Here is a 72,089-nt window from a genome sequence, read left to right as displayed (position 1 = left end):
ATTCATTTGTGATTTTAAAAACAAACCCAGATCCCTTTACCAAAGCGTGTACTGTGAACTCATATGTGTAATATCGAAGGTTATAATTCTACTTACCGAAAGCAAAAACGCACAAAATAGAAATACCAAAACTTATGCATCGAACAAATACACTCCTGCGGTTATCACCAGGATCTGAAAAAAGATGAAATTACAGTTTGTTAACAGTTTTTGACAGTTCAACTGTCAGATATATTGGAAGGAGAATACAAAGTCTTTATATATCTGTCTGACCATGATTAGAACATCTCCTAAATCTTACGAGCACCAGGATTCCAGTGCTCCCCAAATGACCACTTGAAATAATTCTAATATTTCAGCTACTCCGTTAAAAACAGCTTATTTCTGGGGGGCGGAGCCTAGCAGCTAACCTGAACGGTCGCATCGCATCTGAGCTCCCGAAAAACGGCCTAAATTAAACAAAAAACACGGCAAAATTTTACGAAAACCAACCCAGAGAGAGCCCCAACCATCCACATCAGGATGGGACGAAAAACGAAAAAGCAGAAAGCTGAAAAACCAAACCTTGGCATGAACATTGGAGACTTATGGCAGCAGGCACATGGAGCCTCACAAGCCAAGATGGCGTCTTACCCAGACGGCAGCTTCGACTTCTCGGACGACCACACCCTGGGGTCGGGAGACCTTCTCATGCTGGAACCTCAAAGACCTAAAGTGAACCCGGCACAACCCTCCACCCAAAAGGTCTCCGGTAACCAAGGCAGACATGCAAGAGCTGCTGTCGGGCCTCCGACGGGATATACATGCGGACGTGGCCACTCTCCGGGCCAACCTCCAAGGCCTGACAGGCCGTATGGGAGCTCTGGAAACGGACTCCCACAACAATAAACAGCAAATAACGTACTTTCAATCAGAGATACGGTCCCTACGGAAACACCATGCCGCCCTGGAAAGAAAAATCACATCCATGGAAGACGCTAGGCGGTCTAAGAATCTAAGGATAAGAGGCGTGGCGGAGACGGTGCCGGACGCGGAATTACTGCATTTTATGAGACGCCTTCTGGGCTCAATCATGCCCCTGAAACAGGCAAAACTGATGACAATGGAAAAACTGTTCAGAATACCTAAACCCATTAAAGCCCCAACCGAGGCTCCCAGGGACCTGATCGTAGGCTTTCAAACAAGTCAGGACAAAGCGGCGGTGCTGAATGCCTTTCGGGGACACTCAGCTTACACATTTGAAAACTCTTCCCTAACTTTCTTTGCGGCTCTATCTGGGGACACACTGAAATGGCGAAGAACCCTGCAGCCTCTCACAACGCTGCTCCGCTCACATACCATCACCTACCGGTGGAGGGCGGCCCAGACCCTGATGATCACCCACGGAGGGAACTCCTATCCGGTGCACAAGCTGGAAGAAGCGGTTGGGATCGTAGGAGACTTGGGTCTCCCTCCCGACTCCAAGGCCATACACCAGCCGTCCGCCACACCGCACAACTGGGACCCGGCAAACGTCACTGCCTTTGTACCCCAGAGGCCCCAAGAGACCACCTAAGCAGCGGGCACAACACTGAGAAGAGGCAATAGTCTCACCTTTCAAAGGACAGGTCGCTCTCCATTTGTCACCCAGGCGCGGCCGGGACAGTCAGTACACAGCCTAATGTTAACGGACCGATGTGTATTTAACGTTTAATGCTTTCGAAGGTTGTAGATATGCCTAACCACTACTGCCTCTATGGTTAGCTAGATGCCGTTACTACCTACTCTTCGTTCTCACTCCACTCTGCTCATTTTACCTTAATTTGACTAACCGTACTCTATCAATGTCGACCTTTAATGCTACAAAATATGCAGGATATACTAATTAACACGTGGCTAGAAAGACCTGATCACTAGCGCCCTAATTAAACCGCACGCACACCAGGTACCCCCACTGCCCACACACACTCATTAACCATGAGACTACGAACAGACTGCCATCCCAGGACGACTCCATATCTCCCTGTTGTACACACATGCACGCGACTACTTATCTTTAAATGCTCTTCTAACGCTTGCAATGACTCATACACTATCTAGCCAGCCAAAGACAAGGGTTTATGCACATGTTACTACTTCTCAAGCTAATCTCCTACTTATAAACCTAAAATGTATTAATATACCTATTGCCACAGTCTAAAGAATATAAAGATACCCTATAATGCCGTAAGTTAGCTACAGGACCACAAACTGTTATACTGTCCACTCTGTTTACGGTTCAGCCGATATTAAAATTAGTGCCACTACCCTACACACCTTGGCTAGGATATATCTAACAAACATGCATCTTACTTAATGTTTGGACAACACTTAATACGTAAATTGCCTGATAATCATTGAAAATAGACTCTCAACTGCTACATACTAGCAGCCTAGCTAGTCACACTACGGTACACAGTTAGGCGACGCATTTCTAGACTAAAAAGCATCGCTTAGCACTCTCTCTAAACACAAAAACTGTACCTGGTATTTAAACCACAAGTGTAATTTTTTTTTTCTGTTTATAGCTCTGTTTGCATAAACCGTTGTGGTATTGCAAGCCTGTATGATGTTTTATGCACAACCAAAATAAAGAATTTATAAAAAATAAAAAAAAAAACAGCTTAATTCTGAAAATGTGTTCTTGGCCTTTTAATTTTCATTGGCCTTCAGACATAGGAACAGAGGGAGGGGGGAGGGGGAATGGATTCTCTGTTGAATTTTTCATATAAATTTTGCCTGATCAAAAGCAAGGCTTTGGTGTTGTCTTCACTGCAAGATATTCCACTTGTAATGCATTCTACAGATACATCTACAAGTATTTAATCTCTTTATTTTTAATATACCTCTGGAGTTACCTGGATCCTTCCTTCATAAAACCATTTATATCCACTGGTAGGGATTGTTCCAGGAGACTTTAATTTTAGAACATTGAGTTGGCAAATAAAAGTTGCCAAAGTTATGCTTACTTTATGACCCTTATCCACATCTTGTACAATAGACCGTCTTTTGCCCCACTCCATCAACACATGTAATTTTTAACACCACAAGGAACTTTACTACTCTGTGTAGATTCTACATACATTAGCAGGGATTATATAAACAGGGATTATGAAAACATTACGTTGTGCTAAACCCTGTGAGTTTCTTATTTTGATACTGTGACGAAACCAATCTCGCCACATTATATTGGAGGAGCCTGGTTGCCTGCCTGCTGCCTTTGGACTATGGCCCTGGGAGATTGGGCCCTTTACAAACAGTATTCGGCCCTAACAGAGTGCATGTCACTCATTCTGGCCCTTTAAATACAGTGGGGTCCTTTGGTACTTGCCCTGTGTGAGCAGTGATACCCCCCAGATAGCTATGCCATGGAGCCTATTCATATAATGAAAGACTATGGGAAAGACTTTGGCTCCATGGCAATTAAACTGTATTTGTGTGGTCTGCGTGCCATTCACCTAATAATGTGCACGCAGACCTGAGCTATCTGGGGATATGTTAAATGTCTGTGTTTAATGTATAAAATGTGACTTTATGTATTTTAAAGAGTTTTATGTTGTTTTGCAACCATGTGGTTAATGGAGTCTGCCTCTATTCCTGGATAATTAGATTCCTTCTCCAATTATCTCCAGGGCAGAAGGGAGGAAGCCAGGATGCATTGTGGGGATGTTTTACTTTTACTGTTTGAGCCAGGGGGAATAAAAGATACTTTTACTAACTTTTGAACCCCTGGTCTGATTCATGCCATTTTTTAATATGTTGTTCCCCTGAATGGATTGATTGAGGATATGTATTTTTATGTGAATGTGATGTATGGTTTTAAAGTTATGAAAGTTGTGTAAAAGTATATTTTAAACTGTATGCATAATGGGATTACGTGTCACACTAAAGGGAGGGGATGTGTGGGAGGTAACATCTATGTTATTGGTTATTTTATGCCTCCCCCTGGGTGTGGCCTGTATGTGTACTCATGTAATAAAAACCAGGCTGGGTGCCCAGCACCTCAGACCACTGCTTGACCCTCAACACGGAGCCTTGTCTCGTTCTTGGGGGGATTCACTGTATGCTGTTGGAGATTGATTGCTAAGGAGTGTAAGCTGATGTCTGCTTTTCCTATTCATCTGCTAGCAGCTATTCGTGAGGTTCCAGCTGGAATGCTACCTTATTCATCTATATCCAGTTCGTGAGTTTTGGTGCTTTTACAGTAGCTGTGCCTTTTTGGGAAAAGGGGATTATCGCCTAAACGGATTTTTCCCCTTTTATGCTGAAACGGTCCGTAACAGATACATTGAATCATTACTATTTCACAACTGCCTACTTTATGTTTGTGCTTCAGTTAAGTATGAGAACATTATCTTCTAGATCATGGTGATCCATACATTAATTGGAAGGGATTATTCTGCCCAGATACATGAGTGAGCTCTAAAAAACTCCATGCTTTCATGCAATAAAACCTTTGTGCTTAACCTGCCACGTTAGTAGTAAATATTTAAAATATATACTTATACTAGTTTGTTGTTCTAGTGTGTATTTTTGCCAACAGACAGTGACATCCCTTTATAGTTTATTTTTGACAACCACGGGATGTTAAAGAAACTTTTATGAAAAGGGTCCTATGTCACCCTTTATAGCCCTCAGACAAGTTAGGGCATTGCTACAGATCAAACAGAAAGGTCTGGTGCTTACAGGTATCTCCTTGAACTGTAAATTAGGTCCTTAATTATAATTTGTATTGTGAATTGAAACTATATGCAGTGCAGATAATGCCAGATGCAAAATTGAAGAAAATGATTGTGGCAAACCTAGCCACTTCGGGACTATACTGTATAAAGGTTGTCCGTAGGCTGTATGGGGTACTGTGTATATTCTGTTGTGTATGTATTATATTATGGCCGTTCGCATGCTGGCAGCTCTAAGCTACCAGCATGCAAACACTTAGTTTGACGAACCGCGGCTATCCGGGCCGTTCGCCAAACTAATACGGGCTCCCCAGGTGGACCACACACTTAGAGTCGTGTGGCACTCTTTAACCGATTGCAACAATGTTGCAATCGGTAATTAAAGGCTCTCCTAGGTGGCCGTCGTTCGACTACCGACCATGTAGCTGTCGGCCATCTTGGATCCTTTGTCTCTGCAGCGGTGTTCGGTCGTCGAGAGCCTGGAACTGAAAACGGCTACTCGATGATCCGAACACTGCTGGACTTACAGAGCGTTCGGGAGTTCCGCTCTCATTACATTTTGTCCCCCATCGATGTTCGGTAGTTTCAAACCGAACTCGATGGTTAAATGTATTTTGTGCGGCGTTCGGTTAGTTTAGCTGGGATCTGAGCGGTATTCTCACTAAATGTGCCCGCAGACCCCAGCTATCTACCGAATGGTTGTTCGTATAAAAGTGAGGAATATTATGCGAAATATGGATTTTCATGTGAATTGTCAGTTTTGCTGCACGAGGGGATAATCCACTTAATCGTCCATTTTAGTGGGAGTATCCCTCTCGTGCAGCAATGCCTGTTGGGATAATTACACTGCCTGATGGGAGAAATCCCCTGTAACATCTGTACGGAAACCCCTTGCAAGGGGAACTGCATAAATATGGAAGTCTGTGAATAAAGCAAGTTGTTGACTCCCAGACTGTGTTTCGTCCGGTTATTGGGAGGATTGGGATATTGCCTTGCTGTTCTAGCGCTGACTGTGGATGTTCCTGTGATACCAGCGGAGATCGTGGATTATAATACTGCATTCCGTTACAATGATGATTTAAAAAAAAAAAAAAGGTGGAGTGGGGGACATAAGCTGAAAGCAGGTATCACTTGATGCAATAAAAAGGGAAAATATAGAAATAGGAGATAAATGTAGATGTAAAAAGAGCCTTATTTTTTTTCTATCAAACCACTTAAATGTATTTTGGTACTATTCAGGGAGACAGCTCACTTAATATAAAACAACCTTAGCTGTACCTGTCCTGCACACATCCACAGTCACACCTAATGACTCCACTAGGAAATTTGAATAGAACCATCAGTAAATGATGTCGTTGGCATCAGCTTTGACAGAGGTTTGTCTTATCTGATGACAGAATGTTACCAATGGGCCCAGAAGGTCACACATTAGTTTAGAGAAGGAGGTATATTTGTTCATGTGTTAAATAAACTTTTACTGATGTTCATATTAGTACATTATATAATGTATAAAGAGGCAACGTATAGTGTTGTGATGAGCATACAAATACCGGTATTTGGCAACCTGTAAGAAGAAAATGTGAAAATGGATCTGTTCAAAGACGCTTACAGACTAAAAACGTTTAATATTAACATTACCTTGTGTGAGGTCCATTGTGGGAGAGGAAGTGGTGTATTCTGTACCAGGGGTGGCTGTGGAAACATCATCTAAAATGAAACAAGAATTAACGTTAGTGGACAAGACTCAAAGGCACTTTTTCTTAATTAATAGAAGTATTTATAGCTCTATTTAGACTGTAGGGTATGACAAAACCAAAATAGGGCCTGGTTCCTCAAATGTTTCTACCAGTGAAGAAAGTTCAATTATCTCCCCTTTCCAGCACCAAACAACACAAGGGAGTGGGCTGTCTGTATTCTCTAAGAAAGCAATCACGGCTCCCCTTGCAATCATGCAAGGTAAGCCAATTTACAATGGGATTGTCCGATAGGACATCACATTCCAGCTCTGACTGAATACAGGCTCAAAGGAGAACAACGGAGTCTTGAAGCCACCAGAGTATGCAAAGACAGTCTGCTCCTCAGCTAAATGCCAGAGACAGGGCTGAAAACCATAAGATATCTTCTACTTAACTTCACCCTCAAATTAGAGAGAGGAGAACAAGAGTAAATAAAATGCGGGTTTCTGTTTTTTTTTTTTTTTATTGGATTTATTTTAATCAAAAGCTTTTGAATTAAAAAAAATATATATTTAAAGATAGCCTATTTAAAATGCATTCTAGTTCAAAAGAGATTATATATATATATATATATATATATATATATATATATATATATATCCCTCCATCTATAGACTTTAGAAAGTTATCTTGACACATACACGGTTGCAACGATTGCCGCACATGCGTGAGTTATAAGACTTGTAAGTTCTCAGCGCCACATCATTTCCGAGTGATAGCCGCGTAGAATCACTTCCGCCCATAAAAAAAAAAAAAGAAAAAAACCACATTGGACTATGACATGGGCATATGCAATGCATCACTTCCAGGTGACATGTGTTACTTATTACCACCTATAAACTGGGACCAACCTCTGTGATGTCATTTTCGGGCAACTGCCTGAAAAACTGAAGTAATTAAAGAAGCCAATGAATATCTTCTAGCAACACCTATCATTAATATATAATGACTTTATCTATATAAACAGACACTGTGCAAAGAATCTCCACACTTCTGATGAAACCCCAAGGTAAAACGCGTTCAGTCTGGTCTTATAGCCAATCTGGATTCTTTTAAAACTATTGTTGTGTTTAAATTTTTTTTATGCTGTAAATTATTTTAAAATGAATTAATGTTGAATTGTACAGGGGGGGGAGGGGGTTTACCACCAACACTCTAAGATTAAGCTGTAGTTGTTCTGCTGACATGAAAGTATGTTTATTAGTGTAAAGTAAACATGTGATGTAAAGGTAAATTTTATTGTGTTGTGTTTTAACCTAAGGTGGCAAAAAGCAGTAAAGGTTACCAAAAGATTCAATTGAAAATATGTTGTGGATATAAAATTATTCTAAAAATCTGTTCAAAATTTTGAATGCCATGTTATATGATCGAATAGTATTTGCTGAAAGTGCTTCTTGCGCTAGATGTCTCCAACGATTAATAATGCTATTTAATCCATAATTGGTGTTTTGTTTACCTTTTACTGGATATACAAATAGGCGTATTTTAAATCTCTTTTGACCACCAACATTAATAATGTAGGGACCAGCATCCTTAGATGTAACATTTGTCAAAATCAGAAATCCGTCCTTATAAACACATTTAAGGCAAGTCTTCGGAACTCCATTCATAAGCTCGAACACAGCATGGTTATTGTCATAAGTGATATGGAAAAGGTCATGCTCTTGGATAACATTGTTATATAATATGATATTAGTGCCTTCAGGTGCCAATATAGTTTTTTCAGTGGAGTATTCTGAAAAAAAAAAAAAAGTTAAAGCAGACCTGATTGATTTTTACACAATTTAGCCTTATGGATTTAGCCGTATGGGTGAGACATTGAGATTATAAAGTAAAGCACATTTTGTCAGTATATTTATACTGGCAGACATTTTGTGTTAAGACAGAAATGAAAAGTGTATACTATAAGTCACAAAATAGAGTCACTTCTGTTCTGATGGTAACAGAATGCGAAGAGACACATTTTTACACACACACACACACACTATCCACATAGTACTATTTATATATGATGAATATTCTATATTATTAACTTATAACTAACTATAATTATATTAATGGATATAATATCAATGAAGAAAATCTCATTTTTGACTAACGTTAGTAGAATATGTTTAATAGACATGTATAAATCGCATTACTAGGTGCTACACATAGTTTCACACAGGATTACCAATGACAGTTTACACTAAGTAAATAATTTAACGGAATCTTACAAAGTTTCATTGTATTAAAATGGTGAAACTAAGGCCAAGACATGTCAAAATGTAATAATTTAATGGCGAAAAAGCAGATGCCCTGTCTAGTAAAAATGAACCAAAAGTCTTTGAAGATTGACAGGTCTTTGACAAATAGGCAATCATAAAGATAACTAGGATGGCATCAAAAGCATTTTCAAACACAAAATTCAGTTAACCCATTATACAAAAAGGTAAATGGACCCCCTGACAAGAATTTTCTATGATGTAATAGCGCCATCTACTGACCAAAATCTAGATGATAGTCTGTAGGGAAGACACGCCCACCTTACTCTATTGGTCACTATCAACTAGTGACGTATAGAGAACTTCTCCTTTAAAAATTAAGGACAAAGGAGAGGAAGACACTCAGACACACTCACACTCAGAGGATGGACTCACACCTAACATCCAAGATCTGACATCTGGAGCCAAAGCTGCACATACCTAATTCTTTGTATCTTTTCCAACTAACACTTAACTTTGAAATTCTTTAAAATTTAGAACTCTGAAAATTTTTCTATTTCCTACAATTCCTCATCATACTTGCATTCCCAATTCCTGGGACATACCGTATATACTCGAGTATAAGCCGAGTTTTTCAGCACATTTTTTGTGCTGAAAAACCCCAACTCGGCTTATACTCGAGTCAGTGTCTGTATTATGGCAATTTGCATTGCCATAATACAGACAGGGGGCTGCAGAGCGTTTTCTTACCTCTGCTGCAGCTCCTGTCAGCTCCCTCCTCCTCCGTGCCGGTCCGTGCAGCTCTTCTGTCAGCTCCCAGTGTAAGTCTCGCGGGAGCCGCGGGGTCATAGTGCGGCTCTCGCGAGACTTACTGTGTGAGCTGACAGAAGAGCTGCACGGACCGGCGCGGAGGAGGAGGGAGCTGACAGGAGCGGTAAGTAAACGCTCTGCAGCCCTCCTCCTCGCCCCCACTGAACTGCCAATGCCACTGGACCACCAGGGAAAGAGAGCCCCCCTCCCTGCTATGTATCAAGCAGGGAGGGGGGACGAAAAAATAAAAATATTAATAATAAAAAAAAAATAATAATAATAATAATATAACAAAAAAAATAAAATAAAAAGTTATTAAAAATGCCCACCCCCCACCAATGCTCTGCATCACACACACACACACTGCAGTCATACACTGCATTCATTATATACACACACTGCAAATAAATATTCAATTAATATAATTTTTTTAGGATCTAATTTTATTTAGAAATTTACCAGTAGCTGCTGCATTTCCCACCCTAGTCTTATACTCGAGTCAATAAGTTTTCCCAGTTTTTGGGGGTAAAATTAGGGGCCTCGGCTTATACTCTAGTACAGTGTTCCCCAACCCCCGGGCCGCGGACCGGTACCGGTCCGTGGATCAAACGGTACCGGGCCGCCCAGGGGTGTGGGGTGTGCGAGCCTGCCGGCTAATGCAGGGCTGGCATTGCCCAAGTGCCAGCCCTGCAATGTGCCTGCGGACCGGAGGGGAGATCAGAGATCTCCCTCCCCGGTCTGCAGGCACATTGCTGGCAGCCGGCAGGGGAGTGAGAGAGGACCCGGAAGCTCTTACCTGCAGCTCCTCCGGGTCCTCCTCTCGCGAGATTTGGAGCGATGCCGCGGTAACCACGGCAACGCTCCAAATCTCGCGAGAGTGAACTCTAGCCCTGTAACTGGGCTAGAGTTCACCTCACCACCACCGGACCACCAGGGATTCCCCACCGGACCACCAGGGACTAAGAAATGTCCCCCCTCCTCCCAGTAAAGGTAAGAAGGGAGGGGGGACATGAATATATTAATTTTAATTAAATAAATTTAAAAAAAGCCTCCTTACCCCCCATACACACACTGCCCACACACACACACTACACACACTGCCCCACAAACACACTACAAACACTGCCCCATGCACACACTACACACATTGCCCCACAAACACTGCCCCCATGCACACACTACACACATTGCCCCACAAACACTGCGCCATACACACTACACACATTGCCCCACAAACACTGCCCCCATGCACACACTACACACACTGCCCCATACACACACTACACACATTGCCCCACAAACACTGCCCCCCACACACACACTGCAACTCTCACACACACTGCCACCCTCACATACACACTGCACCGCTCACACACACATACACACAATTTTGAGTCTATGTCTTTATGTGACTGTGTTTGTGATTTTCTGACTATGTATGTGTCTGCGTGTTTTTTTTAATATATGTGACTGTTTGGTTTTTTTTTGTCTTATTAAATCAAAACAAGCGGGCCACGGAAAAATTATCAAATGTTTACCGGTCCGCGGCGATAAAAAGGTTGGGGAGCACTGCTCTAGTATATACGGTATCTTCAAATCTGTTAGAAACTCTACAATATAACTGGTTATTATGCTGGTTTTAATTAGATTAATTGATTTTACTAAAAGGCGGAATATATTTGGATAAAAGCTGGTGATTCCAACATTAAGGAGTCATGATTCAAATATATAGAATTTGTAATTCCATTCTTGCAGGTGGACCAACGAACTCTATATTACTTTTAACTTTAAAAATTGAATACCGGGCAATTATTCAGATATATTACCATACGTAATTTAGAAATGGTAAATCTTAATTAGGAAAGTTAAAATTCTGCAAACGTAAAATCTGGTTAGAATTATTCTTATTGCATGGACATAGAAATGGTCAAATTATCTAATTTCAGAAATATCGTATTTGTCATTGCAATCTAAAAGGATATCTTACCTATGAGAATTGCAGCCAGCAGTGAATGAGTTAATTCAGTGTGATTTGACTGCCAGACAAAGTTTGTATTGCTTTAGGCTGTGCTGCTGTGAGATGCTGTGTTCTGTGTTAAGGAGGTTTTAGTAAGTTGATTTCAAAGTTAAGTGTCCGGTCGTAAATCTTGTTGAAAACTGCACACATGTTGATATAATGTTGCTAGATTGAACTATCTATAAATTGTGTTAAACCACTGCCATATTGTATACATTTGTTTTACGTAAATATTCACTGATTGTCACACAGGTTACATATTATTATTATTGTCACAATAAATTATTTTTATGATTAATGTGATTAATGTGAGAAATAAAGTTCCTCTAATGAAATGTACTCCAGGATCTATGAGAATTAAAAATAGTGGGTAATTCTCAGCTTTATTTTAATATAAATCGGTGAAACCGTGCCAAGATATCAATTTTGATATAATAAAAATTAAATAAATTTTTGATTCTAAACTAATAATATGTAGGTTTTAAAAGCAGAATTGATATTGCAGATAACATCTGTTTAATTGTTTTGCTTTAAGGAACACAAAGCATGAAAACAACTTTAGCTTAACTAAGTGGTTTTGATGTATGGATCATGCTCACTGCTCAAACCAAACTCTTGCAAGCCCGTTCTGTGTGTCGCGCGGAGCATTGCCATAGTAACCTGCGGCAACGCTATGACGACCAGGGTCTTGCGAGAGTTGGAGAGAGCTTCTGGAAGCTGAAGACAACATGTGCTGGGCCTCCTCTTCAGTATACAAGCAGTCTGCGACCCAGAGGAGCACAAATAGATATCAGTAATCGCCATCTATTTGTGCACATTGGGAATGTGGGGCCTGGGCTCCATAGGATCACAGTGACTGTGACAACCATCACACGTTGTCATGCCCTGATGACGACTCTGGGATTTAGATTACCAATTTGTGTAATCTTTCATGTTTAGAAACTTGCAGCACTGTTCAAACCTCGGTTAAGATTACCATTTCATTTTTCCAGTCTATACTGCAATGGGAAAAGTTTTGCACTACAACATGTAGAAGCCCTAAACATGATGGCCATAATACACAAATCTCCTTACCTTTAAAGGGATGCTCTTTTGACGGATTGTCTTTCTGATCACTAAAATGCAATGAACAGAATTAGTGCCCAATAGTTAGTGTCTTTCAGCATACAATTGCATTAATGTTATAACAAATGCTATAAGTATGAATACATAAAATTGATACATACATGCAGATAACACAAAACTCTGTAGAGTAATACAATGTGAGCCGGATCTTGCTTTGCTGTAAAGGGATTTAGATTAATGGCAGATGAAATTTAACGTAGCTAAATGCAAGGTGATGCATTTTGGGGTGAAGGATGCACAAGCAACCTAAATAGTAGTTTATTTATGGGTAACAACACATGAGAAGGATTTGGGAATTGTTTTAGACCGCTAACTAGGCAACAATGTGCAATGTCAATCAGCAGTTGCTAAGGCTAGTAAGGTATTGACATGCATAAAAAGGGGCATTAATTGTCTGGGGTGAAAATATAATTTGGGCGCTGTGGCCTTTTAACAGGGTGACTGGGCCCCTGCTCACAAATGCCCACAAAGTGGCCCTAAGTGCATGGGCCAACTAATGGTCCTCCTTGTGGTCCCCCAGCTGCACCAGAAGGTCTATGTAACAAAAATAAAGAAATTGCGGGCAGCGGGGCCCACAGAGTATGCAATTAAGTCCTATGGAATTTAGTGGTTTCACATACTATAATTATAGAAAATGAATTAAACCAATTAGCTGCAGGACTCTCTTAGCTTGTCCAGTAGCTTCATTCTGTAGGGATATTTATGGAGTGATAATATTATACAGTTGAGAATTGCCCACTATTTCAATTCTCTTAGATATCGTCAAGTGAAATGTATTCCATACAAATAAAATCACAATTTGTTATAAAAATAGATATAATTTATTGTGACAAATAAAATAATAATAATAATAATATTAGGCAGCATCCATGATAACAATCAGTGAATGTTTAGTATAACATAAGTAGGCAATACAATGGCAATATTAAAACAATCCAACGGCTAGAGCTCTGTGTTAAGTCCATAAAACTTTGGCTGACAGTTAGATCAACTGAGTAACCCTTCCAATGCTGGTTAGATCTTCTTAGGCATAGAATATCCTGATCTATTGCTAGTTTTGATTTAAATAACATTCAACCAGATCATTAATCAATTCCTGTACTACCCAATAAGAGTCAAATCTACAGATTCTATAAGCCAAATTTTAATTTGCCTAAAAAGATATCTTATCTTATAGCAAATCAACACACATGGATAAAAACAGCGGTATGCTAACACGTGATAAGATACCAGTAATATATAATTATCTGACTCTACCTGCAGAATGGAGTGTTATAACTACATATTCTTTATTTAATAAAGAATCCTCAATTATGGGATCTGATAGTGATTTATCCATGCATGTACCCTGCTATTAATAGATTTTAATTAATTTAGATTAATTAAATAAAACCAGCATAGTTACCAGTTATGACGTAGATGCTCTCATCAGATGCTCTTAGGTAATCCCAGGAATTGAAGTGTGGTTATGTGTGTGCAAAGAGATAGTGAAATTAAGTGTTCTGTGTCTCTCTCCTCAGTCTGTTTATATGGGGGTCTGTCTGTCTCAGGTGTCGTTCCGTGTGTCTCATCCCGAATCTCAATTTCAATCTCCATTTTCTCTCTTCCCTTTGTCTTTCTACGTCATCAGTTGGTAAAGCCAATAGGATACTGAAGGTGTGGTCAACCTGCAGATCGCAATTTAGATTTTTGGTCCATAGAGGGCACTCTCGCCTCACTAAACTTTCCTATCCAGGAAAGAGTTAACTTTTCCTGATGACAATTTTGAGGTAATGTTATGTGTAAATTTTAACAAGTGACATTACAAGGTGATTTTTTGAATCTTCTCCAGACAGAGTGGCGGCAATATACCTTTTAAATCTCATTTCTGACACGTCTACCCTCAGTTTCACCTCAATTTTATCATGGGACCTTGTAAAATTTGGAAGTAAAATTAATGACTGAGTCTTCTCTGTCTTTAGTATCTGGATTTTAATTTATTTCTATTCCATCAACATTTAAACAGTATTTTGTGAAGTTGTCTGTATAGGATTATTTTCCTAGTCCACTAACTTTTATTCAATAATATGATATAGACCATTCATGGATAAATTTTCATGAAGACATATTAACATAATACTGATTATATATACACTTGTATATGTATAACCATTATACACTTATTTGCTATTATATTAAATACATAATGTATATACTTGTCTCTGGACTTAGTAATCCATCCCCCATCCTTGGTGGGAGACTTTATTGCTTTGTTTACATAAAGCATTCCTAAGCTCAGCCTGGTTTGGCTAGTTACAGAAAGCAATCAAATGTTGTGACCGCATGGAAGTCCGCGCTGACCAATGGAAGAGGGAGCGCCCATTCAAACTGGGTTCGCGCCACTCTCCTGGATGGCCGGCGCGAACAAAGCGCTGATTGGTCATCGCAGGGAGCAAGCGACCAATCCATCTGATTGGGCGGCGAGGCTCTCCCGTCCTTGGGCGCTGATTGGCGCAAATACGTTTCGCGCCTTTCAGCGGATTGGTGACATCGGGTTCTTCGGATTGGGCAGCGAAACCCTTTCCTTTCACCAACGCTGATTGGCGCAATTTGGTTCGCACCAGCTCGGCTGATTGGTCGTTGCTTGGTTTAGGCGTGAACTTTGAGTTCACCGGACTAAACCAAGCAACACCATGGAACTGATTCTGGGGATGTACAGAGCCTTGAGACCCAGACTTCCGACGCTGATATCTCCGGCTCTGTACATCCGATCACCCAACTTTTTGCAGAGATCCCAGATGGGACCCAGGGCTACCCCCCCCCCCCCCCCCATATAAAATGTAACCCTGTACCCCCTTCCCGTCCCAGGGTGCCAATCCCCAAAGCTCACCCCCCTGTATGTGAAGTGTACTCATGCGTGTCCCTGTGTCCTGTTAGTATCTCCCAGAGCAGGATATGGTTATCAGTTCCCCATTCCCCTCCTGTATGTGTGTTTGTGATGGGCTGGATGGAGACGCCCTCGTGCAGGGGTCTGTGCATAAAAAGCTGTGTGCCCAATAAACATTGATAAACATTGTATCAGCTGGAACTGTGTCCCGTCCTGTTACTGGGGAAATGGGTCTGACCTACTCTAACCGAAGGGGATAACCAGTCAGGTTACCCAGGTCCCTCTACAGAGTGTATGCTGTACATGTTGCTTTTTAAGGAGATGGGGAGAGATACAGCTTCACTCTATGAAGTCAGAGTGTGTTTGTTGGGGAGGGTAGTAGATTTAAATAATACAATTAATAGAGCTGGGATGAAAAGGTCCTAGCTCCAAAACTCGCTCAGGGACCAAATGTGGTTGTGGTGTGGTTGAAAGGCCCTTTAATTCCTCTACCTTAAGCAGTCTAGTTCTGTATTATTTCACAATGTCTGTTACAATCTAGTTTTACATTCACAATCTACAGAATTTGTCCTATGTATGTGCATAATATATATTGAGATATTAATTGCACACCAAGGTTTATCATCCCTCTAAATCGATTGCACTTTTAGCCATTGTGTAATTAAAACCCATTTCCTTTAGCCTACCTTTATTCAGGTCCCACATGAGACTTTTAGTTTCTACTTGCCTAACTTATTTCCCATAAATTCCTATTAGAATTTTGTTTATTTATATATAAAACATATAGACTTACTGAAAATGCTAAAAAAGCACATAAGTTTTTAAGCAAATCCAACTCACTCATATTTGAATCATAACATTATTCACAACTAACCTGGTCAAAACAAATCCGAAACCTAAATAAAGAGCAAAGAACAATTAATACCAAATATAAAATAAAGACAGTACCATCGATATCAGGACAGATAACCTTCAGCTCTGTAAATCTTGTGTAATACATTTTCCATAATGCTCTTACAGACATGAGGTTAAAGCATCAGTCGAGATGTAGTCCATAACATCTGGAGTGCCAAACGTTGCCTACCTTCTGGTCTATATCATGTAAATAATAAACATGAAATGAAAATAATTCACAGAAAAATAAAAAGTATTGCGTAACTGAAAAAAAAAAAATACACAGTGGATCGGAATGCTCACAGAACATTTAAAAACACATTTTATGAATCTAATTAGGTGAAAAGAAATTTTGATTTTATCATATGGAAAATAAACATGACCCGGAAAACCACATGGATTAGAAGAATCCTGACTTAGAGGTCAGAGGCCCATGGATAATGCCATTCCATGCTTGGGGAAACTGTATGGATTCCAGAAGAGAATGTTCAAAATGAGAAACTAGAAAAGTCACATCAAATCTGCAACCAGCTCTTTAAAGAGGCATTTAAATGCCTTCTAAGAGACTGCATGCTCAGAAATACTGGAAGCATGGCTGCTTCCAGTGCCCATAAACCCAACCTGAGTATGTGAGGGAAGGAGGAGGGGGGGGGGGGGGGGGGAGAGAGCGGTGTGTGTCCAGTGGAAGGATTTTTGCCTCCCTAGGCTAGGCAAAAAACTAAACAAAAATTAACTTTGTTACTAATATATATATAAATTCCATTCTACAATTACCATTTTTAGTGACGCTTTACATATATCATTTTGAGTCCACATGAGAAAATGTTGTAGCTGTTGAGAATTCTATCTAGATGGAAGGGAACTAAGAGCTATGTAGATGGACTTGGTATCTTTCAGTGTAAGTTCCAGGCTGCATGTTGGTTAGCTGCCACCAGGGGGTGTGAAACACTGTGTGATGGGGATGGTAATGATGCAACGTTAAAGGGACACTCCTCATCTTCTAACACATGGAGGTTTGTTTGCTACCCCAGATCTCTCAGGATTCAAGTCAGCCTGGGTGATGTGTGAGAAGTATTTAAATGATATTAACCCTGATCTAGTGTCACTCACTGGGTCCTTTCCATCATTCCATCACACAATAAGTTTATTATTCACTAAACGCTGAAGTTTAGGGAAATTGCAGAGAAAGAGCTGGAGAATTTATTTTTCCAGATTTAATTCAATAAAAAAAAACGTTATTTAGTAAATCTCGCCCCTGGATGATAAGATGAAGTTTCTTACCCAGTGTATAGAGTATGAGTGCGATCACCCGGCGGCTCATGGCAGCTGTGTGCTATAAGAGAACTCTCACTCTGGGCTCCGGTGGCTGAGGACTCGCTGTTCCTTTTAGTAAAGAATTCACGGCAGCGAAACCAGCGCTGACTTTATCTCAACTTTAACTCAACTCAATTTACAACAAGTGCTTAAGCTGTCATTTCCGTAGTTTCTGGTAAGGGGGGGGTGGGGGGGGTGGGGGGGGCGGGGCTGGATATTAGTTGAGGCCAATGTCCCCGCCCAGTTTCAGACACTGATATTTTGGGATTTATCCATATCCATATTTTGGGATTACTGGAGGTCATGAGAGCACCAAACATCGTACACTGTGAGCAGAGACAGAAATAGAAGGAAATACTAAAGTGAATGGCGGGAAGGAATGTCCAAATATGGACTACGGACTGACCAAATATGGACTACGGACTGACCAAATACTCAGTCCGGTTAATAAACTCAGTTACAGCAGATACCACAACATGCAAAAATTCCTTTCAGAGGAAAAAAAATAAATAAAACACACACACACGGAGGGAGTGTGGGGGGCAGGGTTAGAAAGGGTTACTGTGTGCGGGAGGGGGGGCAGAGAGAGAAGTGGTTACATTGTGGATGGGGGCAGGTTAAGAAAGGGTTACAGTGTGCAGGGGGGGGCGCAGGGAGAGAAGGGGTTACATTGTGGATGGGGGCAGGGTTAGAAAGGGTGACAGTGTGCAGGGAGAGAAGGGGTTACATTGTGGATGGGGGCAGGGTTAGAAAGGGTGACAGTGTGCAGGGAGAGAAGGGGTTACATTGTGGATGGGGGCAGGGTTAGAAAGGGTGACAGTGTGCAGGGAGAGAAGGGGTTACATTGTGGATGGGGGCAGGGTTAGAAAGGGTGACAGTGTGCAGGGAGAGAAGGGGTTACATTGTGGATGGGGGCAGGGTTAGAAAGGGTGACAGTGTGCAGGGAGAGAAGGGGTTACATTGTGGATGGGGGCAGGGTTAGAAAGGGTGACAGTGTGCAGGGAGAGAAGGGGTTACATTGTGGATGGGGGCAGGGTTAGAAAGGGTGACAGTGTGCAGGGAGAGAAGGGGTTACATTGTGGATGGGGGCAGGGTTAGAAAGGGTGACAGTGTGCAGGGAGAGAAGGGGTTACATTGTGGATGGGGGCAGGGTTAGAAAGGGTGACAGTGTGCAGGGAGAGAAGGGGTTACATTGTGGATGGGGGCAGGGTTAGAAAGGGTGACAGTGTGCAGGGAGAGAAGGGGTTACATTGTGGATGGGGGCAGGGTTAGAAAGGGTGACAGTGTGCAGGGAGAGAAGGGGTTACATTGTGGATGGGGGCAGGGTTAGAAAGGGTGACAGTGTGCAGGGAGAGAAGGGGTTACATTGTGGATGGGGGCAGGGTTAGAAAGGGTGACAGTGTGCAGGGAGAGAAGGGGTTACATTGTGGATGGGGGCAGGGTTAGAAAGGGTGACAGTGTGCAGGGAGAGAAGGGGTTACATTGTGGATGGGGGCAGGGTTAGAAAGGGTGACAGTGTGCAGGGAGAGAAGGGGTTACATTGTGGATGGGGGCAGGGTTAGAAAGGGTGACAGTGTGCAGGGGGGCGCAGGGAGAGAAGGGGTTACATTGTGGATGGGGGCAGGGTTAGAAAGGGTGACAGTGTGCAGGGAGAGAAGGGGTTACATTGTGGATGGGGGCAGGGTTAGAAAGGGTGACAGTGTGCAGGGAGAGAAGGGGTTACATTGTGGATGGGGGCAGGGTTAGAAAGGGTGACAGTGTGCAGGGAGAGAAGGGGTTACATTGTGGATGGGGGCAGGGTTAGAAAGGGTGACAGTGTGCAGGGAAAGAAGGGGTTACATTGTGGATGGGGGCAGGGTTAGAAAGGGTGACACTGTGCAGGGAGAGAAGGGGTTACATTGTGGATGGGGGCAGGGTTAGAAAGGGTGACAGTGTGCAGGGGGGGCAGAGAGAGAAGGGGTTACATTGTGGATGGGGGCAGGTTAAGAAAGGGTTACAGTGTGCAGGGGGGGGCGCAGGGAGAGAAGGGGTTACATTGTGGATGGGGGCAGGGTTAGAAAGGGTGACAGTGTGCAGGGAGAGAAGGGGTTACATTGTGGATGGGGGCAGGGTTAGAAAGGGTGACAGTGTGCAGGGAGAGAAGGGGTTACATTGTGGATGGGGGCAGGGTTAGAAAGGGTGACAGTGTGCAGGGAGAGAAGGGGTTACATTGTGGATGGGGGCAGGGTTAGAAAGGGTGACAGTGTGCAGGGAGAGAAGGGGTTACATTGTGGATGGGGGCAGGGTTAGAAAGGGTGACAGTGTGCAGGGAGAGAAGGGGTTACATTGTGGATGGGGGCAGGGTTAGAAAGGGTGACAGTGTGCAGGGAGAGAAGGGGTTACATTGTGGATGGGGGCAGGGTTAGAAAGGGTGACAGTGTGCAGGGAGAGAAGGGGTTACATTGTGGATGGGGGCAGGGTTAGAAAGGGTGACAGTGTGCAGGGGGGGCAGAGAGAGAAGGGGTTACATTGTGGATGGGGGCAGGTTAAGAAAGGGTTACAGTGTGCAGGGGGGGGGCGCAGGGAGAGAAGGGGTTACATTGTGGATGGGGGCAGGGTTAGAAAGGGTGACAGTGTGCAGGGAGAGAAGGGGTTACATTGTGGATGGGGGCAGGGTTAGAAAGGGTGACAGTGTGCAGGGAGAGAAGGGGTTACATTGTGGATGGGGGCAGGGTTAGAAAGGGTGACAGTGTGCAGGGAGAGAAGGGGTTACATTGTGGATGGGGGCAGGGTTAGAAAGGGTGACAGTGTGCAGGGAGAGAAGGGGTTACATTGTGGATGGGGGCAGGGTTAGAAAGGGTGACAGTGTGCAGGGAGAGAAGGGGTTACATTGTGGATGGGGGCAGGGTTAGAAAGGGTGACAGTGTGCAGGGAGAGAAGGGGTTACATTGTGGATGGGGGCAGGGTTAGAAAGGGTGACAGTGTGCAGGGGGGGGCAGAGAGAGAAGGGGTTACATTGTGGATGGGGGCAGGTTAAGAAAGGGTTACAGTGTGCAGGGGGGGCAGAGAGAGAAGTGGTTACATTGTGGATGGGGGGCAGGTTAAGAAAGGGTTACAGTGTTCAGGGGGGGGCGCAGGGAGAGAAGGGGTTACATTGTGGATGGGGGGCAGGTTAAGAAAGGGTTATAGTGTGCAGGGGGGGCAGAGAGAGAAGGGGTTACATTGTGGATGGGGGGCAGGGTTAGAAAGGGTGACAGTGTGCAGGGAGAGAAGGGGTTACATTGTGGATGGGGGCAGGGTTAGAAAGGGTGACAGTGTGCAGGGAGAGAAGGGGTTACATTGTGGATGGGGGCAGGGTTAGAAAGGGTGACAGTGTGCAGGGGGGCGCAGGGAGAGAAGGGGTTACATTGTGGATGGGGGCAGGGTTAGAAAGGGTGACAGTGTGCAGGGAGAGAAGGGGTTACATTGTGGATGGGGGCAGGGTTAGAAAGGGTGACAGTGTGCAGGGAGAGAAGGGGTTACATTGTGGATGGGGGCAGGGTTAGAAAGGGTGACAGTGTGCAGGGAGAGAAGGGGTTACATTGTGGATGGGGGCAGGGTTAGAAAGGGTGACAGTGTGCAGGGGGGCGCAGGGAGAGAAGGGGTTACATTGTGGATGGGGGCAGGGTTAGAAAGGGTGACAGTGTGCAGGGGGGCGCAGGGAGAGAAGGGGTTACATTGTGGATGGGGGCAGGGTTAGAAAGGGTGACAGTGTGCAGGGGGGGGCAGAGAGAGAAGGGGTTACATTGTGGATGGGGGCAGGGTTAGAAAGGGTGACAGTGTGCAGGGGGGGGCAGAGAGAGAAGGGGTTACATTGTGGATGGGGGCAGGGTTAGAAAGGGTGACAGTGTGCAGGGAGAGAAGGGGTTACATTGTGGATGGGGGCAGGGTTAGAAAGGGTGACAGTGTGCAGGGAGAGAAGGGGTTACATTGTGGATGGGGGCAGGGTTAGAAAGGGTGACAGTGTGCAGGGAGAGAAGGGGTTACATTGTGGATGGGGGCAGGGTTAGAAAGGGTGACAGTGTGCAGGGGGGGGCAGAGAGAGAAGGGGTTACATTGTGGATGGGGGCAGGTTAAGAAAGGGTTACAGTGTGCAGGGGGGGGCGCAGGGAGAGAAGGGGTTACATTGTGGATGGGGGCAGGGTTAGAAAGGGTGACAGTGTGCAGGGAGAGAAGGGGTTACATTGTGGATGGGGGCAGGGTTAGAAAGGGTGACAGTGTGCAGGGAGAGAAGGGGTTACATTGTGGATGGGGGCAGGGTTAGAAAGGGTGACAGTGTGCAGGGAGAGAAGGGGTTACATTGTGGATGGGGGCAGGGTTAGAAAGGGTGACAGTGTGCAGGGAGAGAAGGGGTTACATTGTGGATGGGGGCAGGGTTAGAAAGGGTGACAGTGTGCAGGGAGAGAAGGGGTTACATTGTGGATGGGGGCAGGGTTAGAAAGGGTGACAGTGTGCAGGGGGGGCAGAGAGAGAAGGGGTTACATTGTGGATGGGGGCAGGTTAAGAAAGGGTTACAGTGTGCAGGGGGGGGCAGAGAGAGAAGTGGTTACATTGTGGATGGGGGGCAGGTTAAGAAAGGGTTACAGTGTTCAGGGGGGGGCGCAGGGAGAGAAGGGGTTACATTGTGGATGGGGGGCAGGTTAAGAAAGGGTTATAGTGTGCAGGGGGGGCAGAGAGAGAAGGGGTTACATTGTGGATGGGGGGCAGGGTTAGAAAGGGTGACAGTGTGCAGGGAGAGAAGGGGTTACATTGTGGATGGGGGCAGGGTTAGAAAGGGTGACAGTGTGCAGGGAGAGAAGGGGTTACATTGTGGATGGGGGCAGGGTTAGAAAGGGTGACAGTGTGCAGGGGGGGCGCAGGGAGAGAAGGGGTTACATTGTGGATGGGGGCAGGTTAAGAAAGGGTTACAGTGTGCAGGGATGGGGGGCGCAGGTAGAGAAGGGGTGACAGTGTGGATGGGGGGCAGGTTAAGAAAGGGTTACAGTGTTCAGGGGGGGCAGAGAGAGAAGGGGTTACATTGTGGATGGGGGGCAGGGTTAGAAAGGGTGACAGTGTGCAGGGAGAGAAGGGGTTACATTGTGGATGGGGGGCAGGGTTAGAAAGGGTGACAGTGTGCAGGGGGGCGCAGGGAGAGAAGGGGTTACATTGTGGATGGGGGGCAGGTTAAGAAAGGGTTACAGTGTGCAGGGGGGGCAGAGAGAGAAGTGGTTACATTGTGGATGGGGGGCAGGGTTAGAAAGGGTGACAGTGTGCAGGGGGGGCGCAGGGAGAGAAGGGGTTACATTGTGGATGGGGGCAGGTTAAGAAAGGGTTACAGTGTGCAGGGGGGTCGCAGGGAGAGAAGGGGTTACATTGTGGATGGGGGGCAGGTTAAGAAAGGGTTACAGTGTGCAGGGGGGGCAGAGAGAGAAGTGGTTACATTGTGGATGGGGGGCAGGGTTAGAAAGGGTGACAGTGTGCAGGGGGGGGCGCAGGGAGAGAAGGGGTTACATTGTGGATGGGGGGCAGGTTAAGAAAGGGTTACAGTGTGCAGGGGAGGCGCAGGGAGAGAAGGGGTTACATTGTGGATGGGGGCAGGTTAAGAAAGGGTTACAGTGTGCAGGGATGGGGGGCGCAGGGAGAGAAGGGGTGACAGTGTGGATGGGGGCAGGTTAAGAAAGGCTTACAGTGTGCAGGGGGGTCGCAGGGAGAGAAGGGGTTACATTGTGGATGGGGGGCAGGTTAAGAAAGGGTTACAGTGTGCAGGGGGGGCAGAGAGAGAAGGGGTTACATTGTGGATGGGGGGCAGGTTAAGAAAGGGTTACAGTGTGAGGGGGGGGCAGAGAGAGAAGTGGTTACATTGTGGATGGGGGGCAGGGTTAGAAAGGGTGACAGTGTGCAGGGGGGGCGCAGGGAGAGAAGGGGTTACATTGTGGATGGGGGGCAGGTTAAGAAAGGGTTACAGTGTGCAGGGGGGCGCAGGGAGAGAAGGGGTTACATTGTGGATGGGGGGCAGGTTAAGAAAGGGTTACAGTGTGCAGGGATGGGGGGCGCAGGGAGAGAAGGGGTGACAGTGTGGATGGGGGGCAGGTTAAGAAAGGGTTACAGTGTGCAGGGGGGCAGGGATTCAGAAATATAAAGAATTACTAGAAGGAATGAAAGGAGGGATTGTCCACCGAGAATAATTCAATGTAAACTGCCTGAATAACTGCCTGACTCCCTAAATGCAGAGCCAGGTTAGGAAACTCAGTTACAGCAGATATCGCAACATGCAGAAACTCCTTCCACAGGAAAAAAGCCAGAAGTGATCTAAGGAAGGGGGAGACACAGAGAGGGGGATAAGGAAACACAACTGCAGGCTGTAATAGTTATGATGCAACAAATGCCACTTTAAAGGGACACTCTGGATTCCTAGGGCACCTTAGCTTCCAGAAAAGCTTCAGTGTGAATAGTCTTTTTTTTTTGTAAAATGAAGAAATACAAAGTGCAGATTTTAATAGAAATTGTGACTTTAATTGTGACTGTGTGTGAGTGTATGTGTGTCTGTGTGTGAGTGTATGTGTGTCTGTGAGTGACTGTATGTGTGTCTGTGAGTGACTGTATGTGTGTCTGTGAGTGACTGTGTTTCTGTGAGTGTGTGCGTGAGTGAGTGTGTGTGAGTATGTGTGTCTGTGAGTGATTGTATGAGTGTGTCAGTGTATATCTGTCAGTGTGTTTGTGAGTGTCTGTCAAATCAGTGAGAGTATCTTTGTCATTGAATCTGTGTGTGTGACTATCAGTGTGTCTGTCAATGAGTGTCAATCAGTGTGTGTGTGTCAATGAATTAGTGTGTGTCAGATCAGTGAGTCTGTGTGTTTGTCATTGAGTGTGTGTGACTGTCAGTGTGTATACACCACTGAGTGTAGCGTGGCCGAGCGCAGTACAGGAGCTTCCGTTTCCTGTACCCGGCCAGACTGACCGTAGGTGCTCACTGAGAGAGCACTCCCTGTCAGTCCGGCCAGGTACAGAAAATTGAAGCTCCTGTAGGGGATATCCTCCACTCGGCAACGCTACAAGAGAGGTAGGAGGCACACCAGGAAGGGGAGTGCGACCGCCAAGGGGGTGGGGGGTGCACCAAGGGACAGGGAGGGGGAGAGAAACACCAAGGGACAGGGAAAAGAGGGGAGAGGTTAGAAGAACACTAAGGGACAGATAAGGGATAATAATGGACGGGGAGAGGGGCTGGTTAACCCCTTCAGGACGGAGTCAATAGTGCACGTTCTGATCAAAACAAAACGTAAACAAAAACTGGAATTTGCGCTATATGTCTTTTAACCCGTAGTTCCCCTCTTTCATATTATATGCACCCACACTTATTATATATCATTTTGTTCAGGAGAAACAGGGCTTTAATTTATCATTAACTATTCATATATGGAACATAATTCATTATGAATAAAATAAAAAAAAATGTGAGAAAATAAGATTTCTTTTTAAATTTGCATTTCCGTCTGACATTTTAGCTGTGAATGTCATAATACTGTTAGGTTTTACTGCACAAAAACGCACATATTTGTAATTAGCGATGTCTCACGAATACAACAGTATCCCCCATTAACAGGTTTTATGGTGTTTTGGAAAGTTACAGGGTCAAATATAGAACGTTCCATTTTCAAATAGAAATTTGCCAGATTGGTAATGTTACCTTTGAGACGGTGTGGTAGCCCAGCAATGAGAATTACACCCATAATGGCATACCATTTGAAAAAGTAGACAACCAAAGGTATTGAAAGTGGGGTATGTTTAGTCTTTTTTAGTAGCCACTTAGTCACAAACACTGGCCAAAGTTAGCGTTCATATTTGTTTTTGTGTTAAAAAAGCAAAAAACGAATATTTGGCCAGTGTTTGTAACTAAGTGGCTACTAAGAAAGACTGGACATACCCCACTTGCAATACCTTGGGTTGTCTACTTTTGCAAATGGTATGCTATCATGGGGGTAATTCTCATTCCTGGGCTACCATACGCTCTCAAAGGCAACATAACCAATCTGGCAAATTTCAATGTAAAAAAAATGAAATGCAAGCCTTATATGTGACTCTCTAACTTTCCAAAACACCATGAAACCTGTACATGGGGGGTACTGTTATTCTCGGGAGACTTCACTAAACACAAATATTAGTGTTTTAAAACAGTAAAACATATTACAACAATAATATAGTCCATAAAAGTGCCGTTCGTTTGTAAAAAATGCAAAAAACTTCACTTTTATGTAAAATATCATCGTTGTAATACAATTTACCAATTTGAAACACTAATATTTGAGTTCAGCTAAGTCTTCCGAGTAAAACAGTACCCCCCATGTACAGGTTTTATATTGTCTTGGAGAGTTACAGGGTCAAATATAGTGCTTGCGAATTAAATTATCAGCACTTTCTCCCTGTGTTGTCAGGTATGTCAATCAAATTTTAATTAATCAAATCACCTAATTATGTTAAAAGATTACTTAAATATACACGTAGAATTTTAATATATATGCATTTATAGGTATTTAAATTCTACGTGTATACTAATGTAATCTTTTAAGTAATTATATGTATTTATCTATATATATATATTTGCGGTTATTTGCATTTTATATATAGATAGATATATATAGAATGTCATTCTAAGTGTATTTTGTTACCAATATATATATATATTAATAACAAAATACAGTTAGAATGAAATTACATATGTATATATAATTGTTATTAAATTTTGTTTCAATATTTTATTTATTAATTTTATTATTTTATTTATTTATTATTGTAATTATACGTATTTATATATATAATATATGTGTATATATCTATTATATATATAATATATGTATATTTTATATATGTAACGTCATTCTAAGTGTATTTTAATACGAATATATATACTAATATTAGTATTAAAATACACTATGTATGACGTTAAAAATATATAATATACATATATATTATATATATAATATATATACATATATTATATATATATAAATGCATTTAATTTATTTTATAACCTGTCTAATATTTTTTTTTTACACTACCTACCAGCAGGGGGACTGTCTGATATTTTAGACAGTCCCCCTGCTGGCAGATCCACAGCCAGCTATAGGGGGCCATGTGATCGCTCTTTGAGAGCGATCACATGGCCCCTGGGGGCCTGATTCGCCGTGGGAGGGCTGCCTGGGCTGTGAGGCAGTCCTCCCGAAGCGGAGCGCCGGTAAGGTAAGTATACCGGGCGCTGCAGGGCTCAAAGCCGTTACGGCGTGCTATGCCGTCACAACGGCTTTAAAGTCGTAACGGCGTTAAGGAGTTAAGAGGCACATAGGTGAAGATGTTATTTTGGGGGGGTCGGAAAAATACATCTTCGCCTATGTACCCAAAAATCCTTGCACCAGCCCTGGTTCCAGGCTGCATGTTGCTGAGCTGCCACCAGGGGGTGTGAAACACTGTGTGATGGGGATGGTAATGATGGAACGTTAAAGGGACACTCCTCATCGTCTTACACATGGAGGTTTGTTTGCTACTCAGATCTCTCAGGATTCCAATCAGCCTGGGTGATGTGTGAGAAGTATTTAAATAATATTAACCCTGATCTAGTGTCACTCACTTGGTCCTTTCCATCATTCCATCACACAATAAGTTTATTATTCACTAAATGCTGAAGTTTAGGGAAATTGCAGAGAAAGAGTGTGACAGACCGCTGGCACTCCTACCAAGTACCTCCGCCAATCGATGCTCCTAGCGCTTGCTGAGGATTTCTAGCACTCCAACTGACACCATCAGCACTGCAGACCCCACTTCCAGCGATGCAGCTGCGCCGGGGTCTCGCCGTCTTTCACCCACCCTGGATCCACGACCAGGATCCAGCTCCCAGTGGGTGAACCTCTCCTAAATCCAGAGAGCGTAGCAGGAACAAATCAAGCTCTTACAAGAGCTTACTCTGGGGAGTAAGTGATTATAGCAATCCCCAGAGTGTAGGTATCCCTTCCCCAAGCATGAGCCAAGGCTTCAAGAAAGGTGCAAGTAGGTCTGGTTTATTGAGGGCTACCTGCCCAGTATTTATGCAAGTGCCCACCAGGTGGACACTCCCCTAAGGGACCTGATGGAACAATGGGACACATATTGGATATTAGCCAATCACAGACAATACACTCTGGGCTCCGGTGGCTGAGGACTCGCTGTTCCTTTCATTAAAGAATTCACGGCAGCGAAACCAGCGCTAACTTTATCTCAACTTTAACTCAACTCAATTTACACCAAGTGCTCAAACTGTCATTTCCATAGCTTCTAGTAGAGGGGGTGGGGCTGGATTATTAGCGGAGTCCTTTGTCCCCGCCCAGTTTCAGACACTGATACCGGTTTCCATGTTTTGGGATTACTGGAGGTCATGAGACTGACTAAATACTGACTGACTAAATACTGACTGACCAAATACTGACTGACCAAATACTGACTAACCAAATACTGACTAACCAAATACCTACTAACTAAATACTGACTAACCAAATACTGACTAACTAAATACTGACTGACTAAAACTGAGTCCGGTTATAAACTCAGTTACTGCAGATATCATGGTCGTACATAGAGCCTTTGGCACACCCCCCCCCCCCCCCCTAACCCCTATGTAAAAAAAAAAACACGCACAAATTGTTTTCAAGAATATTTATTGCACATAAAAATTGTGCACCCCCCACACATACAGGATCAGTGCAAGGAGTTCTGCCGCCCTAGGCGAAGATCCATTTTGCCGCCCCCTCATGTCACTCACTCACTGACAGACACACACACAAACTCACTGAAAGACACACACACACACACACAAACTCACTGAAAGACACACACACACACACACAGAAACTCACTGACACACACTCGCTGACAGACACACACACACACACACAGAAACTCACTGACACACTCACTGACAGACACACACAGAAACTCACTGACACACACAGAAACTCACTGACACACTTACTGATAGACACACACACACACACACACAAACTCACTGACCCCACCCACCCTGTCACCCCACCTCTCACCCTGTCACCCCATGACACTGTCACCCCACCTCTTACCCTGTCACCCCCCCACAATGTCACCCCCTACACTACGTCACCCCTTCTTATTCTGTCACCCCTTCTCACTCTGTCACCCTCCTCTCTCTCACTCTGTCATCCCCACCAACTCTGTCATCTTACCCTGTCCTTCCCCACACACTATGTCACCCCTCACACTCTCACTCTGTCACCTTCCTCTCTCTCTGTCATCTCACCCTATCATTCCCCACACACTATGTCACCCCCCCCCCCCTCTCTTACTATGTCACCCCCCCCCCCCCCCCCCAAACACACTCAGGGCTGGACTGGAAACTAAAAGCAGCCCTGAAAAAAATTCTAGACCAGCCCAATAATGCATCGCGCCAGCAAAGTGTGCTGATAAAGAGGTAGAAAAGATAACTTAAAATTAAAAGCTATTACTCCAACTAAAGAAAGCATATAGGGCTTCAAAATAGCGCAAAAAGACAAACAAAAGAGCACATTTATTTTAACCCCTTCCCGACTGCAGACAGAAATTTTCCGTCAACCTTGTCCTTACGTTAAGGACCGTGGACGAAAAATTTCCGTCATTTACTAAAGATAACCCCAGATCTCCGCAATCGCGTTGATCGCGGGTTAACACTCACCCGATCTACATCGCTATCCGAGGCAGACTGGGAGCACCGGATCGCGCTGCCTCTGCACTTGGAACATACCAGCGAAAAAATGATCCCACGCTAAGGTTTACAATATGCCTTTTGAATTACCCCGTGGTGTATTCTTTAATAAATAGTATGTGTTTGTGGGGAAGTTTGAAAAACCAGCCAGCTAATCTACTTTAAAATGGAACATGGACACAGCGTAAAACTTCAAAGTTAGAAAAAAACTGAATGGGTGTGTCTCAAATGTCCCTCTTCAATGTCCACATATACCTGGCAAAGGTACACACGGGGGTATTGCTGTACTCAGCCGACGTAGCTAAGCAACATATTAAGTATTATACAGTCATAGCACACATAAGGTTTGCAAAATATACTGTGCAAACTCACTTTGTGTGTCAAAAAGGCAGAAAAAATGCTTATTACCACTACACTTGGTACAAGCTAGCGGAGAAATTATTCCACGCTAAGGTTCAAAATATGCCTTTTGAATTACCCTGGGATGTCTTCTTTAAGAAATAGTATGCCTTTATGGTGTAGCTGGAATATGTAGCCTGCTCAAGTGCTCCAAAGTGTGACATGGAGGCATCAAAACCCTCCAAGAAAATTCACACTTGAAAACCTGCACTTTTCACATCTCTTTTACAGCTCTGTAACTTCACAAAATAGTGTCTAGGTCATACATTTGGCATATTGTTTTATGTGGAAGATATGACTGAGCATAATTTGGGGACTTTTTTGACAGTGGTACATATCAAGTGTAAGAAATACTCAGCAAAAATGCAACATATATGTAAAAATTCTATTTTTCTTCCCTCACCACAAACATTGACATAAATTGGTGAAAAAATGGTGACAAGTTAAGGCACAATATACACCATAATAGATACCCTGGGGTGTCTGCTTTATGAAATGATAGCCCTTTGTGGGGTTATTTGAATAGTCACACTGCTATAATACCCTAAAATGAGACATAGGCCCGTCAAATCCATCTAGGAAAATTCTAACTACAGAAACTGAAATAGCCTTGTCTCTTATATAGCATTGTAGCTTTACCCAAAAGTGCCAAAGGCATACAATGGGGGTATCGTTATACTCAGCAGATGTAGCTGAACACAATATGGGGTTCTGTTCAGAAATAGCATACTCCAGCTTTACAAAATACACATTACAAAAACTTTGTTATATGTGTTTATGCCAAAATAGAGAAAAATCACAATTTTACTCCAATATTTAGCAGAGATTGGCAATGAAATGGTTACGTAAAAAGTGTCAAACTAACTGTAGCGGGCCCTGTTCCTTGTGTCCTGTTCCCAGGCTGAGACAACACTCATCCCTAGAGGCTCTCATTCCTTACCAGGAATTTTCCCCTTTTTTCATCTTCCTGCAAGCTGGAACAGCAGGCACAGGGGTTAAATCTTCTGAATTCCCTGTAAGCTGAAACAGCAGACACAGGGGTTAAAATCTTCCTGCTCTCCAGTAAAAGGACAACACACAGTTTGGAGGTTTACACACTGGCATCTCACCAGGCTGAGTCACACTCTTTAAAGGGACACTATAGTCACCTGAACAACTTTAGCTTAATGAAGCCGTTTTGGTGTATAGAACATGCCCCTGCAGCCTCACTGCTCAATCCTCTGCCATTTAGGAGTTAAATCCCTTTGTTTATGGACCCTAGTCACACCTCCCTGCATGTGACTTGCACAGCCTTCCATAAACACTTCCTGTAAAGAGCCCTATTTAGGCTTTCTTTATTGCAAGTTCTGTTTAATTAGGCTTTTCTTATCCCCTGCTATGTTAATAGCTTGCTAGACCCTGCAAGAGCCTCCTGTATGTGATTAAAGTTCAATTTAGAGATTGAGATACAATTATTTAAGGTAAATTACATCTGTTTGAAAGTGAAACCAGTTGTTTTTTTTCATGCAGGCTCTGTCAATCATAGCCAGGGGAGGTGTGGCTAGGGCTGCATAAACAGAAACAAAGTGATTTAACTCCTAAATGACAGTGAATTGAGCAGTAAAATTGCAGGGGAATGATCTATACACTAAAACTGTTTCTTTTAGCTAAAGTAATTTAGGTTACTATAGTGTTCCATTAATGATTACAGCTTCCTTTAAGCACAGACATCCGCAGGGGGGTCTCCATTCCGCACAATACACTTCCCTTAGTCCCAGGCAGGAGGGGGTTGGGTTGCAGATAGCCATCTCCTGCCTTAGGAGATACCAAGCAGTACACAGGGATACACTTTACATCATATTACATTCAGGGGGGGTTACACTTTAAGTGGCTGGTTTTGCCACAGATAGGAATAGAAATGCAGTGATAGCAAGATATATACAAGGACATTCTGTAAGTGGCTAGGTTTGCCACAGCGGACAGAGGCAAGTGATTGCCAAATACAAAGGGAAACATGTTGGGATCCCGCGGGCGGCTGCGAGGGGAGGCTGCACTCCGCTCGCAGTACTCACCCTACAGCCGTCCGCGGTCCCCTCCTCGTCGTGGGTTCGGTGAGCGGCATCCTTCCGGCCTCGGATGCCGCCCGCGACTTCCTCCTGCACGCTGGGAGACCGCCCAATATATCACACGCCGGGGTCAGTCACCTGACCCGCCGTTAAAGGCACAGTGCCTCAATCACAGTGGGAGGTTTAGATATCTCCCACGTGTGATTGGATAATTTCCAATCAGAATTAACAATCAGAATTAACCTTTTGGTATAAATACTTACCTTTCCTGTTCCTCCCTGCCCTGTTGTGGTCTTTGCTTGCTAGTATTGCTACTGAACTTGTGTTTTCTGGTTACGTACTCTCTGGCTTGTTAATCTGACTTTATGACTTTCTCCTACCCTTTGACCTCGGCTTGTTTCTCGTTATCCTGTCTTCTGGTTCCCCTTACTCGGCTTGTCACCTGACTATTCTTTGTGTGCTTAGCCCGGCCACTCTAAGGTCCGGTACTGCACCTTTTGTGTGTGTGTTAGCGTGTTGGGTTCCCCGAATCGTGACATTACAACAGGGCCATAATGGAACCTGCTGACATACCACAGCTCCTAGTTAATCAGGAGGCTAGAATGGATGGCTTGGACCACCGTATGGTTCAGTTTGCTCAAGCTTTGCAAACCATACTGGCTCGTACTGCACACTTGCAGCCTGCCTTTCAGGAGGCTGCTGCTGCTGTGCCCGAACCCATTCCCACTCCAGTACCCGTTCCTGCTCATGTAGTGCATATGACGCCGCCACAGCTCTACAGCGGTGACCCAGCATTGTGTCGTGGTTTACTCAACCAAATCGACATCCATTTGGTGATGAATCCACGTTCCTATCCCACTGACAGATCTAAAATTGCCTTTTTGATAAACCACTTGTCAGGGAGAGCGTTAGCATGGGCCAACCCCATGTGGGAGAATACGTCTCCTATGTCCTTTGCAGATTTTCTGACAGCTTTCAAACGCACGTTTGATCAACCCGGTAGGGTTGCTTCTGCTGGCAAAGCTCTGCTTAGGGTCCGACAGGGTAACAGATCTGTAGCGGATTACACTATCGAATTCCGCACTCTAGCAGCTGAAGTGGTTTGGAATAATGACGCCCTCGTAACAGCCTTTCAGGAGGGTTTGGCCGCTTATATACTGGATGAAATAGCATCCAGGGAATTGCCTGTTCTTCTGGATGATGTTATAGACTATATCATTCTTATTGATAACCGTATTAGAGAGAGGCGTAGTCAAAGACGGCTGGATACACTGGTGTTACCTGCTCTACCCAGTACTGCAGTACTAGCGTTACCCGCTCCTAGGCAACCATCCCCTGAACCCATGCAATTGGGTGCTACGGGGCTAACTGAGGCCGAAAGAGCGTACCGTAGAAGGGAGGGGTTATCCCTTTATTGTGGGAAGAGGGGGCACCAATGTAATGCCTGCCCTAGAGTACAGGGAAACTGCAGCACCTAAGGCCTAGAGAGGGGTCGGCCTCGCGTGTTATGACTTTGTCCCCTCATGTGTCCATCTCCAGACCGTTTATCATGGTTTCTCTTTTAGTCAATAAAACCACTATAACAACTAAAGCCTTGATCGATTCAGGTGCGGCAGACAACCTTATGGATGAGAACTTTGCCAAAACCGCAGCCCTGATCCGAAAGGCCACACCCTTGGCCGTTGAGGCCATAGATGGTAGACCACTTGAGAAACCTCTGGTGACCCATGAAACCCAGGAAATAGTTATGTCTGTGGGTGCTTTGCACAAGGAAAGGTTAACCTTCCAAATAATTGACTCTCCTACTGCCTCCATCGTTCTGGGTTTTCCCTGGTTAGTTAAACACAACCCTGTACTTGATTAGGGTTGTTTAGATATACTCTCCTGGGGGGAATCTTGTCAACGAGACTGTATGGCTCATGTACGTCCTGTTTGTTTACTCAACGTGCCCACGGCTAAACCACTTTCGGTTTCTGTCCCTTCTGTATATGCAGACCTTGCCTTGGTTTTTGAAAAAAGGGAGGCAGATAAGCTACCTCCACATCGTGAGTATGACTGTGCCATAAACCTGTTACCGGGTACTATGCCTCCTAGGGGTAAGGTCTACCCTCTTTCTGAGAAAGAAAACCAGATCATGGAGGAGTACATACGGGAATCCCTAAGTCAAGGTTTTATTAGAAGGTCCTCCTCCCCTGCTGGTGCTGGTTTCTTCTTTGTGGCAAAGAAGGAGGGAGATTTGAGGCCATGTATAGACTACAGGGGTCTGAACAATATAACGATTAAAAACGCCTACCCTATCCCCCTCATCACTGAGTTGTTTGACCGTGTTAAGGGTTCTAAGTTCTTTACTAAATTAGACCTCAGGGGGGCTTATAACCGTGTCCGTATAAAGGAGAATGACGAGTGGAAGACAGCGTTCAATACGCGCAGTGGGCATTACGAATATCTGGTCATGCCTTTTGGACTGTGTAATGCTCCTGCTGTGTTTCAGGACCTCATAAATGATGTGCTTAGGGATCTATTGCATGTCTGTGCCGTGGTGTACCTTGACGACATACTTGTGTTTTCTCCTGATTTGAAGTCACACCATAACCATGTTAGGATGGTGCTCAAAAGGTTATTACAGAACGGACTCTACTGTAAGTTAGAAAAATGTTTATTCGATCAGACCTCTGTGCAATTCCTAGGATATATAATTACTGAACAGGGTTTCAGTATGGATCCTGCTAAATTGGAAGCCATACTGTCCTGGCCACTTCCCCAAGGACTGAAGGCTATCCAGCGTTTTATAGGATTTGCCAACTATTATAGGAAATTTATAAAAAAACTTTTCACCACTTATCTCTCCTATAACGAAGCTGACTAAAAAAGGTCTACACCCTAGGGTTTGGACTCCTGAAGCCCTTAAAGCCTTCGAAACTCTCAAGAAAGCATTTGCCTCTGCTCCAGTGCTGCACCACCCTAATCCTTCTCTTCCCTTTGTTATGGAAGTAGACGCTTCTGAGTCGGGTGTGGAAGCAGTACTGTCACAGAGGTTGTCGTATGACAAACCCCTCCATCCCTGTTATTTTTCTAAAAGGTTGTCTGATCCAGAAAAGAATTACGATGTTGGGAACAGGGAACTATTAGCTATTGTGTTAGCTTTTAAGGAATGGAGGTACTTATTAGAGGGTTCTAGACACAAATTAATGGTTATAACAGATCATAAGAACCTCTCCTATATAGCTGATGCTAGAAGGTTATCTGCCCGGCAGGCTAGATGGTCTCTATTTCTTTCACGCTTCCAATACGTTATTACCTATAGACCTGGTTGCCGTAATACCAAAGCTGACGCTATCTCTCGACAGCATGAACCATTAGAATTTGTTAACCCGACTCCTGAACCTATTGTACCTGCGTCTCAGATAATAGCTGCTACCCGTTTGGTTGTTTCGTCTCCTTTCCTTGGTAGTATTAAGACATACCAAACCCAAGCACCCCCTGAGACGCCGGTTGATAAACTATACGTTAAAGCAAATGACAGAAAAAAGTTGTTAACTTTATTTCACACCGCCAAAACTGCTGGTCAGCCTGGGGTTACCAAAACCTATAAGGGCCTCCTTCAACAGTTCTGGTGGCCTTCACTTAAGCGAGACTTAGTGGATTTTGTACAGGCTTGTCGGGTCTGTACGCAGTGTAAGTCCCCTAATGTGAGACCCCAGGGTCTACTGATGCCTCTATCTATACCCAAGAAACCATGGACCCACTTATCCATGGATTTCATTGTAGACCTTCCTCTTTCTGACGGTCAGACAGTTATATTGACTGTGACGGATAGGTTCTCTAAAATGGCGCACTTTATTCCGCTTAAGAAACTGCCTTCTGCGGTTCAGCTAGCTCAGGTGTTTGCCAAAGAAGTGTTCCGCTTCCATGGGGTACCTCAGGATATCGTATCTGACAGGGGCCCTCAATTTGTCTCTCGGTTTTGGAGGGGCTTTTGTGCTGAGATGGGGGTCTCCTTGTCATTCACTTCCTCCTATCACCCGCAATCTAATGGTGCGGCCAAACGTGCTAATCAATCTGTGGTATTGTATTTACGCTGCTTCACTAATGCGCACCATGACGACTGGTCTCGCCTCCTTCTGTGGGCTGAATTTGCCAGGAATACGGTGTCTCATTCGTCTACTGGCTTAAGTCCTTTTGAGGTTGCTTATGGGTTTCGGCCTTCTGTCCTTCCCGGTGCGTTCTCCGACAAGGGAATGCCTGCCTTGGACCAGCACCTCGCCTCTTTGCGGAAGATCTTGGATCAGGTCCATGTTGCGCTGTCTCGTTCAGCAGCCGCTCAGACGAAGTTTGCTTATCGCCGTAGGGTTGCGGCCCCTTCTTATGTTCCGGGTGATAGGGTATGGTAGTCCTCCAGGAACCTCCGTCTCAAGGTTCCCTCGATGAAATTTGCTCCCAGATTTCTTGGTCCCTACAAGGTGTTACGTAGGGTTAACCCCGTTTCCTACTCCCTTGACCTGCCTCCTTCCATGCATATTCCGAACACGTTTCACGTCTCGCTTTTGAAGGCCTTTGCTGTGTAACCGGTTCTCTCGTCCCCTCGGGCGGCCCGTTTCCCCTCGCGCTGTCCCTAGTGACGTGTACGAGGTGGCTGCCCTTCTCGACTCTCGTGTTTCTAGGGATCGGCTGCAATATCTGGTGGATTGGAAGGGGTACGGCCCTGAGGAGCGGACTTGGGTTTCAAGCTCTGATCTGCACGCTCCCTCTTTGGTCCGCTCCTTTCATGCCGGGTTTCCTTTGAAGCCTTCTGCTTCCCGCCCTCTGGGCGGTCTTCAAGGGGGGGTAATGTCGGGATCCCGCGGGCGGCTGCGAGGGGAGGCTGCACTCTGCTCGCAGTACTCACCCTAGAGCCGTCCGCGGTCCCCTCCTCGTTGTGGGTTCGGTGAGCGGCATCCTTCCGGCCTCGGATGCCGCCCGCGACTTCCTCCACATCCCCCAGCGGCAGCATGCATGACGCTGCACGCTGGGAGACCGCCCAATATATCACACGCCGGGGTCAGTCACCTGACCCGCCGTTAAAGGCACAGTGCCTCAATCACAGTGGGAGGTTTAGATATCTCCCACATGAGATTGTTAATTCTGATTAGAAATTATCCAATCAGAATTAACCTTTTGGTATAAATACTTACCTTTCCTGTTCCTCCCTGCCCTGTTGTGGTCTTTGCTTGCTAGTATTGCTACTGAACTTGTGTTTTCTGGTTGCGTACTCTCTGGCTTGTTAATCTGACTTTATGACTTTCTCCTACCCTTTGACCTCGGCTTGTTTCTCGTTATCCTGTCTTCTGGTTCCCCTTACTCGGCTTGTCTCCTGACTATTCTTTGTGTACTTAGCCCGGCCACTCTAAGGTCCAGTACTGCACCTTTTCTCTGTGTGTGTTAGCATGTTGGGTTCCCCGAATCGTGACAAAACACATACTTAACAAGGGAAAACCATCACAGTACATATTGGAGACACAAAATATAAAACCAAACCTCTGAATACTCAGGGGACATGGCACTTAGTGGCGATGTCCCGCCACATATCTCCCCCTTGTCCACTCCCGGCAGCCCCAGCCTGACTCACACGGGTCAGCTGGCTGCTGCCCGGAATGGACACAGTCTTTTAGTGCCATGTTCCCTCCCCAATATTCCTTGTCCCGACTAGCCCCCTTTGAGTCCTGGGCACGGCCGGCGTTGCACCCTGCACCCTCCCTGGGTACAGGGTGACTTAGACATAAAGTCCCTTTAGCCTGGGGAGCCAACCATCCCAGGCTCCGTTCCACAGATGGTTTTGAACCCGGGCAGCCCCCCACCCAAACAAGGGTGCCCCCTGGCTTCCCAAGCCCATAACAGCCCCCACCCAAACAAAGGTGCCCACACAGCCCTTCTGTCACCTGGGTTCCTCCGACTGGCCGAGGATGATGGGAGTTGTCCGCTGGGCTCATCTTGGCTTGGCTTCTGGGAAGGGGAGCCGACTGTGCTCTCCCCCTGGTGCTGTTCGGGATACCGGGGAGGGGGAGAGCCTTCCATCTCCCCCTGGATCTCACTCAACTGCTGGGGGGCTGTACCGGCTGCCCCTTGGTTGGAGGCCCGCGCCTCTGCGTTTACCGGCTCCGAGGGTCGTGTACGGCTGCTGGGACCCGGTTCAGGCAACAAAGGTGGGCAGAGGCTACCTGCCCTCTGCCTGGAGGCCTGCGCCTCTACACTTAAGGGATCCTGGGGCAACAGGGGTGGACAGAGGCTGGCGGCTCTCTGCCCGGAGGCCCGCGCCTCCACACTCATCTGCTCCTGGGGAAGTAGCGAGCAGAGGCTGGGTGCCCTCTGCTCGGATGCCAGAGCATCCTTAGGGAAAGGGGTAGCGGCCACCATAGCTTCACCTGCTACTTGCTGACCCAACCATACCAGGTCTCTGGGCTCAGCTCCAGGGAGAGTCGGAGGAGCCGACTCTTTTACCTTCTGGGGGCCCGTGGCGACCTGAGTCCCATCCAGGGCACACCCTTGGGGTGGGCAGAGGCTACCTGCACTCTGCTCGGAGGCCCGCGCCTCCACACCAACTGGCTCCTGAGGAAGGAGCGAGCAGAGGCTGGGTGCACTCTGCTCGGATGCCGGAGCATCCGTAAGGGAAAGGGGTAGGGGCCACTGCAGCTTTGCTTGCTACCTGCTGACCCGACCCTACCAGGCCTCTGGGCTCAGCTCCAGGGAGAGTCGAAGGAGCCAACTCTTCTACCTTCTGGGGGCCCGTGGCGACCTGAGTCCCAGCCACGACACCCTCCGTACCTGTGGTTATCTCTCCTGATAACTCACACTGCCGCTGGGGAACGAGACCGATTGTCTCCGTTCCCTGGACTTCACACTGCCGCTGGGGAGGAAGGACGGGGCACTTCTCTCCCTGGACCTGACACTGCCGCTGGGGAACGAGAATGACTGTCTCCGTTCCCTGCACTTCGCACTGCCGCTGGGGAAGAAGGACGGGGCACTTCTCTCCCTGTAACACACAATGCCTATTGAAGAAACCACTAGGTGTGCCCGGACCTACTTTTTGTTCTACTAAAAAAACACAAACAGTCAATAGTGCAGATGGTATTCTATTAGGACAGCATATATGAGTGGTAATATAACTCACTCAAATGGATTACATGCTATATATACTGGCTCTGGTATAAAAGGCAGCGTGCCAGTATTGGGATGGTACTTCCCAAGTTCCCAGGCAGAATCTCAGGAGTAGACTGTAGGCAACCAAATGGGTAAAAAACAAACATATTTTTGTTCATAAAACAAAAGATTAAAAAGACAGACCAATGCCTTTTTTTGTAAGTAATTAAAGTTTTTCGTATTTATACTTATTTGGTTGCCTACAATCTACTGCCTGGGAAGTGCCATCCCAATTGGCACACTGCCTTTTATGCCAAAGCCGGTATATATAGCTTCTAGTCCATGTAAGTGAGTTATATTACCACACACATATATGTGTATCCTATTACACAGGGGTGCAGAATTTGTTGACGCTTTATAAATGATGATAATAAATATTGTCCTAATAGAATACCATCTACTCTACTGGCTGTTTGTGTTTTATTATTGAGGATACTGTCCAGAAAAGTTACCCATCCAGAAGGTGTGGTGGAACCTCTCAATAAGACACCAACAGCCCTATATCCTAGAGTGAGGTTTTTGGACTCTATATATAGGAATTGCAAATTGATACCAATTTCACTGTTTAGTTAATCTCTCACAGAATTACACTATTTGATTTTCTTCTTTTTTCTTTCTATTTTATATGATCGAACATACATTAATCTGTATCAACATACCGTTGTATTAGTTCATTATTTCTCACATTTAGCCATTTTGGTTTATTAAAATATATGATTTGTGTACAGGTTCTTCGAAGTGTGAAAAAGCTTATATAAACATACATACGTACATGTAACAGTTACTGTTGTGCATTACCTGCATACCTCAATTTGGAATTTGTGAAGTCCACCTTCTGCATACAAATTCCAATTAAATAAGTTGCCACAACTTTCCCAGAATCCACAGCTCAACGCCCAGATAAGCACAGACAGGCATTGTGTTTCAGACTACACCTTGCATCCTTAGCAATGGTACACTGCTCTAAACACAATTTTTAAAACCAAATCATGGACTATGATCCAGAAGGACCAGTGACCAGAAATTAACCATATAATGTACAGCTTTATGTCTCACCATCATGGCATGGTTCCTGGTCTGGACACGGTTCCTGGAAATTTGTGGTGAGACTAAATAGAGCCCCCCACAATTTACTGCAAATATAAAATTTGGTGAAGTGCACCCCCTGCAAGATGGGAAATCAGCCTTGGGCAGAGAAATCATGTTCTCTAGATTAGTTTCCACAACTATCTCAGAATTCCCAGCTTGACATGCAAATCATTTGGATCATAACCCATTCTTTGGTTTGAAAAGGAAAAATGATTTTTTTTTGGATAAAAATAGACAGAGATAAAGAAAGAAAGAAAGAAAAAGAGAGAGAAAGACTGACCGACAGAATCACATATCACTCATTAATTCGCACCTGGTGAGGTGGTTGTTCTAATTAAATTCATTATCGTGATTTTTTGCTTAATCCTTTATGCAAACATTAAGCTGTATGCTATCTTTAAATGTTTTAGTGCTTTAAAACACGACTCCTTAAACCTAGCTACAAGCTTCCTCGCTAGCAGTCAGATAGGATTTTCTCTGGATCTTACTGTGCATGGATGAGGGTAGAGAATATCACATTCACTGCTCATCCTCATTTACTTAGCCCATCACTCCAAAACCAGACAGAATTAACAAAAGGGATATTCACGATTTGAATTAATACCACCAGTTAGCTATATGTGATAACTTGTATGTTATTTATCATCTGACTTTTTCATCTGAACACTCCGATCACCATATCTACTGCAGTGTAGGATACCAGAAGTGCCCTGGCCCCACTAGGTGTGCTCACCACATCAGATTTTCTCTATAGAATAAAGTTCAGCCTATGTAGGGCTATTTTCGGGCACTGAGCTTCGTCCTGCATGACTCTGCTTAGCTCTATAGAGAAAACCAGATTCACCTGCATAATGCTTTCATATGGGAAAGCATTGGATTGGCTCAGATCGTCAATGCTGATTATTGACTGGGCTGGGGTGGAGCTAAACACCACACTGGCCAATCAGCATCTCTTCAGAGATGCAATGAATCAATGCACCTCTATGAGGAAAGTTCAGTGTCTCAATTCAGAGCGTGGAGATGCTGAATGTCAGTTGTGCAGCACTGACCCAGGAAGCACCTTTAGGAGCTCTGAGTGACTGCCACAGGTGTCCCAAGGCAGTAATGTAAACACTGCTGCCTTTTCTCTGAAAAGGCAGGGTTTACAAGAAAATGCCTGCAGTGGCAAACTACACGCACGAGAACATCTCCATTAAGCTGTGGTGCAAGGGTATTTCTGGCACCATCGCCACTAGAGCAAACTGTACTGCTTATGGGGATTGGAGTGTTCCTTTAACTGTAAAAGAGATAAAACGGTCAAGGCTGGCTTTGTTGCTGCAGCTTTGTCATAGCCGACGGTCTTTTGTCCAATGAATCCAACTTCAGTACCAGCTTCCAGGTCATTCTTAGGGAGGTCAAGACGTAAAATGTGAAAACACTTCTTATAGATTTTATCATTCAGCGAAGGACAAGCTTTACTTCTGCAATGCCGGAACAGGAACACCCAAAAGATTATCGCACCGCAAAAGAAGCAGAATATTGCGGAAATTACTTTACAGTCATTGTAATAAGTAGACTTGTTATCTGTGGGTGGGAAAAAAAAAAAAGGAATCAGAATTCTAAACAATAAAATTTATTATGCTCATTGCTTGACAATAATCTGTGAGTGATCGGCATTCCAGATATAATTGTTTGTTTGTTTTTTACACAAAAACTAAAAAACCCGATTCAATAAAAGATTACTGTAGGGGTTCGAAATATGACCACCATGTTCTAGAGGTCATCCTTTTCCCTTTTACTAAAAGTACACGTTTACACATGATTTTGGTAGAAAAGCCATAAAGCCTTATTTTCCCTTGGTTTACACTCCAGGAATGATTACCAGCTTGTAGAAGAATACATTTATTTACAAGGAGCCATTCCACCCACCCCATGTAGATAATCAAACTGTCTTCCACCAGGAAGCTCTCTGCTCTAAGCCAAGTCCGGCAGTGCAGGGCTTTACTCATTAATTGATAATCTCAGCTAATCAGCCGGGTCCTAGCAGGAAGTTCTGGCTCCCCGTAGAGGCAGTGACTGGTACCCAGAAGATCCCAGGTAAGAAGTTAAACCATTAACAAACAGTTTATCTACTTTCATTAATGGGGAGGGGGGCTACTCCTGTCCTCATGACCACAAGTTATGGTGCTTGGAGGGTTACTATAATGTTCTCAAATGAAAGTTCCACCATTCCTTTCTAACAGTGAAGGAAACTTCAAAGATCATACCATTCCTAGAGTCAGGGAGGAGGAAGGAGTGGCTGGTATCTATCATATGCGTCTTACCATTCCATTAGAATTATAGAGATTGCTATAAAGCTATCTAAAAACCTTTATTTTAGAAGTATATGATTATATTTTACTTGCCAGATTTGGGCATTATGCTCAATTACAGACAGACATTCTTTTTACATTCTGTTGGCATTTTCAGTAAGCTGTACTGCTAGTAAAGCAATCAAGGTCCTTACAAATACATATAAGCAGGCTATTTTTATTTATCTATTTTTCTGAGAAAATTGTATACTTGATTTTATACGAATATTTTGGACCCTCTGTGAGATATTGCAAGATAAAGGACACTATACATGTTTTAAAGAGTTTCATTACTCCAATATTTATGTAATGGAAATGTTGATAGCAAAGTGTATGCCATAGAGTAGTATTTCCAGAACCAGACAGAAGCACACCAACAGTCTAGGTTTCATCATTATCTCTATATGAACCAAAATGTCGAAATCATGCACGGTTATCTTGAGTACCGGGTTGGGAATCATTGGCATGGCAAGAAAAAAACCTCACACATTACGGATCACAAAACTGTATCGGACTGTAAGTAAATGGATAACAGCCAAGGTATATCTTATCAGTTTATTCAGCTTCTTATGTGATAAGTGCACCTGTGGCTGGAGGACAAATGTCTTATTCCATAAATAGCGAATGGATAGGAGTTGATTTGATAAAATCAGACCTCAGAAAGCAGAAGGAAATAGTCCTGATTCTCTGCCGTCTGCCTTTCTCAGATGTGCAGTTACAGAATTCTGAAGGAGAGTATTTTTATTGCATTAACTTTTTTTTAAAGCATTGTAAATAAAATGCATTTAAATCAGAGGGCAGGTTGGATTAAAATCAGCACTTTTATAAACTGGGGTTAATGTGCTTTAAGTGCTGAAGAAGATCATTTAGCCATGACATTGGTATCCAGTAATCATCCATCTCTACTGACAACTTTAATAAACTTTAGAGCGAAGGTGGAACCATTCAAGAAACAAATGTTCACTGTTGATGTTTTAAAGAATGTGACACCAGTGAACTAGTGGAAGTCACTTAAAAGGAAACTGTAGGCACCCAGACCACTTCAGCTCATTGAAGTGGTCTGGGTGCTGTGTCCATAGAAACTGCAATGTTTACATTACAGCACTAAGTCTGCCTATAGGAGCGGTCTACTAGACAGCCACTAGAGGGCTTCCTGGTTTGAAACAAAACTTTGGTCTGGTATCGGACGCTGGACGTCCTCACGCACTGCATGAGGACCTTAAGCGTCAGACATTCCCCCATAGGAAAGCGTTGATTCAATGCTTTCCTATAGGGAGGTCTAATACGTGTGCGGCATTTGCTGCGCACACGCGTTAGAGCCCGCTTGTCACAGGACGGAAGAGATGGGGGAGCTTCCACCCAGCTCTGAGGGACATCGGCGCTGGGATCAGGTAAGTAAATAAAGGGTTTTTAACCCTTTAACAGCTTTGTATTCCTGGAACTATGGTATCTCTTGAAGCACTTGGATTCAGAAATTGTTGAAGTTATGATTTCACTTTTAACAGCAGTGGCTTCTTCTGTTGGTGTAAAAAGAATATTCTCTTCCTTTGATGTAAATCAAATCCACCCTGACAGAGGTTTTTTTTTTTACACAACATTTTCCCTTTAAAGTCTTTGTGTCACTGAACATCTTGTTTATCAACCAGTTATACCCAGCTATTTGGAAGTCATATTAATTTATACGTACCAGACAATAAAGACGGATCATCTACATGCAGACAGATGGTCTTATTAATTATTGATTCAAAACTTAGTAGATATAGTTTATAACAGCCACTGTCCTGCAGGTGGAGATTCATCAGTAATAACGAACCATTGTCAGGATAAAACGTTACACGGTGATTATACAATGGGAATATTCGGGTATTTCCGGTAGTCCATAAGGGCGTTCCTTCAGGGTCTATTGAACCATTTTGCAAAGAATAATACACAATTACGCTGTTTCCAAACGTCCACTGAAGAGATGGCCAGTTGTACATGTTTTGTGAGATTTTGTAAGAGGTTTGGAGAAGGGTGGAATCCCCAACAGTGGCAATAATGGAGTCCTGAGTGACAATAATATCATTTGCTACAGAACGACCTGAAAAAGCAAGATTGGACATGTAATATATCACATCAAGTCCTCACTAAATCAACTGAAACAGCTGTATCCCGGTTTCTCTACATATACAGAGTACACAGCATTATCCCTGTTTCTTTACATGTACAGAGTACACAGCATTATCCCTGTTCCTCTACATATACAGAGTACACAGCGTTATCCCTGTTCCTCTACATATACAGAGTACACAGCGTTATCCCTGTTCCTCTACATATACAGAGTACACAGCGTTATCCCTGTTCCTCTACATATACAGAGTACACAGCGTTATCCCTGTTCCTCTACATATACAGAGTACACAGCATTATCCCTGTTTCTCTACATATACAGAGTACACAGCATTATCCCTGTTTCTCTACATATACAGAGTACACAGCGTTATCCCTGTTCCTCTACATGTTTAGTGGCAGCAGGGATAGCTGAACATTTTGATATAAGATTTGTGTAGGTGGGCTTGAAAATGAGAGAGTGGTGGCAGTTTAGAAATCATGTCCTGATTTTTCAGCTTTTGTCAGCTCCCACTCTAGTTTTGAACATTTCGCCATTCATTCCTATGGGACCAATTTCGCCACAAAAATGACGATATTTCATGAACCATTCTGTGAAACGTTCCACAAAGTAATAGCACACCAATCGGGAACAATCCGCACATTTTGGTATATTACTGTCTATGTAGTGTAAAAACTGTGGGAGGAGTTAGTGTGGTATATTTGGCCATAATAATAAGAATAATATATATGTGAAATAACAGTAAGTGGTCTTGCTATGCAAGAACACTTAATTATCTCTTAGATTCCTGCAGTGTATTGTTCGTTGCAAGATATGACAGAGCCAGAGGAATTGAAAAAGGACAAGAAAAGAAAAGTTATTAACTGAAACACTACATTAGTCATACCTAGCTCATTGGAACTCATATTAATTTATACGTACCAGACGATAAAGACGGATCATCTACGTGCACACAGATGGTCTTATTAATTATGGATTCAAAACTTAGTAGATATAGTTTATAACAGCCACTGTCCTGCAGGTGGAGATTCGTCAGTAATAATGAACCATTGTCAGGATAAAATGTTACACGGTGATTATACAATGGGAATATTCGGGTATTTCCGGTAGTCCATAAGGGCGTTCCTTGAGGGTCTATTGAGCCATTTTGCAAAGAGTAATACACAATAACCTTGTTTCCAAATGTCCACTGAAGAGATGGCCAGTTGTAGAAGGTTTGTGAGATTTTATAGACGGTTTGGAGAAGGATGGATTGCCCAGCAGTGGCATGAATAGAGTCCTGAGTGACAATTATCTCATGTGCCACAGAAAGACCTGAAAAGGCAAGATTGGACATGTAATGTATCACGTCAAGTCTTAAGTAACTTAACAGATCACGAGAACTTCTAAATTAAACACACTCTGGGTTATTCACTAAAGTAAGAATTGCCAGGAATCTTAAGTGTGTACCAAAATAGTTGCTGCATAGCTGCCATAGCTGCAATTCAGCTATGGCAATTCTCACTTTAAAGAGTAATCCTCATGAAAAGTTAAAAACACATTTTGAGCTCTGTTTCACGTGTGCATAGGCGTGCGCAGCCTATTGCATTAGGGTGTGCACCCTAAAGCACAAGCACACGCCGTATATATATATATATATATATCTATATATATATATACACACACACATACACACACTGTGCTGTGCTGTGTGAGGGTGCTGTTAGTGTGATGTGTGTGTGACGTGCTGGTAGTGTGCTATGTGGGTGAGGGTGTTTGTGTGTGCGCGCTTGTGAGGGTGCTGTTAATGTACTGTGTGTGAGGGTGCTGTTTGTGTGTGTGTGTGTGCGCTTGTGAGGGTGCTGTTAATGTACTGTGTGTGAGGGTACTGGTAGTGTGCTGTGTGTGTGTTTGTTAGGGTCCTGTTTGTGTTTGTGAGGGTACTGTTAGTGTGCTGTGTGTTTGTGAGGGTACTGTTAGTGTGCTGTGTGTGTGTGAGGGTGCTGTTAGTGTGCTGTGTGTGAGGGTGCTGTATGTGTATGTGTGTGGGTGCTGTGTATGTCTGTGGGTGCTGTGTATGTGTGTGGGTGCTGTGTATGTGTGTGGGTGCTGTGTGTGTCTGTGGGTGCTGTGGGTGCTGTGATACTGTGTGTCTGTGGGTGCTGTATGTCTGTGGGTGCTGTATGTCTGTGGGTGCTGTATGTCTGTGGGTGCTGTATGTCTATGGGTGCTGTGTATGTCTGTGGGTGCTGTGTATGTCTGTGGGTGCTGTGTATGTCTGTGGGTGCTGTGTATGTGTGTGGGTGCTGTGTATGTGTGTGGGTGCTGTGTATGTGTGTGGGTGCTGTGTGTGTCTGTGGGTGCTGTGTGTGTCTGTGGGTGCTGTGTGTGTCTGTGGGTGCTGTGTGTGTCTGTGGGTGCTGTGTGTCTGTGGGTGCTGTGTGTCTGTGGGTGCTGTATGTCTGTGGGTGCTGTATGTCTGTGGGTGCTGTATGTCTGTGGGTGCTGTATGTCTGTGGGTGCTTTATGTCTGTGGGTGCTGTATGTCTGTGGGTGCTGTATGTCTGTGGGTGCTGTATGTCTGTGGGTGCTGTATGTCTGTGGGTGCTGTATGTCTGTGGGTGCTGTATGTCTGTGGGTGCTGTATGTGTGTAGGTGCTGTGTATGTCTGTGGGTGCTGTGTATGTCTGTGGGTGCTGTATGTCTGTGGGTGCTGTATGTCTGTGGGTGCTGTATGTGTGTGGGTGCTGTATGTGTGTGGGTGCTGTATGTGTGTGGGTGCTGTATGTCAGTGGGTGCTGTATGTCAGTGGGTGCTGTATGTCTGTGGGTGCTGTATGTCTGTGGGTGCTGTATGTCTGTGGGTGCTGTATGTCTGTGGGTGCTGTATGTCTGTGGGTGCTGTATGTCTGTGGGTGATGTATGTGTGTGGGTGCTGTGTATGTGTGTGGGTGCTGTATGTGTGTGGGTGCTGTATGTGTGTGGGTGCTGTATGTGTGTGGGTGCTGTATGTGTGTGGGTGCTCTATGTCTGTGGGTGCTGTATGTGTGTGGGTCTTGTATGTGTGTGTGTGCTGTATGTGTGTGGGTGATTGTGGGGGTACATTACTTGCTATCCCCCCTCCCTTCTTACCTTTTGTAGGGAGGGGGGATCCTGTTGCTGCTGATTCCTTCCCAGGTGGTCCAGTGGAGAGTGAACTCTAGCCCCTCTGGGGCTAGAGTTCACTCTTGCGAGATTTGAGCGTTGCCGCGGCAACGCTCATATCTCGCGAGAGGAACCTGGCGGAGCTGCCGGCAATAGCTCCGCTGGGTCCTCTCCTGCCTCCCTCCCTGCATCAGTGGGGAGGAAGGCTGAGAGCAGAGCCGGCGCTCGGATAGCGCCGGCTGTGCATGAGCCGACAGGGGGGATCCGGAGATCTCCCCTGTCGGTCTCAATATACATAGGCGTGCCGCGGGATTAGGGTGTGCCCAGGCACACCCGGCACACCCCGTGCGCACGCCTATGAACGTGTGGATAGAGAACGTAGGGCTTTTGCTGCTGGGAGACTGTCCCTCACTTGAAGGGCGGTCCCAGCAAAAATTTCAGAAACCATCTCTTAGATCACTAGATTGCAATGGTCCACAGCATCTTTCTACAAAGAATGATAATGTAAGAGAATTCTAAAAATGAAACTAGAAAAAAAACAGAAACTTAAAATGTAACTATAACATTAGCTGTGACGTATGTATAGATAATCCTCCAGATGCCTCTAACACTGCATTATTCAGGCAACAATTCTATAGCAAGACGCTGCTCCTCGGCATTCTTTTACACTTACCCGATCGAACATCAGAGTAGGATGAATACAACCTGTGGCCCGCACGGTCCTTTATAAATATCTATATATTTAAAGAAAACATGATTTCTCTATTATGCCATTTGGGTGCGATTTTATTTTTTTTGTAATAAATAAATATCTCACTGGCACCAAGAGACCATCATTTCCAGCAAAAAGAAAATGTGGAATTGAAACTTCTGATTAAAACGTCTGCATAAGCGATATCAATGCCATCCAACCTGGATGAAATGGGCTGAAAGCACTGCATTAACCAGACACGAGTAATCTAAGCCAATCCTCGCAATCCATTCTGCATTATCAGCGCGGCTAGAGAGATGGCGGGCTGAAAGCAGGAGATGGCATCCATAATCTCTTTTCACCATAAGCACTTCCTTTAGCTGTAGTGGTTATGGTGCTTAGAGTACCACTTTTACCACAGTTATAGATAATTTACTCAGTGAAGTATGAAGGCAAAATCACCAGCAAATGTCTAAATTTAAAATCTATAATTGTAGATTATGCTAGCTTTAGTGTACCTATAATCTTAATTTTATTAATGACAGGAGGCGAGTATTTGCTAAAGTCTCTCTTTACTAGAACTCCACAGCAGCACAGAAAAAACAACCAATCAGAAAAAAGTTAGGTACTATAAAACTCCCCTCCCCATGCATCATTTCCTCTTTCAAGCTGCGACAAAACAGAATAAAAGGCAGAGAACATCATGGGGAAGAAACGAAGTCCTAGATACAATGAATATAACGATGTCCACCATCCGAGAGTAACCGTCAAACTAGATAGTGTTGATGGACTGTAAACTGAAACGAGAGAAAAACAGAATCGAACAGGTTGATTATCCAATTAAATGTACTCAGAATAAACATGTAGGTACCCAATGTAGCAACCAAAATTAACCTTAATATGTAGATATCCCAACCCTACTTATGAAAAGAAACACAGACATAATGAACAAGCGACAGGTATCAGAGACAACAAACAGAGTTGCATACGTACCTGCTAATCTAAACTATAACATTAAACAAGGGAGGGACAAGAATGGGTGGGAAATACTCGCCTCCTGTCATTAATAAAATTAAGATTATAGGTACACTAAAGCTAGCATAATCTACAATTTTATAACATGACAGGAGGCTTCGTATTTGCTGTTTCAACGCTCAATTCACCAATCCAACGCTGTTTGTGTCGCTGGTATCTATTGCAGGAAATATCAGAGTAATCCTAATTGGACATTCCAAGTTCGATAATTGACAGTAGACGGATAAAAGAAAATGCCAGCCGACGAAGCATCTCAATTACGGAAAAAAGCACCATCCGCTGGTAAATCCATTGTATGTGGTTGTGACTTGTTTCCTAGCAGCCGGTCCATGAACTGGCAAGCTGACCTATCAGCCACCTTCCTGTAGTTTTAATATCAAAGGTCAAGTTTGGACTTGGGGACGCGAGAAGAAACTGTCACCGTCTCAACTCATGATCCGTAAGGCGGTTCCTCCGATCGTGCCAGGGATATTCGGCGATGCGGTCTTGCAGGTAGATCTCCAATTTCGAGGAATGCGCCCAAGTCCACTACCAAAATCGTATTAGAAACCGAGGAGGAACTTTCGTTCCTTCCTGTCCTACCCGGTGATATGTCTCATCCGAGAATAATTTCATAATGCAGGCAAGAGCGTGGCCAAACTAGCCGTATTCTAAGTGATTCTAAGATTCCAAATGGACTGAGTAAACCTTGGACGCAGTAGAGAAAGACTCCAAAGGACGTCCATTCAGGGTTCCGAACTGAACTTGTGTGGAAGGACGGTGGTCGACTATAATGGGAATAGCGAATCCTGGAAACCTTCAAAGGAAGGGAAAAGCCAACCGGAACGCAGATTTCCATCCAGCAATGCCCTCGTCAAAGAGTGAAAGATGTCTGTAGGAGTCGGGGTACACCAGGTACCTCCGTAAAGTCTCATAGATCCCCTCGACGGTAGTTGAAAAAAAAAAGGGGGTAGCGCGAATCCAAAAACAGACGGCTCCCGTGAGGGATGAATAGAGTATAGACGAAGGGTCCTCCATCTCCAAACCATGTTCACCAGGTATGCGCTCCGATTTTATCCCAAGATCGTAAAGACCGGAGAAGTCAAGACAAACGAGGATTCCTGATTTACCATATGACCCATACGTACGGTTTTACCTTCAGACCGGGCAATAGTCCTGTTTGCTCCATGAAGGTCTCCGTATCTCCGGACATCTTGACATGGGGGAAACTTTCTGCTCAGTTTGCTAGTAATGGTCTGGATATCTAAAACAGAAAGCAAACTCTGTATTATATGGTGCCGAATATGCCAAAAACCTGCACTCTCAAAATACCGGAGGACCATCCGTTAGTGTACCATCTCCAGGAGTGTGTGTAAATAAATGGGAGACTCCCCCCGTTATACCTCTGAATATTTCTCGCGTGTTTTACAGCAGCCCGGATCCAGTAGATCCATCACGGGAGATAGAATAGAGGGATCTAGTCCAAACATGTAATACTTGCATGACCAGGCAGTCCTCTAGGACGAAGCCAGTAGCGTGGATGGCAGCTCTAATTGAATTCCGGAGGGACGCCCCTCTATGTAGTCATCAATGTCTTGCACAGGCACAAGCCTGTGTGATGAACAAATGGCCGGTACTGTAGAGCGTCGAGTGCATGAAAGAGCCGCGCTCTCTACTACTGTGATCGCATACCGTGAGAGCGTCCGGGTGCTAGCCTGAGCGGGCCGCACCCATTAGTAACCAACAGCAGAGTCTACATCCGAGACCGGTTCTCTCTATGAGAATGGGTCCACCAACTTGTACTTTGTATCCAGCCCAGTATCTGGTTGATGACGAGTGAGGGACTGCGCCTTCTAATAACAAATCAGTATCCGGTTCCGTATGAGAGGATTCGCCCACTGCTCCTGAAAATAAATATACTCGGATCGAGGTGATGGAGGGCCGCACCCTCCTGTGGTGCAAACTAGAGTCCCTAGAGATTCAGGGTGACCAAAACCGTAGGGCGCACCAATCACATATGTCAGCATAAGGCTGAGGGCAATCTGGGAAACAAGGAATGGAAAACTATCAACCGACTATCCGGATCCCGTGCGCGCGCGCGCGGGGTCCTGGTAGGCTGTTGGTAGTCCGAGGAAAGCTGGAGACGTTCTCCGCAATCCACGAGTGCCCGGGAGGTCGGAGGAGACCAAGTCAGGCCTCACGACGACCCGAGCGAATAGGAAAAGGAAGTCATGAAAAAAACAAAACAAAACAAAAAAGCAACAATAAACGAAGATAAGAGAAAATACACCCATTCTATCTCGGATAGAATGTAAACAGCAGGCCGGAAGGTAAGAAAAGTAAATCCCACTGGACAGGGCCAGGAGCTAACCTAACGCAGGAAAAAACTACCGAACCTATAGGGACTCCGGGAGGCATATACAGAGTAGATGGTAAAGACAAGGGAAAAACACAGCTTTCTCCTGAAGGAGTCTGAATACCGGTCCCTGCCAGTGCGAAGTTCTCCTTGGGGACGTGCAGTCGCCGGTTTGGAGTAAACCGTGGATGTGTCCGGGGTCTTCATAAGAAACTTTGCCCTTCAGGCATGAGGTTTAGGGCCTTCACCCTTCCCGCCATATTCAGATGGCCGTATACTGGTGTCCTCTCGAACACTATGGCAATGGTGTTTGCCCGGACACCTGCCTATCTCCATGTCACTGGTGTGCACTGGGTTTTCCTCAGTGATATTACCCCAGGCCTGCGGCCAAAAGGGGTTCGGTACCAATAGCGTAGGCCCGTCCTTAGGGCATAGTCTCAGCAGGTCAAACGAATGGACACAGAAAGGTTAGCCAAGCAAATAGTCACAGGCATAGCTGGCCATCCAAGTAGGCACCGACATAGCAGGCTATCCAATGGGGCACAGACATAGCAGGCCATTTTATTGGGCACAGGTATTGCAGGCCAATCTTATGGGCCAGACCTAGCAGGCCAATCTTATGGGCACAGACATAGCAGGCCAATCTTATGGGCACAGACATAGCAGGCCAATCTTATGGGCACAGACATAGCAGGCCAATCTTATGGGCACAGACATAGCAGGCCAATCTTATGGGCACAGACACAGCAGGCCAATCTTATGGGCACAGACACAGCAGGCCAATCTTATGGGCACAGACATAGCAGGCCAATCTTATGGGCACAGACACTGCAGGCCAATCTTATGGGCACAGACACTGCAGGCCAATCTTATGGGCACAGACACAGCAGGCCAATCTTATGGGCACAGACACAGCAGGCCAATCTTATGGGCACAGACACAGCAGGCCAATCTTATGGGCACAGATATAGCAGGCCGTTCTTATGGGCACAGACATAGCAGGCCAATCAATGGGGCACAGACATAGCAGGGCATACCCCGGTGTTGTATTCCGACAATAGCAGGGGGTCAATCTGTGTAGAGCCGCCTATATGTGTAATGAAAACCAGGGAACCTAGGGTGAAATAACTCCAATATGCAAACCCCCCTAGGCAGAGGTAATGTGTCTACAGATATACAGGAAACTGTTAGACCTTAATGCTTGTGGCCAAAAATAAGGATATCCTGTTGCAGGAAAACTCAGAAGTACAGGGTGTATTGCCTACAGGCTGATCTCCAGCCCTTGAAGAAATATAGAAGTAAAAATATATAATATATATGTTTGATCACATAATTGCTATATGTCTCTATATGGATATGCACCCTGAGCAGGGTGGGAGGTGGTCCTCCCAGACTGCCAGCGAATTAGGTTGGGGTCTGAATACACCCTGCCTATAGATGGGGGAGGAGAAAGCCCCTCCACAGACCTCCGCCAAGAACGGTACTGGCGGGGAAGGAGCTGCGCGTGGGCACACCCCCCGCCCCCCCGCACACACGCGGTCCGCGGGCGGAGGCGGCCGCAGTGAAGCCTCTACGTGGAGGAACGATCCGACCACCGGGTACTCGCGCTCACTCGCGAGTACCCCTGCGACCGGGTAAAACACACGGGACCCACGGGGGGGGGGGGACGGCTGCAGCGAAGCAGCCACGTGGGAAAGAAGATCCGGCCGCCGGGTGGTCGTGCTTACTCGCGAGCATACCGGCAGCTGGAAAAAACACACTGGGCTGGCGGAGATTAACTCAGCGGTCCCAGATCTCGGGGGACAGAGGAGGCAAATGCTTTGGAGGTAGAAGCAGCGATGATCCGAAGTACAGACACCGAAGAAAAATCCCACAAGGCCTATAACCTACTGCATTTACAGGAAAAAAATCCCATAAGCACAAAACACACTGCATTATAAAAAATAAAATGCCACAAGGCCTATAACCTACTGCATTTACAGGAAAAAATCCTATAAGCACAAAACACACTGCATTATAAAAAGTAAAATGCCACAAAGCCTATAACCTACTGCATTTACAGGAAAAAATCCCATAAGCACAAAACACACTGCATTATAAAAAATAAAATGCCACAAGGCCTATAACCTACTGCATTTACAGGAAAAAATCCTATAAGCACAAAAACACACTGCATTATAAAAATAAAATGCCACAAGGCCTATAACCTACTGCATTTACAGGAAAAATCCCATAAGCACAAAACACACTGCATTATAAAAAATAAAATGCCACAAGGCCTATAACCTACTGCATTTACAGGAAAAAATCCCATAAGCACAAGACACACTGCATTATAAAAAGTAAAATGCCACAAAGCCTATAACCTACTGCATTTACAGGAAAAAATCCCATAAGCACAAAACACACTGCATTATAAAAAATAAAATGCCACAAGGCCTATAACCTACTGCATTTACAGGTAAAATCCCATAAGCACAAAACACACTGCATTATAAAAATAAAATGCCACAAGGCCTATAACCTACTGTATTTACAGGAAAAAATCCCATAAGCACAAAACACACTGCATTATAAAAAAATAAAATGCCACAAGGCCTATAACCTACTGCATTTACAGGAAAAAATCCCATAAGCACAAAACACACTGCATTATAAAAAATAAAATGCCACAAGGATAAAACACTGTATATAAAAATAAAATGCCATAAGGATAAAACATACTGCATTATAAAAATAAAATGCCATAAGGATAAAACCTACTGTATATAAAAATAAAATGCCATAAGGATAAAACCTACTGTATATAAAAATAAAATGCCAGAAGGATAAAACATACTGCATTATAAAATAAAATGCCATAAGGATAAAACATACTGCATTATAAACATAGAATGCCATAAGGATAAAAATATTGCATTTACATGAATACAATCCCACATGGATAGAACATACTGCATAATAAGAATAGAATCCCACAAGGATATAACATACTGCATATAAGAATAAAATCCCCTAAGGATTACAACAATACTGCATTTATAAGGCTAAAAGACTGAATATAAGCAATAAAAACCCAAAGCCACCCACTATAAGCAGGAGGCAGTGGTACTCTGACCTGTACTGACTGCAGAGCAGCAAAGAAAGAGGAAATGATGCATGGGGAGGGGAGTTTTATAGTACCTAACTTTTTTCTGATTGGTTGTTTTTTCTGTGCTGCTGTGGAGTTCTAGTAAAGAGAGACTTTAGCAAATACGAAGCCTCCTGTCATGTTATAAAATTGCAGAAAGATAAATACCGCTAATCATTTCTAGAATGTGCGTGAGCAAAATGAGTTGCAGGACGATTTATTTGGAATTTCCTAGAATTTACCATAGTAGAGACTGAATTAAAATATATATAGATTATAAAACAAATCTCATTAATAGTTTGTTCATATGAGTCTGAGATACTTACTAATCATGAGAGTTATCAGAAGTATACTTGCACCTTTTAATCTTGGTAAAGATGTACAAATATCACTGGAATGGAGAGTAGAAAAAAATTAAAATTAATATAATACATTTTTTGCAACTGCTGACTTCCATACATACAAATAAAAATAAAAGTAAGTGATTTTTTGATAAAATATAAAGTCGATGATAATAAATACAGCTGTATTAGTTGGGGCATGAAACCGCTGCCTAAGGTCCCACGTTAGGTTAATGCAATTTCTGATGCAAATATCTAACATATATTAATCAAGTGTTTACCTTATTACTTTCAGTATCATGTCCGTAGACAAAAACAGATTTTCATGGAACTTTTTGGTTTGGATTAGGGTGTAATCATTTATATTTTATTATTCTGATATGTTTTATTTTTGGAAAAATATATTTTATGATTGAGACTGTGTCACCCTGAAAGAGTTTCAAACATCTCACTATTTAACTTTAAGACTAACATATGAATAGTAATTTAAATAAACAGAACATATGCAAGCCGATATAGATCTCTCTCTCTCTCTCTCCATCCACACAAACATATATATCTACACACACACACATACATACATTCATATACATACACATACACACACACACACACACACATTTACACACATTTCATACCTGGGAAGCATGATGATTGCAAGCACCGGGACTAATCTTCTGGATACAGAGTATTCTAGATGTGATGTGTTCTCACACTTCATAGGTTGGGAGCTCCTTTAAATCGATTTAAAGAATCGGCCTTCTTTCATTCTCTGATAGAATAAAAACCAGTAACAAAACAAGGAGCTCAATATGATATGGATAAAAAACAGTAAGCTGCAACCCCCCCTAAAAACTGCACTTTCTCCAAACAGACCAAAATAAATAAGATAAACAGTGCAATAGGAGTGCGCTTATTTAATTTTTTTAAGATACTTATTGCTAATATAGTGTCCTAATATTGTGTCCTAATATTGTGAACATGTAAAAGATAAATTAGATGCTCCGTATATGCACTGTGCACCATAAACAGATCAATAAGTAACTGTGCATAAACGTACAATATCTACTTAACACAAACAGATACTATAGGAATCATACAAATGTAACAATAGCAAGTCACTTCATATCCAATATGTATCTATGTCAGGGCATGACAAATTTGCTTTGAATCTAGGAGTCAGCTAAAAAAGTTAGGAGCCAGTTTTTTTTAAACAAAGCTTTTTTTCAATGACAAAAAAAGGGCAATGGTTATACATGGTTATGGTGATTCATCCTTTAACAAGATCTATGCTTTTGCTGTTACAATCACTAAACATGTGAATAGACAAAATATTGCTTTTGCTTCAGAATAGGGTATTCTGTATTACCCTAAAAAAGAAAATTGGTTTACCACTTAACCGAGGGGTTTCAGCCCTCCATATAAAAATATATTTAAAAAAATGATACTTAGGAAGTATTACTTTAGAGAAAGGGGTAGTGGACGTATAGCCTTCCAGCTGAACTGGTAGAGGTTAACACAGTGAGGGAGTTTAAGCATGTGTGGGATAGGCATAACTTTTAATATATATATAGATAGATGGACAGACAGATCAACAGACAAATAAAAGAATAACAGTGTATTAAATATATATATTTAAGGCAGAGCCTGTAGTTGTGGGAGGGGTTTGGGGTCCCCTTTATAAGGGCCTCCAATCCTCTCTCACATACCGTTATTGGTCTGGCGAGTTGAACTTACCTGTATCCTCGTGGCATGGTCTCCTGGCTTGCTGTCTGTTTTCTCTTCACATTTGTCGACCGCTGAACTTCACCTCCTACGTGGTTTACCTGTACCATCGCTTCACGGAGGTCCTGCTGCTGCAGCCAGGCGCCTGTCTGTTCCACGAGGTCTGTCGCTAAACAGTGAGTTTGCCTGATGGGTGTCTCTCAGCACGCCGTCTGGACCGGTGGCTCGGGTGCCTCCCAACTCACCATGTACCCCCAGCACCCCGGTTGCTCCTGTAACCAGCGGCTGAGACTCCCCACACACCAGCAGTAAGTACCCACCGAGCCGGGGCCGAGCATGGTACACAGGTGGCACGTCAGCTGTTGTCACCTGTAGCTCCCCGGGTCCTGTACCTACCTGCCATGACTGACCTCTGGCACCCCTGCTGGAATGTCTACCACTCATGTTCGGTGTTCGGCCAGCTGTTATGGGGTCTACCACTCTCATAGTGCTCGGCCAGCTGGTATGTGGTCTACCACTCTCATGGTGCTCAGCTGGTGATGTGTACAGGGTTAGTCCATAAGCAATGTCCTTTATCCAGCCCGAGGTCGTTCAATAGAAGATTAAGAAGTTTTGAAGTAAATTCCAAAAGCAGAGTCAAGGCCAGTCCGAATTAGTTAACCAGGTAATCAAAGATATAGGCGTATGAAGAGGAGATTCAGAAGGGATCCGATGATGGAACACACGGTCTCTCTAGGAGTGATCCAGATGATTAGCAAGCAAGTTGATGCAATCAGTCAAATTAACACATTAATTGTGCACTGAGGTATTGGAGATTGGAGTTTAAATAACCAAGGGGTGTGTACTTTCATGCCGTCTTAAAGGGCCAGTAATAAACAAATACAGTTCCTGAAAATTACAGTGGAACTGTCTCTACCTAACACCCCTGCTAGGTCTGTTCCGCCATCTCGCAGAGTGTACACAGTTAGTCTTGCATTCCTCGGATCACAGAATACTCCACGAATCACTGCCGAACTCAACAAACAAAGCGCCCTATTCCTGGCTACGGCCAGAGATGCAGAATAACACTGACTCACTCTGATGGGTTTCGCTTAACACAGGCTTCGCTCATGTTGTGAAAAAGAGTATAGTATACACACTAACCACAGATAATAAATCTGCTAAATTGAAAGGGTCCCAGGTGTACCTCACGAACACCCAAAGAAGTAAAATGTGCAACAAAGAAGTGGAAACCTCATTCAATAAGCATACAAAAAATACAACCTGGAAAATATAACCAAAGTAGGTCTATTTTCTATAGGAATAGGATAAAGTCTAAAATGACAAAAAATAAATACAAATCATAGCGTAAGCTCATGTTGTGTCATCACGCCTCACCACATTGATCTACTTGCCACATGGTAAACAAAGACCAGCATCATTTTAGTCTTACTGTGGTTTTGGGGAGTCTCTCTTGGGTGACGGCCGATTATCAGTTTTCCTCACTTATATTCGCATCCCGGGGGTCACTGAGGTATCGGCCGATCGCCGGTCCACTTGAGGGCATTCCACGTTACTCTGCCCACCGCTTCCCATCTGGCTATTTCTGCCCCTCCTTTCCGAGATACGGGTTAAATGTTTTCTTATCACACGCATGGTACCTCACCCACTTGACACTCGCGGATAACACTGGGACATCCTACGACAGGGCTTTTCACCTTTTCACCACAAAGGTGAAACCTCCAATGGCATGACCTAGAGCATTTCTCCACTAATCTCCAAACTCCCCTTTTACCTATCTCAAACCTCACCTGTCCTAGCTCTGCAACCTCCTTCTACAATTCCACCTTCTCCTCCCAACTAGACATCATGGCACCTCCTACATTTAAATGCAGCAAGCACACCCAACAACAACCTTGGCACACCAAGATAACTCGATACCTCCAAAAATCCTCCAGAACTGCTGAACGCTGTTGGAGAAAGTCTCACTGTGCGTCTGACTTTCTCCACTATAAATGTATGCTGTGCTCATACAGCTTGGTTCTTTCCTCTGCAAAAGTAAATTACTTCAATACCCTCATAACCACACTCTCCTGCGAACCCAAACGACTATTTTACACATTTAGCTCTCTTCGTCCTATTGTTCCTCCTTCACCTACTAACTTGACCGCCTCAGACTTTGCAACTCACTTCACGGACAAGATCTCTACAATCAGGGAAGAGATATCTCATCTTTCTTCTTCCCCTTACAATACTTCCCCTAACTTAACTTTCTGCTCTGGTCCAGTCCTCCTGCCCCACCACTTGCTCCCTATATCCAATTCCCTTGCATCTCATAGTGTTCTGTCTTCTTCTCTTTCTCTACCTCTCACTAGAATTTGCAATCTCTCTCTCTCCTCTGGCATTTTTCCATTGCCCTTCAAACATGCAACCATAACCCCAATTCTAAATAAGCCCAATCTTGACCCTCACTCCCCATCCAACTACTGTCCTATCTTGCTTTTGCCTTTTGCATCCAAGATCCTTGAAGGTCTCCTTGACCTTTCTGTGGCTTTTGACACTGTTGATCATCAACGGCTTCTTCTCATCCTCCGCAATATCGGTCAACAAGATATTGCTCTCTCCTGGTGCTCCTCCTACCTCTCCCAATTTATTTCTCTGGCTTTGCTTCTTCTCCCTAACTCCTCTCTGTTGGTGTTCCCCAAGGTTCAGTCCTTGGTCCTACTGTTGTCCATCTATACTGCCTGAATTGGTAAACTCATTAGCTCCTTTGGCTTTCAATATCATTTATATGTGGATGACACGCAAATCTACCTGTCCTCTCCTGATCTCTCCCAGGCCCTGTTGACTGGTGTCTCTGAATGCCTCTCTGCTATTTCTAACTGGATGGCTGCCCACTTTCTTAAACTCAACTTGACCAAAACTGAAATTCTGTTCTCTCCTCCCTCAAGTGTTGCTACTCCTGTGTCTGCCTCCCTCCAAGTCAACGGTGCTACCATCAGCTCCACCACGCAGGCTCGCTGCCTAGGTGTTCTCTTTGACTCCGACCTCTCCTTCACACCTCATGTTCAGTCTATCGCCAAATCCTGTCCCTTCCATCTCAAAAACATTGCGCGCATCCGACCCTACTTATTGTCAGAAGCGACTAAGGTGCTGGTCAATTCCATTGTCCTTCCTCGCCTTGACTACTGTAATCCGCTTCTCAGTGGTCTTTTGTGCTCCCAACTTGCTACGTTACAGTCCATAATGAATGAGACAGCGAGGCTCATCTTTCTGTTCGCCCGCACCTCCCACGCCTCACCCTTCTGTCAGTCCCTACATTGGCTTCCTGTAAGATATAGGACTCAATTTAAAATTCTGGTTCTTGCTTTCAAATCTCTACATAATGCTGCTCTAACCTATCTATCCTCCCTAATACACAAGTATGTCCCGTCTAGGCCCTTACGCTCTGCTGAAGACTTATGTCTATCTTCTGTCCCTACTCCCACCTCTGATGCTCGCCTTCAAGACTAATCGAGAGCTGCACCATTCTTGTGGAACTTACTTCCCTCCTCCGTTAGATGCTCACCTAGTCTCCACTCCTACAAAAAATCATTAAAAACCCACTTCCTTATAAAAGCATATCAATTAAACTCTTAATAGCTCCTGACTGATTCCTCTCTTGCAACTGTCACTAATCTAATAATATCCTTACCTTTTATGTCACTTTACCCCACTCCCTCTAGCATGTAAGCTCATTGAGCAGGGCCCTCAACCCCTCTGTTCCTGTGTGTCCAACTTGTCTGGTTACAACTACATTTTTTTTCGTCCACCCACTGTAATAAAGCGCTGCGGAATTTGTTGGTGCGATATAAATAATAACATAATAATAACAATAATAACATAATACCCTACTTACAACTAATGGTGCCCAGTTCTCGTTTTAGACACTTACTTTAGCACTTTTCAAAAATTACCTCACCAACCACTTCTTGAGCTACATGGTTCCACACTCACTACATCTAAATTCATGCTGTACATTCGCATTCTATTAACCAGCCTTGGCATTGATTCAAATCACTATCCAGGCCACTCTTTCACATAGGGGCAGCCTCATTGGCCTCCTCCAATAACACTCCAGCACATATCATTAAAGGCATGGGATGCTGGAAATCATCCACGTACACTCTATATATCCCGGAACCAGTAAAAAAGATTTGTCAAGCCTTTCAAGACTTGTCCAAATAATTTATGTATTGTAAAACGAATAAAACTTTGTATGGTACACTTCCTTTTGACCTCTTTTTTACAGGCCTACTACAACCGACTGGTGTTTTAAACTATGCTATTATTACTATTCATATGTTATTTTTATTGATATGTTATCTAACCATTACGGCAATATTGCCCCGACCTCAAATATATATATATATATATATTTAAAAGGATAACAGTGTATAAAAAGTATCAATCAGTAGTATAATTGCTTAATTCCCTATGTATAATAGATATACTACCACTATAAAGTTGAGATAAGAAAATAGTGAATTCTCTACACATATACTCCCTGGTATAGCGAGTGCTTTATTATTTGCCAATCTGCCAAGAAAATGCAGTATAGTTGCTTTTTTCAAACACAGTTGAATTTGGCTTATCACATAGACCACATGAGGTCGCTGTGGTACCACATTCAGTTCTTATCTTCCTTTAGAATGAAATTTACTAAGGTAAAAACCACATGAGGTCGCTGTGATACAATGTTCTGTCAGCCTTGTCAAGTAAATACCACTGTAAACCATGGACCTGCTAGTGTCAATCTGGAGAGACCTGGTTAACAAATAACTTGTATATTATTCATTGAGTGAACTTCAGTTATAAAAGATAAGTTCCTATACGTATAGTTGACTCTTCCTCTGGACATCAGTTGTCTCACCAAAACAAAAAATACTCATAAGGTATCTATATAAAGTAACAACATAAGAATTTTTCTACTGATAACTATGCTGGGACTATGTATCAGCCCAGGTCTAAGAAATTTACATTTTTTATTTAATATTTATTATTTTCGTCTCTATTAGTTTTGTTTCGTTCCAATTCTTAATTTTTGAAATTCATTTGTAATGGAAAAAAAAAGAACCGAACGAGGAACGTACAGATACCTGTCATGTCTCGATACGGTATGAGACTGTCAGCACCGGCCATGCGGCCTAACCCGGAGGGGGGCCTAGCGCCTGGGGGAAGCGGCCGATCCCCCGGCGTGGAACACGCTCACACCCGAGAACCCAGCACAGCCCTGCTACCCCCCCCCTATGGACCGGCGAGGGATATCCCGGTCCTCGCTGGGGACGATTACCCCCACAACTAAGCCTGTAACTCACCAGAAACGCAGTACCTCCAAGGCTGCCACCATAACGGAGCCTGAGCAACCCGAGATGGGGGCGGAGAAACTGACCGATAGCTACACTGAACAAGCAGATTACTCGGCAAGGCTAGAAGCGATCTTCAAAGCTTTCTGGCACAAACTTGAACAGCGCACACAGCATCACCCTGCTAAAAAACATGGTGTCAGCTCCTCAAAGCACCCACGAGGCCGATACAAAATGGGCGCTGTGCACCAGCTCCAGCGCCCACAGGGCCAACGAAGCCGCCCAACCCTACACGGCAAACAGAGGCCACAAGCATCTGCCCGGAGAGGTAAACCTCCCTCTGAACGAGGAGCCCGACGGGACCACAGTCAGTCCCAACGCCCGCACACCTTGGGGGACTCCAGGGAACCGGAGCCCCAGAAGACACGCGGCACCGCCAAGCTGAAAGGAGCAACCCAAGGTCCCGGAGCAGTGATCCCTGCACGAAGTGGGACAGGGAGATCAGATTGGTCATTGTACCACCGCTACAACCTTCCAAGTTACCTGATGGGGACTGATCTACGTCGGAACCCTGCACCGTTAGGAAGATGCAGAGCGGACACATCCCCAGCATGGCCCGCAAGAGGGGTCGGCTGACCGGCGCAGGAAGCAGCCGCTCACAACACGAGCAGAGCCCAGAGACACTCAGGACAAACTCAAGATGCAGAGCGCAACCCCCAGAGAGATATGTAACGATAACTATGTACCACTGACTAATCAATATGTGCCCATAATCACTATGTGCCTACGAATAGTATGTTATATACGTAAATTTTAGCACGATCCTAATATCTAGCTATTTGCCTTGTTTTGTTTTGCAATCTCTACCCAATCCCGTTGGATAGCACTATGTTTCAGCTAAATGCATTAACAGATGTTCAAACGCTAAGTTACGTCTAAATAATCTTTACCCTATCTCGCAAATCGGTCTTCATGCTAAAGCACGCTAAGCGAGGTCCTTATCTTTACCTGTAATATGCCTGTCTCTACAACGTGAACCCAATTTGCTAACATAAAACCGTACCTCTTATGTGGAAATAATCGAATTAGTTCTAGCATGTTACTAATTCCCACAGTTATCGCATTAATTTAACCATGTTTGCATGACTTATACTTCTATATCAATGTAAAGCGATACCTTACTGTTATGTTTCTTAAGCCTGAAAAAAAAAAAAATGTGCCAATTAAGAATGTACCCCGCATGCTCGCGTGGAAAAGCCTGAGGATTGCCTTCGGGGTACCTCATGCCTGCCTGTAATTTTAACGTGCACTACAAAAATAAAGAATTAAAAAAAAAAAAAAAAATAGTAATCCCACATAATGGTACTAAATTAGGGAGCTATCTACTAAACAGCTGCTTGAAATCTCAATTAATAAAAGGGCTATGGTTTTCAAAATGTAGATTTTGCAACATTTTACTAGATAGCTCCCCAATTTGGTATCCTTAAAATGTCAATCTCAATTGAGGGTGCCATTAGGGACACATCTACTAAACAACTGCTTGAAATATAAAAACAATAAATGTTTTTTCTAAAAGTGATACTATAGTCACTAAAATAACTTTAGCTTAATGAAGCAGTTTGGGTGTATAGATAATGCCACTGCAGACCATACCACCAGTCACAGAAGCCAGCCAGCAACAGCAGCTACAGTAGCTCTTATGTGATCGGAACATAAATGTTAGCCTTCACCCCTCACGTGCATCAATGCGCCTTGGGCGCCCATGACCCTGATGCAGGTTCACTGGTTGTCTATCCTTGGATCACTTTTGGTAGGTAATAACCATTGTATACCATGAACACCCACAAGGCTTGCTGTTTTAGACCCAGCCATCACTATTTGACTTTTGTCAAAGTCACTCGGATATTTTCACTTGCCCATTTTTCCATCTTCCAACACATGAAATTCGAGAACTGACTGTTCACTTGCTGCCTAATATATCCCAGCCCTTGACAGGTGCCGTTGTACCAATATAATCAATATTATTCACTTCACCTGTCAGTGGATTTAATGTTGTGCTGATAGTGTATTACCCTTTGTATATCACTTCGTCTCTATTACTTCCATTGCTCTATGCAGGTTCCCAGACAGTTAAAAAATGAATAAAAAATAACTGAAAAAAAGGACATAGGAACACTGGGATGAGATCTGGAATTCATCTGTGGAGTCTTATTCAATCCCAGATTGATCAATTTGTTGTTGTGGATTAAAATTAAACAGTTTGTGGCAAAAAAAATTAAAGTTGGAGCCAGGCAGTGAAGTAATCTTCTCTGCTGATCACTAGGTGGCAGTATGAACATAGAATAACTGCAAATATTTTACACACACACAACAATGGGTAGTTGCTCCTCCCTATCACAAATAGACAGGAACCCAATTGAAATAAATGAATGCATACATACTTACTCCCATCCCCAGTTTTTCTGTTTAAGTCCTATCCCCAAAAGGACAGTGATGAGTCTGATATTAACATATGCGTATCTATTCGAGCCATAATACTTTCTCGCTGATATATGGAAATGGATCTTTCTATGAGATAAAGGCCATGGGATCCAGCAAATTGATCTTTTCACTGCCTAAGAGAAAAAAGAAATTAAAAAGTGCTTATTAGTGACCAGATCAAATCCCAGCAATGCTGTTGAAGCTCAGTGTGCCGGCAATTGCTAAAGCTGTCGCAACCCTAATAAACTAATCCTTGGTGTCTGTATATATACCCAAACTTTGGAAGACTGCAAGAGTAGTGCCTATCCATAAAAGTGGTGACATTACTTTGGTTTATAACTATCGCCCAATATCATTGCTCCCAGTATTGTAAAAAATCTTGCAAAAATGTGTTCATACGCAACTAGTGAGTACTACCAACAATCAAACTTCTGACCCCTGATCAATCAGGCTTTCGCCCAAATCACTCAACTACTACTGCCCTCTTAAAAGTTTGCAAAGACATCCGAACTGGCATGGAACAAGGAGACCTAACTGGAGCTATTGTTTTGATTTCGCCAATTCCTTTGACACAGTAGACCACAACATTCTACTGCAAAAACTCAAGTATTGACTACGACTTCTCCTTCACCCCTCATGTCCAGTAAATCGCAAAATCCTGCTGCTTCCATCTCAAAAACATTGCGCGCATACGCCCATATTTAAAGCCTGATACGGCTAAGGTGCTTGTCCATGCCGCTGTTCTCTCTCGCCTTGACTACTTTAATCCTCTTTTCAGTGGTCTTGCATGTTCCCAACTTCCCCCAGTTACAGTCTATAATGAATGCGGCGGCGAGGCTCATCTTCCTGTCCGCCCGCACCTCCCACTACTCCCCCCTATGTCAGTCCCTACATTGGCTTCCCTTAAAGGACCACTCTAGGCACCCAGACCACTTCAGCTTAATGAGGTGGTCTGGGTGCCAGGTCCTTCTAGGGTTAACCCATTTTTTCATAAACATAGCAGTTTCAGAGAAACTGCTATGTTTATGAATGGGTTAAGCCTTCCCCCTATGTCCTCTAGTGGCTGTCTCATTGACAGCCGCTAAAGGCGCTTGCGTGCTTCTCACTGTGATTTTCACAGTGAGAGCACGCCAGCGTCCATAGGAAAGCATTGTGAATGCTTTCCTATGTGACCGGCTGAATGCGCGCGCAGCTCTTGCCGCGCGTGCGCATTCAGCCGACGGGGAGGAGAAGAGGAGGATCGGAGGAGGAGAGCAGGAGGAGATCTCTCCGCCCAGCGCTGGAAAAAGGTACGTTTTTACCCCTTTCCCCTTTCCAGAGCCGGGCGGGAGGGGGTCCCTGAGGGTGGGGGCACCCTCAGGGCACTCTAGTGCCAGGAAAACGAGTATGCTTTCCTGGCACTAGAGTGGTCCTTTAAGATATAGGACTCAATTTAAGATCCTGGTACTTGCTTACAAATGTCTACACAATGCTGCTCCCACCTACTTATCCTCACTAATATACAAATATGTCCCATCTAGGACCCTACGCTCTGCCGGAGACCTACGTCTAACCTCTGTTCGTAATCCTACCTCTGATGCTCACCTTAAAGACTTATCTAAGGCTGCACCATTCCTATGGAATGCCCCAGGGGTCAAGTCCTGGGGAAAAAAGTGTGGGAACTCCCCCCACCAAAAAAAACCCCACTCGTATGCATATATAAACGCGTGCACACACATACACTCACAGACACACACATGCACTCACAGACGCACACACATACTCAGACACTCACACAGTGGTGTATTTTAATTTTGTGCTGCCCTAGGCATGACTATACCTGAGAACCCCCTAATCTAAATTTACCACCCCTTCCTGTCAAGGGCGCACCGCTTCCTGATTAAGAACCCACCCCATCCTCTTTAGACTCCACCTTTTCCTGCTCCTTTTAAAGAAATACTTTAGTGCCAGGAAAACAAAGCTGTTTTCCTGGCACTATAATTCCCTGTAGTGCCCCCCCTCCCTCATGTCCTCCCCTCCCCCACTCGACACTGATGGGGTTAAAATCCTATGGGTATTTAGCAGATGCTGGATGTCCTTATGCACAGGGTGAGGACGTCCAGCATCAGTTAGGCGACTTTTGGTCACCTAACCACCTGAAAGTCCCTCTAGTGGCTGTCTGATAGACAGCCACTAGAGGTGGAGTTACCCCTCAATGTAATTATTGCAGTTTCTGAGAAACTGCAATAATTACACTTGCAGGTTTAAGGGGACTGGGACACTGCACCCAGACCACTTCAATGAGCTGAAGTTGTCTGGGTGCCTATAGTGTCCCTCTAAGCACACGCTCTGACAGACACCCACACTGGCAGATACACACTGACAGTAACACACACACTCAGTGACAAACACACAGACGTCACTGATTTGACACACACACACATTCACTGACACACACTCATTCATTGACAGAGACACACACAAACACACTGACAGACACACACTAAGTCACACACGCACTAAATGACAAACAGACTCACTGATTTGACAGACACTTACAAACGTACACTAACAGAAGCACATACACGCAAACATGTGCATACACTAACAGAAGCACATACACTTATACGCACACACACGTGCATACACTAACAGAAGCACATACACGCAAACATGCATACACTAACAGAAGCACATACACTCATACACACACACGTACATACGCTAACAGACGTAAAAACACTCATACACACACACACACTGACACAAACATACACATACACCAACAGACATGAACTAACATACACACACATACATAGACTAACAGACATCACACACACTAACAGACATACACACATACACTAACAGACATACACACATACACTAACAGACATACACACACATACATAGACTAATAGACATACACACACATACATAGACTAACAGCCATACACACACATACATAGACTAACAGACATACACACACATACATAGACTAACAGACATACACTAACAGACATACACACACACACATACATACATACACATACACTAACAGACATACACTAACAGACATACACACACATACATAGACTAACAGACATACACTAACAGACATACACACACACATACATACATACACATACACTAACAGACATACATATATACAAATTAACATTGCCCACCCACCCAGCCTCCCTACCTTTTAGGAAAGCTGGCATGGATGGGTCCCTGGGGTCCAGTGGGGCTGCAGTGAGGCGGGCTGCTCTCTCCCTGTCATGGGGGGGGGGCACCTGATTGCCTGCCTGCCTGCCCCCCCGGCGGGCTGCTGACACACGCGGCGAGGGAGCTGTGTCCTCTCTGCTCCCTCTCGCCGTGCGCCGTTTTCTGATGCAGGGAGCCGGAATATGACGTCATATTCCGGCTCCCTGCATCAGCAGACAACCCACGCGGCGAGAGGGAGCAGAGAGGACACAGCTCCCTCGCCGCGTGTGTCAGGGAGAGAGCAGCCCGCCGGGGGGGGCAGGCAGGCAATCAGGTGGCCCCCCATGACAGGGGGAACAGAGGGCATTTGGGGGCGGCATTTTTTGCCGCCCCCTGAGTGCCTGCAGGGGGAACGGCGTTCCTGCTGTGAAAAAAGTGCAGGAACGCGGTTCCCACGCGTTCCTGCAGGACTCGAGCCCTGGAATGCCCTTCCCTTCTCTGATAGACTCTCACCCAATCTCTTTAAAAAAAATATTTGAAAACTTACAGTACTTCTTCAATAAAGCAAATCAATTAAGCTGTGAACAGCTTTCTCTCTCTGCACCCTGATTCTGCTCCTGCAACTGTCATCAAAACAAAACACCAAGCTCTTAGTGATACTATCCTAGCAACCTACCGTTCTACCCAACCATTATCTTTTGTGTCACTATACCTCCTCCATCTAGCATGTAAGCTCATTGAGCAGGGCCCTCAACCCTGTTCGCTTACTAATTACATTATTCAAAAATGATCTGCCTAATGTCTGCAAATCCTCAAATGTATGCAGACGACACAGCAATCTACGCAAGCAAACCAAATCTACCACAGCTTGAGGCTGTGCTCCAAGACCAGTTCAAAGAGGTAAAAGTGGATCGCAAACAACAAACTCTTCCTAAACACTGACAAAACTGTCACAATGATTGGAACAGTACCTAAATTACAAAATTCCCATTTATGCATCAAAACAAAATCAAATAGCACACTGAGTGCAGTCCATTCTTTTAAATATTTAGGTATGCTGCCAGGTGCCGCCACCAGAAATTTTGGGGCCCCTAACTGAGCTCAGGGTCTGGGCCCCTGGGGGCCTGCCTCCAAAACCGCCCACCGAGACCGCCTCCAATCCCGCCCACAGGAATACACACACAGACACAAACATATTCACTGATACAAAAGGACACAGATACACACACACACACACACACACAGATACATACTAACTAACAGACACACATACTGATACGCATATAGGCATACATACTGACACACATACTGAGACATACACACATATACAGACACACAGGCGTACAAGGTGACAGACACATACTAACATACATACAGACACACATGCATAAGGACATACAGACACAGACACATTCATAATGACATACAGACAGACATTCATACTGGCATACATCCCTTCATACAGACAGACATACATACACACATTCATAATGACATGCAGACATACATACACTGACATTCATACACACATAATGACATGCATACAGATAGACATACATGCATACAGATATACATACAGACATACATACATACATTCATACAGACACTGACATCCATACATACACACATTCATACAGACAGACAGACATACATACACATTCATAATGACATGCAGACATACATACACTGACATTCATACACACATAATGACATGCATACAGATATACATACATACATACAGACATACATAGACATCCATACATTCATACAGACACTGACATCCATACATACATAATGACATGCATACAGACAGACAGACACACACACACACACACACACACACACAGCTCATTTTCCATCCACCCTCCTGTTTCTTACCTTGTCTTTGCAGGAGGCTGGCTGGGGCTGATGGGACTGGGAGTCGGCTGGCTCTCCCTGTTCATTGCCGGGTGCGCGCTCCTCCCGCGCGGAGTGAGCTAGGAGGAAGTGACCACTTCCTCCCAGCAGCACTTGCGCTGCGGCGGCATTTTTGTAAAAAATTTTTTTAAAGAGGCACGTCGCGCTATACCACGGCCACAGCGCTGACCGGACCCCTGGAGATATGGGGCCCATCGGGCGGCCCTAAGTGCGTAGGCCACCCGATGGGCCCCATCAGCTTGCGGGCCCCGGTGCAACTGCACCGGCGGCAGTTCTGCCGCTACACGTGGGGCCCGGGCGTCCGGGCCCCCCAGGCCCGTGACAACCGTTATGGTTGTCACCCCCTGATGGCGGCCCTGTATGCTGCTATTCCCCAATCTATCTTTTGGCCTCGATATATAAAAACTCTCATCAAAACTTTATCCAAAACTAGGTGCCCTGTACAGAAACAAATCCTGCCTAAGCCCTACAGTAAAGGAAAAGATTGTACAGCAAATGCTGATGCCAATCATTGATTATGGGGATGTAGTATATGCACCAGCACCGCAATCCCACATTAATAAACTCAAAACATTATAACCTGTTCTGCCGATTTGTGCTACAATGTAATTACAGGACTCACCATTGTGACATGCTAAAAGAACTAAACTGGCTGTTGCTGGAATCCAGACGCACCCTTCATCTTTCCAGCCTTGTGTTTAAGAGCTTTTCTGCATTTTATTGTACCCTATTCTGCAGATTTTGAGGACATACTTGAAAAGAAGAGAAATCTCAATGTATCCTTCCTGGTAAAATATTTTATAAATAAATATTTGTAATGGGCACTCTCAATACCCATACTAGATTGTAAGCTTCGGGCAAACTAGAAGTTAAGGTAATATTTTAGCCGAACTGTGCTCTTTGTGAGCGATTCAGTTGCTGCTTGCTTTTGTAACGCTGACTACACCTATCAATTCCTTGTAAAGTCATAGAGAGGGGAGGGGGAGCAAAAGAAGTGTAAGTATAGGTCTGTAAGAGAGTGCGTTCTAGTGTGAGTGTTTATCAGTGAGTACAAATGTGTCCACAGCACACTAATCAGCACTGCGTTTGTTGTTTGTAACTAGTGATTGGCTGCACACAGAACAAAATAAGATTTATAAAAAACTACATTGGGTAGATGCTTACATAGGGTGATATTTTGGGATATACTAAAAGGAACAACAAGGGTGATTAACAAATGTGAATGCCCATAGACATCAATGAAATAAATAAAAATTAAAAAATTAAAAAATTAAAAAAACAAACCGACAACAACAAAAAACAACACCTTAAATCATTACCATGGGTAGTCCCTAACTAGATTGACGGGTTCTGAGATTCAATATAAGCAAGATTATTGCTGCATTCTAAGAAATGAAAAGGGTAAATGACACAACTGAATGCCCAAAAGTAAGAAGTCAAGTGTTCTAACATGTTTTGACTACAAACACTGGGGCGGGGTGCACAATGTAGTGGTTATGGTGCTTGAAGAGTTCTTTTAATGTCTAACAGTGTATAATTCACCCCTAACATTTCATGGAATGCAGCAATATTCTGGCAATCAGGTGACGCTCTAAACCATTTTGTTTCCATTGGACATTTTCGGGAACTTGCCCTCCCTCGAGCGCCTTGGTAGGATTATTCCCCCTTTCTTTAGTGTTTGCACTGTTCTCCTCTATTGCAGAAAAAATAAATACGCAGTCATATAGACACAGTTATACAAACACTGTCATACACAGATATACAGACACTGACATACACAGACAGTCAGACTCAGGCATACAGTAATACATGAAGTCACAATTTTTACTAACATCTCAACCCTATGCAATCAGTTGCTCGGGGAGCATGCTGTCCGGCTCTGTGGAGTCCTAATCCCCATCACTAAGGTGCCGCCGGGCTGTGTGGTATACAAGCAACAGGGCTATGACGTGATTCATATCCCTAACACCTGCACACAGCCTGCGGCATGCACCAAAGCCGAAGGCTAAGATGGACAGAGGTGCTGGCAAAGCTCGGCCACACTACATAAAGTGACTTGCAGATGAGTACTATGCGCTCCCCTCCTGCCGGTCACCTAGACATTTTGCCTCTGGGGCGGTGCACCCTAAGGCGGCCCCCTGTGCCGCCTGATGGTAGTGCTAGCTCTGGGTGTAGAATTGTATTGTGTGTATATAATGTATACAGGCAATGTGTTTAATTGTATGCCTGTCTGAATGAGTGTGTAGTGCTTGTATAGTTTGTGTG

The 72,089-nt window shown here is 44.2% G+C and overlaps 1 protein-coding gene and 1 long non-coding RNA gene across 2 annotated transcripts; both read right to left on the bottom strand.

Annotated features, from left to right (window-relative positions):
* Positions 1-8,094: 8,094 nt before the first annotated feature.
* On the bottom strand, positions 8,095-17,777 carry LOC134572523 (uncharacterized). The gene is made up of 4 exons (XR_010085285.1): positions 17,631-17,777; positions 16,330-16,351; positions 12,539-12,579; positions 8,095-8,168 (listed from the first exon to the last, which is right to left on the bottom strand). It is a non-coding gene; the product is annotated as an uncharacterized LOC134572523 (long non-coding RNA).
* Positions 17,778-39,437: 21,660 nt separating this feature from the next.
* On the bottom strand, positions 39,438-58,005 carry LOC134573198 (uncharacterized). The gene is made up of 6 exons (XM_063432775.1): positions 56,932-58,005; positions 55,833-55,966; positions 55,180-55,244; positions 45,462-45,854; positions 44,118-44,510; positions 39,438-41,663 (listed from the first exon to the last, which is right to left on the bottom strand). Exons 2-6 carry the CDS (start codon positions 55,913-55,915, stop codon positions 41,332-41,334), a joined length of 1,266 nt encoding a protein of 421 aa, XP_063288845.1. The 5' UTR covers positions 55,916-55,966; positions 56,932-58,005; the 3' UTR covers positions 39,438-41,331.
* Positions 58,006-72,089: the final 14,084 nt, after the last annotated feature.

Source organism: Pelobates fuscus, chromosome 9, assembly GCF_036172605.1.
Source record: "Pelobates fuscus isolate aPelFus1 chromosome 9, aPelFus1.pri, whole genome shotgun sequence".
Lineage (NCBI taxonomy): Eukaryota > Metazoa > Chordata > Amphibia > Anura > Pelobatidae > Pelobates > Pelobates fuscus.
This window is presented reverse-complemented; position numbering and strand designations above follow the sequence as displayed.

What these genes read in the sequence shown, in the direction of transcription:
- LOC134573198 (XM_063432775.1), bottom strand. Translation starts at nt 55,915, where the DNA reads ATGAAGTGTGAGAACACATCACATCTAGAATACTCTGTATCCAGAAGA. An exon ending in GCAATCATCATGCTTCCCAG is followed by an intron (nt 55,245 to 55,832) that starts GTATGAAATGTG and finishes TCTCCATTCCAG; the next exon opens with TGATATTTGTACATCTTTAC. An exon ending in TGATCCGTCTTTATCGTCTG is followed by an intron (nt 44,511 to 45,461) that starts GTACGTATAAAT and finishes TTGCTTTTTCAG; the next exon opens with GTCGTTCTGTAGCAAATGAT.